Source organism: Cervus canadensis, chromosome 11 (genome assembly GCF_019320065.1).
Source record: "Cervus canadensis isolate Bull #8, Minnesota chromosome 11, ASM1932006v1, whole genome shotgun sequence".
In the NCBI taxonomy this organism is placed as follows: Eukaryota; Metazoa; Chordata; class Mammalia; order Artiodactyla; family Cervidae; genus Cervus; species Cervus canadensis.
In genome coordinates this window covers 4,418,899-4,490,987 of record NC_057396.1, presented here as the reverse complement: position 1 = coordinate 4,490,987, position 72,089 = coordinate 4,418,899, and the positions used below count along the sequence as shown (strand labels likewise).

Here is a 72,089-nt window from a genome sequence, read left to right as displayed (position 1 = left end):
ATACTTATGTGCTTTTTCTGTGTGTATCTAAACAATGACTAATTTTATGTTCTTTTACAAATTAGTAAATATATGATTTTCTTTAACATGAGACAGTACAGATCTCTACATATCAGGATGACATTATCATTCAGAGGCATATACTTTTGTGCTATTTTTCTTTTGCTGAAACTGGAGACTCTTTCAGGGAGGATAAGATAAGAATCCCTGTAACAGCCAGGATCTGAAAACCCAAAGAGATTCTATATAAACCTAACGATAAGTCATGACCTCAGCTTCCTTAGTGCTGGCTTGAAGCTAAATTGTATAAGTTCATGAAGCAGTATACTTTAGTTAACACAGAACCTGTATCCAGATTGGAGAAGGAAATGGCAACTTACTCCAGTATTCTTGCCTGGAGAATCCCATGGACGGAGGAGCCTGGTAGGCTACAGTCCATGGGGTCACAGAGTCGGACACGACTGAGCGACTTCACTTTCACTTAAGGTCATACTTATATGTCTTTAACTCAGTGACCTCAGGAGGATATATAAAATATTGAAAATGTGGCTGCTCAGAAAATAAAGGCTATTTTTACACACATAAAGAATATTTTTCCACCTCCTTTGTGATAATCAATGATCAGTTATTTCAGCAGTTGAACCAGCTGTTAGCATCCAGGAAAGCCAAAATTCTCTCTGTTTTAGGATCAAATTTGTACTGCGTTGATCCTTGAAAAAAGTAGAAGTTTCCTAAAAAAAAAAAAGCAAGAGAGAGAGATTAGGTTTTTTCACATGAGCTTTCCTGAAAAGTCAGTAATTTCCATGCCCAAATTATATATTTAAAATTTTCTTATCAAAATAACAAAGCCCATGTTTTGTTGTTGATTTTTAGGGTAGCAAAATGAAGAAACTGAATAGTCTTAACCTTCATGTTCGAAAACAGCATCAACTTTTCCGCTAATCCCAGGGAAGTCTTCAGCTATCTCTCTGGGATAACCTGCATCCATGGACTCCCTGTTTTCATCATACCTGGTAAAAAAAAAAAATGGGTTAGAAATATTAGAATGTATGATTAATATAATAACAACAAATAACACTTAGCATTCCCAAACAACTTTTCATGTGTCAGTGTCTGTTCTAAGTGCTTTGAGCATACTCATTCATTTAATCTTCACAACAAATCTGAGAGGTAGGTGCTACCCTTTTGTCCACTGTACTGAAATCCAGTGGCTGCTTAAAACAACTGTGGGTGGGTGCATCATTGTTTAAAAATAATAGGAACCTTTAACTGGAAAAGTTCCTGGTTCAATAGGGTTGTGGGAGGCTGAGACAGCCTAGAGCACACCTGAAGAGGCATCAGCTCTAACAAATCCGATTCAGATTTCATCTCAGGCTCCAGCCCTTTAAAAAAATCTCCTCTGGAACTCAATCCTGCAAGTCCCTTGCCTTCCAAGGACAGGTGTGGTATGATGACAGCAAGCACAGACTAAATGACACTCAGCCTGGCTGTACCCATTCACAGAAGAAGGATTTTCAGCAGAATATGAACATAACTTAAAAGGGCATTTTTCTTCTTCCACTACGGAGGGATCTGATGTGTAAGATCTCCAAGGGTCTGTCTTTACCTCCAGTACTCATTGTCAACAAAGAAGTACGTCTTTCCGGTTTCCTCTTCATGGACAGCAGCATCGACATTCCTCACCCATCTAGGGAAGCCAAAGGAACTGTAGATGTCCCTGGGGTAACTGCGCAGTATCACACCTCCCCTAGCAACCCAGTATTTATTGCCTGTCAACCAAAAAAAAAAAAGTGGCCGTGAAATGATTTGCCTGAGACTCTGGAGGTCAGTAGGCAGGTTTCCTCCAGACATTCACTTCACCAGAAGTGGAAGGAGGGCTTTATTCCAAAGTGAGGTGCCCCTGAATTGGGCATTTCTCTGTCGTGGCTTAGTTCCTCTCTAGTGGCTCACTTCTCCAGCTGCACAGAGAGTGTGGGTGGGCACGAGCGGTCCTACAGGCCAAAAGTGTAATGCATGTTTCCACGTCCCACTGGACAGCACCCCTGAGCTCTTGGCTTGCCTGTTCCTGGAAGAGTATTCTTTATGAGCCAGGGTGATGCTATCTAAATGCACATTATATATCTGTCTTTATTTTTGTGGTACATGTGTTGGACAGTATGTTTCAAAATTCTTTGCTCATCATAAGTGGTTTTAATTATTTACCTTAATGCTGTTAGGGTTAATTGTCTTAGTCTTTTGTGCATACAAAGCCAAACATCTGAATTATTTTCTAAGAACCCAGACGTTTGGCAGTATATACACAAAGCATGGCTGAATGTTGGAGCATAATTGGATCTAAGAGAATCAAAGCAGTCTACACCTAGAATTTACGGACAGTGGCCCATCTATAAAGATGTGCAGTTTATGAGAAGGGTAAGCTCTCAACTTCCCTCAAACTATTAATATAATGTCTATTAGGAGGATTTCTTAAAAAAAAAAAAAAAAACCCAAGGACAAAGTTTTCTTAATTTCCTTTGGGTCTGATAAGTATGGGTCTCTATACTTTTTTTCTCAGCATCCTGGAAAATATGTATTTTTAAAATATGTGGAATGCCCAAATACAGCATTTCCTACTTCCAGTTTCATAATAAAAAAAAAAGGGAAAAGTTAAATTGCTAGCTATTTGATTTTTATTCTAATTACTCAGCATGTCATTTTAAATCACAATAACGAATCCTCCTTGATTCAGTAGTTAGGACTTTGAGGTTTTAAGAAAAAAATCCACGAGGAGAAAGTGTGCAGCCACTGTTACTTTGGTGCAGCATCAGTTGGATGGCATCGCCGACTCAATGGACATGAGTTTGAGTGAACTCTGGGAACTGGTGATGGACACGGAGGCCTAGTGCAGTGCAGTCCATGGGGTCGCAAAGAGTCAGGCATGACTGAGTGACTGAACTGAATTGTTGCTTCTCAATCCAAACCAATAGTAAATTGTTTCATAAAAAAGGGGGAAATTCAGTGGTATTACCTTTGAAAAAAAGGGCTTCGTCTTTTTTAGGAACATCATAAGCTGCCTCAATCCCACTTGACAGATCTGGCCAGAAAGCAGAGATGAGCACGACTTCGACCCCTGGGTAGTACGGATGAACACGGATGATGAACCTGATTTGAAAAGAAACCAGAAAAAAAAAAAGATAATTACTGGCATTCTCTGCTGCCTCTCAGTTCCTTCTGTCCCTGGAACACAAGATTATTACCCAATGTGGTAAGCACTTACGAATTACACTATGACTTATCTCACAAACATCTTTCATGGAAGCTCTTATTGCTCTTATTTTATAGATGAGAAACTGAAGCCACACAGTTCATAAGAGGCAAAGTCTAATTTTTAAACCAGATTTGTAAGGTTGCCCAGACTAAGCTCTTTTCTTTTATTATCTTTCAGTTGAGAATTCTGCCATGTTCATTCCGCAGTCGACAGAGACAGGGAAACAGCACAGCAGAGACTTCCACATGGGCTAACACACGTGTCCCCAAAACTACAGAAATGGAACAGAAGCCCCATTGCCAGCCAGCCTTGGGGAATGACAGAGGATCCTACAAAGGCTGACGCGTGGAAATAACCCTCCTTGTCAGTCTCTGGAGCAGACCGTCGAATGGAAGCCCCATAGCCAGCCAGCCTTGGAAAATGATAGAGGATCCTACAAAGGCTGATGCGTGGCAAGCACCCTCCTTGTCAGTCTCTGGAGCAGACCCTCCTGATGCCAAATCTCTGGGCCACCAGCAGATATGCAGCTCTGACAGATCGTCCCCATTGTCCCCCCAAGCCTCGCGCTCTCCCCAACCCAGGGGCAGGCTGGGTCAGTGCGGTGCCCGCCAAGACGCTGTCTAGTGACACCTTCAGGACCTCCTCAAAAAGCGAGGGGAAACGTCAGTGAGAAGTACCCCAGGTCCCCTGCCCTTTGGTGGGACCGTCCTGAAGTACACTCTGTGAGGACTTCAAGGGTCTGCAGTGGGACTGGGCCCCTGTTGGCCAGAGTGGTAACTGCTCATGGGCACACCCCTGTTGTCTCTGCTCACTTATCTGTCTCTGTTCCTTCCTCCTTGACCATGCCTCACGGGATGACCTCCAGACCAGCTATGTGCTTCCTAATTCTCATGTCAGTCCCTGCTTCAACCTCCTCCCAAGCGGCTAAGGACCTTGTGCAAATCAGTGACTGTCAAGTTTTGATTCCCTCAAGGATAAATGTCAAGGCCACAGGGAGTGCCAAATTTCATTACCCTAGTCCAACTCCACATGAACTCTTCCTGCCAAATGGAACTTTTTTTTTTCTTTCACAACTGAGGTATTTTGACATTCTGGCAGCTTTCCATTAAAACAGAAGATGAGGAAGGTGAAGAAAAAGGATCAGCAGCAGCAGAGGAAGAGGAAGAGAAAAAGACAGGAGGAGGAGGAGAAAAAACAGTAAGAGGAGGAGGAAGGGGAATAGAAAGAGACAGGAGAAGGAGGAGAAAAACAGTAAGAGGAGGAGGAAGAGGTAGAGAAAAAGACAGGAGGAGGAGGAGAAAAGACAGTAAGAGGAGGAGGAAGGGGAGGAAGGGAAAAAATCTGTTTCTTATCAATGATCCTCCCATGTCTGTACAGATACTTAAAAACAAAATTAATTTAGATTTATAACTAAGCCTCCTGATGACCTGCATTTATCTCATTTAGATACTAACGCAAAATAATGCATAACATCAAACATTCTATAGGCTCAAAGGGAGCTGTTGACTCCTTCCAAATCCCTAATAGTTCTCATTTGGAGGGGGAGGATCACACTATCTATGCTCTTATCCCTCAGTGAGTCAGTTTTGTTGAGAAGAGGAAGACAGGCGTGAGGTCACTCTAGCCTGTTTGAATCCACTCTCGGTAGACTGAATGCTAGGACTGTAAGGCTTCGAGGAGGAAAGTACCAAGTCCCTCAGAAGGCGGGGTGAGGCTGGGGGCTTGTCTGCAAACGATGTTTTCTTTCTTCCTCTCGGCTTCTGGGGCACAACGAGGATTTGCTGGATGGCAGGTTGGGAGAGCGGCATCGTGCGGATGGGAGGACAATGCGAACAGAAAGGGTGGCCTTCCCCGTCTCGACTCTGGGTTATGTAACCCTCAGCAGAGTAGAGAGCTGGTTTCAGCCATACAGTAAGACGAGCAATTTGTCCTCAACCCCACCATCACGTTTAGCATAGCAGAGTGTGCTAGGGAAAGGAGCTTCAGTCCGGAGTTGGCAGACCAGCTTTTGCTCCATTGAGGACTACCTGCGGCCCTCAGAAAGTCATCTTCCTCCCCTCTGCCAAGCTCTACGTATTTCTATGTGTCACGGAGGGTGGTGGGAGCAGGACTTAGGAGAACTTTTATTTTATGGATATTTATAATTATGTATGAATACAATATTGAGTAAGGAAAGAAAAAAAATACACACAAATGTATAATCATTATAAACATATGTCAGGATTAATTATAATTTGTACCTGTCTTTGAAGAAGAACAATTCCCCACGAATTTTGGTCACAGCATCAAATGTTATCCAGTTATCACAGGGTTGGGGGGTTGGTAGCACTGGGACCAGCTGCAGTTTATTAGGTGGCCCTTAAAAAATTAAACAAAGATCCTGAAGTTAATGAGGTTTTACATACTACATTGACCCAAAAATATATATGATGAAGAGTCTTTCACGGACCCAAGTCATTGCCTTTATATTTGAAGCACACATATAGCTCACAAGCATTTGTCTGGTTCGCCCAACTTCACTTACCATAGATGGCCTGGATGCCCTTGATGTCATCCTGAGACAGATAAACTTCACCAGTGTAGATGTAGTTGGGGTACATCAAAGCCCCCATGTTAGTAGAATGAGAAAGTCCAAAGGAATGGCCCAATTCATGTGCCAAAACCCAATACAAGTTGTAACCTAAAAGGCAACAGAATTGGTCAGTCTTTAGCAGATGGCAGTACAGTATTCAGGCCTCAAAGAGCAAATATATCTCCAAACCACATAAGAATTCCACTGTGGTTTGGTTTATGACATGGTCTGAGATGTGTGTGTGTGTATAATCATAAGAGAAGAATTAATTAATACTAGAAAGACTTCAAGTCTAAACTTCTAGAATTGAACTGCTAAAATGTAAGGAAAAAAATTAGCTGACATGCAAAATTTTAATATTGATTAGTAAGTCCGGCAATAAATAAATTGGAAAAAAGATTACATAGAGAAACAACAACATTCTATTAATGTTTATGACTTTAATCTAACTATAGATTCTAAATAAACTAATATATATTCAAAACAAAAATTTGGATAACCATGTACCAAAACACGTACTTTCCAAAGCAACCCCACCAAAAGTTACCATTATTTAGTTCTGGTACATATTTGTACACATACAAAATATCATTTATAATCTTAGAGTATTTTAAAATTTCATAAACATATTTTACCCTTAAGATGCAACCACTGGTAGAAACAGTATCCTCAGACGTTATCACTAACTGTAACTATAGTGTTTCAATATCTTTCTGAACCACCATTAGAAAGCATATCTTTATTAAAGCATTTAACTATCATCATAATATTGGTTTATTCTTTTATACAAAACAGAACATATTGCATTAAGCCACAAAAAGGGAAAATAAAAATAGGGAGGGAGAATTCCTTGACTCACCATTCAAATCTTTGGTCCATGTTTCCTCTTCATCAAGATGAACATCTCCTCCAATACCTATTCCTGGTTGGAACGCATGAGCGAGTACACCCCCAGGTCCATCAAAGGGAGAGTTGTCACGATGATCTGTGAGGGACAAAGCGCAGCAAAGATAAATCTCCTCTTCTATTTAGACTTCCCTACCAGAGACGAGAGAGCTGGGACAAGGAGCCAAAAGGCATTGTTCACCTGTGAGGGGTCCCTTCTTTAGCCCATAAAATCAGCACCCTCAAATAAGGGGAAATTCTGACCAGAATGCTGAGCATGTCTGAAGGTGGTGTGAGGCGACGTTCAGAATGGTTTGGGGAGGAAAGAGCTCACCTCTCCAGACAAAGGATATCATTATGTCCGCTTGCCCCTCAGAGACCTTGGTGAAGGTCAGGGGTGAGGCACTGCTCCAGAGCTGAAAGGCCTTCCTAACAGCCTGCTCCACGTCTGCTCTCGACATGTCTGGGGTGTAATTTTCAACCCTTCACATGAAAGAAAACACAGACACGTCAAAGCTCATTTCTCATGGCTCTGGTGGGAAACAGTGTCCCCTCTTTGGGCTCCATCTAATTACCTGTAGGTCAGGTGTGTGCTCAGCCAACGAGGGTTCCCTGGAGTGAGTTCATACGGGGATGAGACGTCAGGCACTCCACATCTGGGCTTCCTCACAATATCCAGGGTATCAGCATCTATCTTTCCAGTCACTTTTAGCCCAAAGAATTCCTGCATTTGCTTTAATTTTTCAATCATTGAACCATGGTTTCTCTGCCTTTCGAATCGGCTGGTTCCAACCTCTAAGCTATAATAGTTTTGTAGGTATTTCTGATAAATAAAAAAAATTCAAACAGAAGATATGAAATCTTTCTTATTTCTCTGAAAATTCCTAGCATTTCACTGTAGTGACAGAATAGTTCTTTTACCTTAAAGATTTAGTGTCAAGAGGGGAAAAACAAACCTGCTTCTGCAATGAATTTCTGTCAGCTGAATTTCACAGCCTTTCTTATGCTTACTGTTGGTACAGAAATGTCAGTGCAGTGGTAGAAACTATGCTATTGCTAGGTCTAAAGAATCTCAATTAGAAGTCAGAATTACAATTAGAAAAACCAGTCTGCATGCTTTTCTTTTTGGCTTTCTCTTTCTCTATAGTCCAAAAATGTCTACAGAGAGATTTTATTGTTCAGTTGCTAAGTCATGTCTGCCTCTTTGCACACCAGGCTTCCCTTGTCTTTCAGTATCTCCAGAGTTTGTTCAAACTCATGTCCACTGAGTCGGTGCTGCCATCCAACCATGTCATCCTCTGTTGCCCCCTTCTGCTCCTGCCCTCAATCTAAGTAGATTTTTATTTTTGTATGAGGGAATCTGTTTCTGACAAAATGGTTATCCCAGAATGAATCCCAGACTTCCATGAACTCCTATCCCTTGACCTTGGAAAAATGAGAAGGTAGGGCCCTTGCATTTCTGGCACGTGAAATTCAGCATTTACCTGGACCATCTCCATGTCTTGCTCTTGTGTTTCTGAAGTGGCTGGAAACCCATGAGACCCCAGGCACCCGAGCAGCAGCAGCAGCAGGGGAAGGCGGGGCATGCTGGCCTCTTCTTTTCTTCTGAGCTGAAGGAAACCAGGGGCTCCCTGCCTCTGCTGCCCTGGGGTTTCAGCCTGCAGGCTCTGCCTTTTTGTAGGGTCCTTGCACCCCCACAAAACCGAAAGCTATCTGACCCTCATCAGACCACATCCTTCTAATTTACAATGTGTGGTCTCACCATTAAAATGTTGTGACATAAAACAGATTAATCTTTTCTGTTGGTTTGTTTTCACAATCTCAAGATCATGATCACACAGGGGAACAAAGAGATACACTCTACCTAACACACAACATCCTGTTATTGAGTCTATGTTGTCTTAAAAAAGACCCTTACTTTCTGCACTGTAACGGACATAACTCACAGAGCACTCTGGACTTTTAAAAATATTGGCCTTCACTACTTAGTTTTGCTGGTCCTAACCTGCTCCTGGGTTCTCTGTGCTCTTACTCCCCAGAGAGAAGGAAAACTGGCTGGTGATACGTGAAATGCTCCTGCCCTTCTACCGCTCAGAACAGAGAGCTGGCTCCTAGAATCACCAGCTTTTCCATTTCCCAAAGATTTCCTCCTGCTTTTTAAACCTTCTCTGTATGATTTATTTTTTCTAGCAATCAGACATTGCCTAACTAGCAAATCAGCTTCAAGTAGGCAATAGTATGACAAAGTCATTACTAAAGACTGAACAAATAGTAAACATGGACATTTTAGGAAGCAGTGAGCTAAAATGGACTGGAATGGGAGAATTTAACTCAGATGACCATTATATCTACTACTGTGTGAAGAAGAATCCCTTATAAGAAACAGAGTAGCCCTCACAGTCAAAAAAAGAGTCTGAAATGCAGTACTTGGGTGCCATCTCAACAATCACAGAATGATCTCTGTTCATTCCCAAACAAACCATTCAATATCACAGTAATCCAAGTCTATGCCCCAATCAGTAATGCTGAGGAAGCTGAAGTAGAATACTTCTACAAACACCTACAAGACCTTCTAGAACTAACACCCAAAAAAGATGTCTTTTTCATCATAGGGGACTGAAATGCAAAAGTAGGAAGTCAAGAGAACCTAAAGTAACAGGCAAGTTTGGCCTTGGAGTACATAATAAAGCAGGGCAAAGAGTAACAGTTTGACAAGGAGAACACACTGGTCATAGCAAACACCCTCTTCCAACAACACAAGAGACAACTCTACACATGGACACCACCAGATGGTCAACACGGAAATCAGATTGATTATATTCTTTGCAGCCAAAGATGGAGAAGCTTTATACAGTCAGCAAAAACAAGACCAGGAGCTGACTGTGGCTCGGATCATGAACTCCTTATTGCCAAATTCAGACTTAAATTGAAGAAAGTAGAGAGAACCACTAGACCATTCAGGTATGACCTAAATCAAATCCCTTACCATTATACAGTGGAAGTGAGAAATAGATTCAAGCGATTAGATCTGATAGACAGAGTGCCTGATGAACTATGGATGGAGGTTCGTGACATTGTACAGGAGACAGGGATCAGCACCATCCCCATGGAAAAGAAATTCAAAAAGGCACAATGGTTGTCTGAGGAGGCCTTACAAATAGCTGAGAAAAGAAGTGAAGCTAAAGGCAAAGGACAAAAGGAAAGATATACCCACCTGAATACAGAGTTCCAAATAATAGCAGGGAGAGACAAGAAAGACTTCCTCAGCAATCAATGCAAAGAAATACAGGAAAACAATAGAATGGGAAAGACCAAAGATCTCTTCAGGACAATTAGAAATACCAATGGAACATTTCATTCCAAGATGAGCACAATAAAGGACAGAAATGGCATGGACCTAACAGAAGCAGAAGATATTAAGAAGAGGTGGCAAGAACACACAGATGAACTGTACAAAAAAGATCTTAATGACCCAGATAACGACAATAGTGTGATCATTCACCTAGAGCCAGACATCCCGGAGTCTGAAGTCAGGCGGGCCTTAGGAGGCATCACTATGAACAAAGCTAGTGGAAGTGATGGAATTCAGCTGAACTATTTCAAATCCTAAAAGATGATGTTGTTAAAGTGCTGCACTCAATATGCCAGCAAATTTGGAAAACTCAGCAGTGGCCACAGGACTGGAAAAGGTCAGTTTTCATTCCAACCCCAAAGAAAGGCAATGCCAAAGAATGTTCAAACTACTGCCCAATTGCACTCATCTCACACACTAGCAAAATAATGCTCAAAATTCTCTGAACCAGGCTTCAACAGTACATGAACCATGAACTTCCTGATATTCAAGTGGATTTAGAAAAGGCAGAAGAATGAGAGATCAAATTGCCAACATCTGCTGGATCATCAAAAAAGCAAGAGAGTTCCAGAAAAACATCTACTTCTGCTTTATTGACTAAGCCAAAGCCTTTGACTGTGTGGATCACAACAAACTGTGGAAAATTCTTCAAGAGATGGAAATACCAGACCATCTGACCTGCCCTCATGAGAAATCTGTATGCAGGTCAAGAAGCAACAGTTAGAACTGGATATGGAATCACAGACTGGTTCCAAATTGGGAAAGAAGTATGTTAAGAATGTATATTGTCACCCTGCTTATTTAACTTATATGCAGAGTACATCATGTGAAACGCTGGGCTGGATGAATCACAAGCTGAAATCAAGATTGCCAGGAGAAATATCAATAACCTCAGATATGCAGATGACACCACCCATGTGGCAGAAAGTAAGAGGAACTAAAGAGCCTCTTGATGAAAGTAAAAGAGGAGAGTGAAAAAGCTGACTTAAAATTCAACATTCAAAAAACCAAGATCATGGCATCCGATCCCATCACTTCATGGCAAATAGATGGGGAAACAATGAAAATAGTGGCAGACTTTATTTTCTTGACCTCCAAAAATCACTGCAGATGGTGACTGCAGCCATGAAATTAAAAGATGCTTACTCCTTGGAAGAAAAGCTATGATCAACCTAGACAGCATATTAAAAAGCAGAGACGTTATTCTGCCAACAAAGGTCCGTCTAGTCAAAGCTATGGTTTTTCCAGTAGTCATGTATGGATGTGAGAGTTGGACTAAGAAGAAAACTGAGTACTGAAGAATCGATGCTTTTGAATTGTGGTGTTGGAGAAGACTCTTAAGAGTCTCTTGAACCACAAGGAGATTAAATTAGTAAATTCTAAAGGAAATCAGTCCTGAATATTCATTGGAAGGACTGATGTTGAATCTGAAACTCCAATACTTTGGCCACCTGATGCAAGGAGCTGACTCATTGGTAAAGACCCTGATGCTGGGAAAGATGGAAGGCAGGAGGATAAGGGGATGACAGAGGATGAGATGGTTGGATGGCATCACTGACTCAATGGACATGAGTCTGAGAAAGCTCTGGGAGTTGGTGATGGACAGGGAAGCCTGGCGTGCTGCAATTCATGGGTCACAAAAAGTTGGACACGACTGAGCAACTGGACTGAAATGAGTGACTAAGGCAGCCTGACCCAAGGGGCAGGGGTTAGGTAATTTATCATTAAATCTCAATCTTGCTTAATCTAGTTCCTGGATGAAGATGACACGTGAAAATGGCCGAGTGGGGTCCCAGGTAGAACCATGTTAGGAAGGTCTGCTCTGAGTTTCACCTTTCTACCATACTGCTCCTGGATGACTGGACACATTTAGCACATGGGACTGGGCTACTGTTAATTATTCTTTTACACACGCATTTCTTCATTCAAAAGATATTTACTTAATATCTTCAGTGTTCCAGAAACTAAATGGGGAAAGAAGAAATGGGTCAGAACATTTTCCACAGTACCTTGAGTTTGTGCTATGAGGTTTGTAAAAAGTGCTACAATTGCCCAGAAGACACATTCTAGTTCCCCTGGAAGACTCGGGCGAGGGGAGAGAAAGAGTTAGCCTGGCTCTGTGGTTTCTGACCTTCATTACCTTTCATTCCTCCTCCTGGAGGTTTGTTTGACCTACATACCCCTGTTTAACTTCTTTCTTAAATGCAATTGCTTCAAAACATCACCTCATCCTTGGCAATGATATCCATGGAAACATCATTAGTATTTTTTTAAATTAATTTATTTATTTTAATTGGAGGATAATTACTTTACAATATTGTAGTGGTTTTTGCCATACATGGACATGAATCAGCCACGGGTTCACATTTAATATTATCCCTGTCCTACATACAAGCATTTGTTCCTGCTGCGGTTTGCTTTCCACCTTGAGGAAAACCTGAGGGCTTCTCCTCCCTTCCTAGTGATCTGGCCTCCTCCTCTGAGAGCATGAAGTTGACAGGCAAAGTGGAGGGGAGCCTTCATGCTGTATCCTTCTTGTTTCTCCTCTTCGGCAAACATCTCTCCTTTTTCCTTCCAAGTTCATTTCATTTCACATTGTTCCATGGCCTTTACAAATCTCTGCTCTCACACCAGTGACCCCCCCATCATTTGTGCACAGAAGGGATGCTCGTGCGGGCTTCCTGTGTCTGATGGGTAAGAATTCATTTGTCGATTCAGCATTTAACCACAACTTCCCCATCTCAGTGGAGCATTACATGAGAGAAAACAGAAAAGGAGAAATGAGTGAATTTCTCAGGAGGAATCTCCTTTTCTCATAGGACTCCTGATGGTTCCAGTGGCAGGGGACATCAGGAAAGGAGGATTTTCTATGACAGGTGGCAGGCAGGCCACCTTCCCAGCCAAGGAGAGAGAGTATGCGTGCTGTGAGAGGAGGGACTTCAGTTCTGGTGCCTCCAGACAGGATTTCCAGTCTAACTCCACAGCCACACTGCTAGGAATGGGAACCCCTCCTGAGCTCAGGAAACCATGATTGTAGTTTAATAAAGACACACAATAAGAAATCTAGCAGTTATTCAGTATAGTGCTTGGCAACTGGTTTTCTTAATTGCTCTATGTTTTGCCCAAGCAAAGTCCTTTGTATATAACCCCCACAAAGATGAAATTCAAGCCATTTTACTGACTGAAGTGGGGTAGAGGGTGGCATTTTTAGTCCTCCACCTCTAACTCCTGGTTCCTCCCTACCTCCTCCTGGGGTTGCGATAGCTGCTCATGCTAGAGGGCTCTCATGTGTGAGGACATGACTGACTGTGGACCATTTCCTTAAGCAGTCATATCATCTCTGGCCCATTCTTATTCTTGCTGTTTGTCACTGATGACAGTGTGATAGTCCTCATGCCTCCTTCCTTTCTACACCACACTTTCCATCTTAATATATAGAATGTCGTTTCATGCTAGTAGGCTTGTATGCTAAGTCGCTTCAGTTGTATCCAACTCTTTGTGACCCTGTGGACTGTAGCCTGCCTGGCTCCTCTGTCCTTGGGATTCTCCAGGCAAGAATACTGAAGTGAGTTGCCATTCCCTTCTCCAGGGGCTCTTCCCAACCTGTGGATCAAACTCAAATCTCTTACATCTCCTGCATTGGGAGGCGAGTTCTTTACCACTAGCACCACCTAGAAAGAGCTTTTATGTTCAGAAATCCAACTTATTTATTCTGTTTCAAATTTCCAACTCATTTTCAGGATGAGTTTCTCTTCTAATTGTTTGAACAAATCTTGCCAATGGTCTTTGATCAGATGCATTCATCATTTGATGTATCATGTTGAGGAAGCTCCATCCCATAACTTCTCATCACATTTCAGTTCAGTTCAGTCACTCAGTGGTGTCCAGCTCTTTGTGACCCCATGGACAGCAGCACACCAGGCCTCCCTGTCCATCACCAACTCCCGGAGTTTGCTCAGACTCATGTTGGATGGTGATGCCATCCAACCATCTCATCCTTTGTCATCGCCTTCTCCTCCTGCCTTCAAGCTTTCCCAGCACCAGGGTATTTCTAATGAGTCAGTTCTTCGCATCAGGTGGCCAAAGTACAGGAACTTCAGCTTCAGCATCAGTCCTTTCAATGAATATTCAGGACTGATTTCCATTAGGATTGACTGGTTGGATCTCCTTGTAGTCCAAGGGGTTCACAAGAGTCTTCTCCAGCACCACAGTTCAAAAGCATCAATTCTTTGGAGCTCAGCTTTCTTTATGGTCCCACTCTCACATCCATACATGACTACTGGAAAAACCATAGCTTTGACTAGATGGCCCTTTGTTGGCAAAGTAATGTCCCTGCTTTTTAATATGCTGTCTAGGTTGATCACAGCTTTTCTTCCAAGGAGCAAGCATCTTTTAATTTCATGGCTGCAGTCACCATCTGCAGTGATTTTGGAGACCAAGAAAATAAAGTTTGCCACTTTTTCCATTGTTTCCCCATTTATTTGGTAAGAAGTGATAGGACCAGATGCCATGATCTTATTTTTTTGAATGTTGAGTTTCAAGTCAGCTTTTTCACTCTCCTCTTTTACTTTCATTAAGAGGCTCGTTAGTTTTGCTTTGTTTTTTGCCATAAGGGTGGTGTCATCTGCATATCTGAGGTTATTGGTATTTCTCCCAGCAATCTTGATTCCAGCTTGTGCTTCATCCAGCCCAGGATTTCTCATGATGTGCTCTGCATAGAAGTTAAAAAAGCAGGGTGACAATATACAGCCTTGATGTATTTCTTTCCCAATTTGGAACCAGTCTGTTGTTCCATGTCAAGTTCTAATTGTTGCCTCCTGACCTGCATACATATTTCTCAGGAGGCAGGTCAGGGGGTCTGGTATTCCCATCTCTTTAAGAATTTTCCAGTTTGTTGCGATCCACACAGTCAAAGGCTTCAGTGTAGTCACTGAAGCAGAAATAGATGTTTTTCTGGAACTCTCTTGCTTTTTTGATGATCCAATGGATGTTGGAAATTTGATCTCTGGTTCCTTTGCCTTTTCTAAATCCAGCTTTAACATCTGGATGTTCTTGGTTCATGTACTGTTGAAGCCTGGCTTGGAGAATTTTGAGCACTACTTTGCTAGTGTGTGAGATGAGTGCAATTGTGCAGTAATTTGAACATCCTTTGGCATTGCCTTTCCTTATGACTGGAATGAAAACTGACTTATTCCAGTCCTGTGACCACTGCTGAGTTTTCCAAATTTTCTGGCATATTGAGTACAGCACTTTAACAACATCATCTTTTAGGATTTGAAGTAGCTCAACTGAAATTCCATCACCTCCACTAGCTTTATTCATAGTGATGCCTCCTATGGCCCACTTGACTTCACATTCCAGGATGTCTGGCTCTAGGTAAGTGATCAGACCATCATGGTTATCTGGGTCATTAAGATCTTTTTTGTACAGTTCGTCTGTGTGTTCTTGCCACCTCTTCTTAATATCTTCTGCTTCTTTTAGGTGCATACCATTTCTGTCCTTTATTGTGCCCATCTTGGCATAAAACGTTCCCCTGGTGTCTCTAATTTTCTTGAAGAGATCTCTAGTCTTTCCCATTCTATTGTTTTCCTGTTTCTTTGCCATGGTCACTGAGGAAGGCTTTCTCATCTCTCCTTGATATTTTTTGGAACTCTGCATTCAGGTGAGTATATCTTTCCTTTTCTCCTTTGTCTTCAGCTTCTTTTCTTTTCTCAGCTATTTGTAAGGCCTCCTCAGACAACTATTTTGCCTTGTTGCATTTTTTTCTTTTTAATTGGGGATGGTCTTGATCACTGAATCCTGTCCAAAGTCATGAAACTCCATCCATAGATCTTCAGGCACTCTATCAGATCTAACCCCTTGAATCTCTTTGTCACTTCCACTGTATAATCATAAGGAATTTGATTTAGGCCATACCTGAATGGTCTAGTGGTTTTCCCTACTTTCTTCAATTTAAGTCTGAATTTGGCAATAAGGAGTTCATGATCTGAGCCATAGTCAGCTCCCGGTCTTGTTTTTGCTGACTGTATAGAGCTTCTCCATCTTTGGCTGCAAAGAATATAATCAATCTGATTTCCATGTTGACCATCTGGTGGTGTCCATGTGTAGAGTTGTCTCTTGTGTTGTTGGAAGAGGGTGTTTGCTGTGACCAGAGTGTTGTCTTGGCAAAACTGTGTTAGCCTTTGCACTGCTTTATTCTGTACTCCATGGCCAAACTTGCCTGTTAGTTTAGGTAGCTTTGGTTTCCTACTTTTGCATTCCAGTCCCCTACAATGAAAAGGCATCTTTTTTTTGTTTGTTTGTTTGTTTTTTTTGGTGTTAGTTGTAGAAGGTCTTGTAGGTCTTCATAGAAGCATTCAACTTCAGCTTTTTCGGTGTTACTGATAAGGCATAGGCTTGGATTACTGTGATATTGAATGGTTTGCCTTGGAAATGAACAAAGATCATTCTGTCATTTTTGAGATTGCACCAAAGTACTGCATTTCAGACTCTTTTGTTGACTAAAGCATTATCACTTGATGTATCATGTTGAGGAAGCTCCATCCCATATCTTCTCATCACATTTACTCCCAAATCAATCATTTTCACATGATAATTAACAGTGAACACCTATGTGTGCTGAGTGCACTTTCTGAGACTTTGCTTTCTTTGTGCATTTAATCCCAATAGGACTCAGCTGGTAGAAAATAGAAGCTGATCCCATTTAAGAAAATAGTAGGGCTGAATTGGGAGATCGCAATTAACATATATATTCACTACTGTGTGTAAAATAGCTAGCTGTATAGCATGGGCAACTCAGCTTGGTGCTCTGTGAGGACCTATAAGGGGAACGGGTGAGGGGCCGAGTGGTGGAGTGGGAGGGAAGGATATACGTATGCATAGGCCTGATTAACTTCATTGGACAGTAGAACATAGCACAGCATTGTAAAACAGTTTTATATATATATGTATATATGTATATATATAATAGTAGGAAGTTGATACTCGAAGAGGTAAAGTAACAGACCCAAGATCTCAGCACAGGGGAGAAGTGGAAAGGCTGCTTAAGCCTCATCATTCTGGCCCTAGAGTTCTGCTGCCGTGTGCTGTGCTTAGTCACTCAGTCATGTCCAACCCTTTACCCCTCCTGTGGACTGTAGCCCTCCAGGCTCCTCTGTCTATGGGATTCTCCAGGCAAGAATACTGGGGTGGGTTGCCATTCCCTTCACCAGGGGATCTTCCTGACCCAGGGATTTAATCCCAATCTCCTGCATTGCAGGCAAATTCTATACCACAGAGTCGCCAGGGAAGCCCTTGGGAATGTTACTGGTGAAGTGCAGATTCTAAAGGTTGGAATGTGGAAGGTGGTAAACCCCTTCTCCTTGCCTTTGCTTGTGTAATGTGTGGTGTGCTAGCCTTCTTAAAACTAAAAACAGATGAGCATAGTTTAAATTTATTCTCCTAAGATCAATGCTCCTATCCCCTTTCTGCTTACCTGGGAAATTCATTCCTCACCTTCATATTAGATGTGATAGTGTTTGGGTATCCCGTGGGTACAAACTTTGCTCTATCTTGCATTCCCTGCCTGAATTCAAAGGACCAAATGTTGCTGTATAGCTTTCATTAGTGGAGCACTTCACAAACATTTCAATTAATTCTCTAAGATTCCTCTTCACTTTTTTCCTGAAAGGACAGAATGATTATTTCCACGTTATTATTTTTCCCCTAAAGGAATGCCTTTGCCGTGGTCGTTAAGACATTCACTGTTATTAATATGTCTTTGGGAAGAGTTCCATGAAGACACAAGAGCTGAGAGAACCATCTCTGCACTCATCCACCTGCTCCAACAAGATGCCTGTCTGAGGTCAGAATTTGTCTCTCACTGCCAGTTGTTGCCACCACCACCATTGCTGGTTAAACCGATTGTCACTCTTGGCTCAGATTGGGCAGACTGGAATAATTCTGTTGCACTCTGGTGCTGTGGACCCACACTGCCATTCTTGAGAGTCAAGGCAAATGTCCTATTGACCATGAAAGATGATGGGGGGCCCTCTGTGTTCAAACTCTTGTTAGACCCCACTAAGCCCTTCAGGCCTCGCCCTTGACACCCATTTATGTTGGGTTGCATTGTCCAATTGTAGCAAGGATTTTACTAAGTCAGGTTAGCAAAATGTTCTACCCTGCATATCTCAAGAGATTTGGTCTTCCTTCAGCAAAAATCCTGGCAATTTAGCCAGAATCTCCCTCAACCTAATGATTCCTTTTAAGAATTTTTTATCTACCGACTCCAGGGATTCCTAGGTGGCTCAGTGGAAAAGACGCTGTCTGCAGGCAGGAAATGGGGGTTCATTCCCTGGGTGGGGAAGATCCCCTGGAGAAGGAAATGGCAACCCACTCCAGTATTGCTACCTGGAGAATCCCACGGACAGAGGAGCCTGGTGGGCTACAGTCCATGGGGTGGCAAGGAGCTGCACACTACGAAGCATGCACACAGATGCATATCTATTGACTCCATGCTGCTTTTTGCTTAGTTCATACTGCAAGCAGAATCAAGCCTAGTTCTATACTGAGTTTATTTCCTCCTATGGCAATAGCTCTTGAACAAAATCTGATCTTACCACTTTAACTGCTGTCCAGCTCTGATTTTTTTTTTTTTTTAAGGAAGGAGAACTGCCATAAAATTGCCCTTGGACTGTCAAAATGAGCCCTCACTCAAGTCTTACAGTGCCACAGAGAAGTGTGATGAGTGAGTTACTTGCTTCTATAATCCTGTAATCCCTAAGGATTGCTGTGGAAAAGGTCCCTAGTGGCTTAAACTGTTATAGTCCAAACTAGAGAGACTCAAAGAATTGCACTTCCTGTTGAGTCCCCCTTGCTGTCCCATGTAGTGTGAGTTCTCTGGATCTCCTTCTTCCCTCTGCTGTCTCCTGCTGTCAGGGATTTCTATTCAAATTCGCCTGAGATCAGAAATGCTTGTGCTCCTAGGATTCACATTTGCTCCTCAGGGAGGTCATATGAGGATGAGAAGCAAGTTACTTGTCTGTACCTGGAATCAGCTGTGTTTTTTAGAAGACATTGTTGTTGCTATTTCATTTGTTCTGCTACTTTACTCCATCTGTTAGTAACTTTCTATCTTTGCTACATCATTTATCATCATCTTTTCAATGAAATTGTTTTCTCTTTCTCCCCCTTCTTATCCCTGTCCTCTTTAATCCTAAAAAGAAACCTTTCTGGTATCATACTTCCCCTTCAAGCCTCTTCTCTGTCTTTCTTTTTTCCCTCAAAAAGATATACTTTTTTTGGCAAGAAGAATTTTTACTCCCTCCCTCTTTCCATTTCCCCATCAGATACTTAGGAGATGATCCATAGCTGTTGACTGAGTGAAGAAACAGATGAAGGGATGGTTGTTACTTGCAAAAATACCTTACTGTATGACTAGATTAATTTTATCCTCTCAGGAACAGGAGTGTATGTTGAGTGAATAGCTTGAGTGAGACATTGTAGGTAAAGATTGATATGTCTTCCTAAAGTCATTTGTGTCAGCTTTGACTACACACTTTGATCAGTTACATGCCAATAATATTTCCTCCTTTGTGTAGTTTATCAAACAGTCTGGAAGATGTGAAGATTTACGGTATGTTAAAAACAGAAAGCACAGCCCTCGTACAAGCCAAAATATCTCTCAAGTGTAGCTCTAAGAAGTTCAAACCAAAATGGCTTGTATATGGCTCAGCTAAGACTAGTCAGAACCAGCCTCTCCGAGCCCCCAGCCCTGTGCACAAGGGTTTGAGATATGTGAGGATGATCAGGACACCTCTGAGATCTTAGTCATGCTGGAGTAACCAGACTATGACTTACTCATTCAGTGTCTTTGATTGTATATTTATCTCCTGGCTTCAGATCTATTTTCTCTATTATGTTCAGATTATGAATCAGATTATGTTATGTTTTGTTTGCATCTGTTTTTTGATAAAGAGGAATATTACACAATGAAAAAGCCTACAAGATTCATATGCACTCTATTTTAATTTTTCTAGGCTCTTCATTTCTCAGTTCTAATTTATTATAACGCCAGCTGGTTTGATCGAGTGCTGTTCTTCAATCACTCAGCCCTTGGTCAAATGTGCACTAGATGAAAGGAAAAATATTTAACATCTATAGGGCTTTACACCTTTTACAAAAATGATCTTAAGTCTTTATTTGCAGCAATCTTGTAGAGCAATTAGGGAAGATACTATTAGTCCCATTTAATAGATAAAGAAGCGGTAGCTCCTCACAGTAATTAAGGAACTTGCCTGTGATTCACAGCCAGGAAACAATGGAGGAAGGAGTGACACTCATGTCTTTGGAAGACAAAACAAGAAATCAAGGTCTGAGTACATATCAGGAAACAATTCAGATATCTTGACTTTTGAATGAATTGTTAAGGGAAGATAGATATTATAGATGCTTCATCTGTTTTCTTTTGGGTTATTGTCTCTGTGTGTTTATTTGTATATGTTAACCATTTTTTCTCATCTCTCCTTTCCATTTTTACCTTAAATATGAGTTGTTGGGAGTCAACTTTACCATAGAAGTTTTAGGTAAGAGATATTCTGTGATGGGTTAATACAGCCAGCAATGGACATAATCACTATTGGAACTGTAGTTCCTCATTTTGGGGAAGAGGGTCAGTACTTCTTCACTTGCAAGAAGGATAGCTCTGTCTTATTAGGTGGAAATTTTTAAAAAAAAGTTGCTTTATTGTCATATGAGAGTTCAACTATGTGTAAAAGAATATGCATGGAACCTGAGTAGCCAATGAAATGGACTGAGTCATCTATCAATTCATTGCTTGATAGTACATATCTAGCCATCACTGCTTGTTATGCAAGAATGTAGATGGTCTCAGTGCATGGTTCTCTCTTGTTGGCTACCATAATGTTCAGTTGCTCCAGTGGTGGGCTCTGCAGGGTGCTGGGAGGGGAAGAGGCGTCTTTGCTTGGTTCTCGTGTGCGTCTCTCTCCAGGTTCCGCAGTGTGCGTGTCCCCCCGGGGTCCAGCTCCAGCAGTGTGGGCATCCTCCAGTCTGATTCCTGCTGACATGACAGCTGACAGCACCCAGGAGCCGGTAGTTTTCCACGGCACCCCTTCAGGTGAGTTTGCAGTAGAATGCCTCCCAAGGCTCCTCCCTGTAAACAGCATCCCATGGCACTCTTTCAGGGGACTTTCTTGAAAGTCCCTGGAAAATTCTAGAAAGTTGCTGGTGCACCACCTCAGCAACTTCACTACCATCCGTATGTGCTGCCGTGACCTCTACAGTGAGGTTTGGGTTGAAGCCTTCAAGTGAGAGAAGTCTTTTTGAGCACTGTCTCAGTTGTTGGCATAGATTGTGTCTGTGTTTCATGTATTTTTTAGAGTTCTCTTACTTCTTACTGGCCAATTTTTCATCACTTCAGCCCTCTTTTCTAGTTAATAATTCTTTATATTAAATGTCCCCTGCTCAAACTACTATACAGCCTCTGTCTCCTGTGTGACCCCTGACTAATAAAACAAGTGTATGTTTTCCAGGAGATTTTCTCAAGAGTTATAGAAGGCTGAGAGTCAAAGAATTGATGCTTTCAAATTGTGGTGCTCGAGAAAACTCTAAAGAGTCCCTTGGACTGTGAAGATATAAAACCAGTCCATCCTAAAGGAAATCAACCCTGAATATTCATTGGAGGGACTGATGCTGAAGTTGAAGCTCCAATACTTTGGCCACCTGATATGAAGAGCCAACTCATTGGAAAAGACCCTGAGGCTGGGAAAGATTGAAGGCAGGAGGAGGAGGGAGCAGCAGAGAATGAGATGGTTGGATGGCATCACTGACGCCATAAGCCTGAATCTGAGAAAACTCTGCAAGATTGTAGAGGACAGAGGAGCCTGGCACTCTGCAATCTGTGGGGTCTCAAAGGGTTGGACATGGCTTAGCAACTGAACAATGACAGTAATGGCAATGCCACGTTCAGCCCTTACAGTGCAAATTTACATCCATCCATTATCTCTACTCTCCTGAGCATGACACAGTCTAGTTTTTTAACAGTGACAGGTCTTGGCAAAGTGAACATGAGTTTTCCACTGGGCATTCTTTGGAGATTTAACTAAGGAAAACTTAAAGGAGTTACATGTTTACATAGTTTGCTAAATTTTGGAAAATACCACTTGCTGTCTGGTAGTTCCTATGATCTACATGACACTCTTCTGTGGGATCTTGAAGAGATGATAAAACTGAATAATCTCCAAACTCTTTCAAACATTGAAACCTGACTAAACAGAAGTACGGTTTGGGATTAGAGATAGAAAGTAAGGGACATGAAGAGGCAACTTTGTGGTACAACCATATTGTGAAAAATTTTTAGAGATTCATGCAATCTCAGGAAGTAGGCTAAATATGGTTTTTGTGTTTTCCTTGGAGTGATTTTTATCTCCAGGTTCAACTGAAAGGGAACTAACTTCTAACGTTTACCAATTTCTTATTATTATTTTTATGATACTATTATTTTCTATGCAAAGAATTCAAGATGATGCCCATCACAACTTCATGCTAATATTTTAAAATTATTTTTATTTACTTGCATCTATTTTATTTAATTTGCAGTTATTATGACTTTTAACTTGCCAAGTAATCACAATGTAAGCCAAGGTACAGAGAATTCCCATAGTCCTAAAACCTACAGCTGTATCTTAAAATATCAGGAGTTGTAGTAGATAAAATTGAACCTGTAGAAAGATCAGTGCCCTCCACCTCAGGCCAAGCCTGGTACCTGAGGAAGAACTGATCTCAGACCCCGCTTTTCTCAAAGGGAGAGAAGTCTGTTGTGGAGCTGAAGATGATAGACAGAGTGAATAGGGTATAATCTTTTTCAGAGAAAACCTCTCCTGGACCATGGCTGAGATCTCACAAATGTCTCCTTCTGTGAAACTGCACAACCAGATTCATGAGTTATTACTCTCCCTGGCTTTGTGAGCCCCATCTGAGATCACAGTTACTTTCAGCTTCTGCATATAAGTATATTAATGGCTACATATTTACATATCTGCATATTTACTTTTATATTTCCATATATAAATATATAGGTGGGCACTCTGTGTGTGTGCATGCATTGTGTACACATATATACAGGTATATATTCATGCATACACATATTTTTGGTTTTGGGGGATATGTGAATTTAACATAATAACATAGTAATTAAATGTGAATTTAGAATAATAGCAAGATAATTTATTGAGATGTTAGCTTGGATTCCTTTGCCTTCTAATTTTTCTAAAATTGTCTAGAAGGAAGCTAGATGGTTTGTCAGTGCTAGACTAGAGTAGTTTCCAGGATGGAAAGTAAAATTCATTCCAGGCAGCATGCCTCTGCTGTTTGGACCTCTCAAGACTGCCTGCATGTCTAATCCTTGGTGTCCTGCAGTGGGAGGGCTGAGGTAAAGCTCTGGAGAAGCCTCAGCAGAGGAGGTGCTCCCCTTCAGTCTGGAGAATCCTGCCCCACTTTCCAGCTCAGTGGCACCTCTATGTGGGAAACCAAGATCCAGAGGACATCTCGGCATGATGAGAGAAGCCCGTCCCTCACTAACACCTAGAGGAAAGGTACCATTTGCTCTTTGTGGCAGCTGAGGAAAACCTGAGGCTTAGATTATCCTCCTCAGATAAGGTGGGAGTTACACAGCTGAACTGTGTTTCAAAGTCAATGTTTTTTCGGTTTTTGTGCTTTGTTTCCTAAAATAATGACTTTGGGTCTGAGGAGTTGTGCACGTGTGAGGATGGAGATAGTTTTTACACCTTCCAAGCAGCAACCATGAGAAAGCACAGGATTAGAGTCACAAGTCTGGGTTTGAGTTCCAGCTCTGCCCTTTATAAACTTTGCAAACCTGGAGAAGTTCCTTAATCCATCTGTGCTCAACTGAAAAAAAGGAAATTATAATGCTTCATCCACCAAACTATTTAAAGCATAATTGTATTGATGAATCCTTTGTGAGTTGTTTTAATAACAGCAGTAATAATTATCATTTCTTTAACAGATTTTTTTCTATGATCAGGTATATAAAGGGGAAGTGCTATACACAGGCTATCTTTCTGGCATAAAATGAGAGAGCATAAGCCAGAGTACTAGAACATAGAACATGTATAATAGAAGTCCATAAGCGATTGACACCCTAGGTAGCTTCATTGAAAATAATTCAAAGTCACTGAATAATTTCAAATCATAGGCTCATAGGATGTGGAATGGAAGGCAACATTCTGATGATTTTGGTGAAAAGAAGATAAAATTGTGAATCCTAAGTCTTTTTTTGACTAAGTACGTAGAATTTGGCCTTTTAATATCTAGAGATTTGTCACCGTGACTGGAGAATAAGAAGAATAACATGCTGTGTTTTTTACTGGGCCGCTCAGTCATGTCCAGCTCTTTGCGACCCCATGGACTGCAGCCCTGCCAGGCTCCTCTGTCCAGGGGATTCGCCAGGCAAGAACACTGGAGTGGGTTGCCATGGCCTCCTCCAGAGGATCTTTCCAACCTAGGGATCAAACACAGATCTTTACCATCTGAGCCACCACAGAAGCCCTAATAATATGATGATATCTTCCAAAAATGGTTTTCAGGAGATTTAAATGGAATAATATGTGTGATGTATCTGTAGTTCACGGCTTGTCACACAGAAACACATTACTCAATGAACGTTTAATCTTCTTAGAGCTGAAGTTCAGTTCAGTTCAGTTCAGCCGCTGAGTCGTGTCCGACTCTTTGTGACCCCATGAACCACAGCACGCCAGGCCTCCCTGTCCATCACCAACTCCTGGAGTTTACTCAAACTCATGTCCATCGAGTTGGTGATGCCATCCAACCATCTCATCCTCTGTCATCCTCTGCTCCTCCTGCCCTCAGTCTTTCCCAGCATCAGGGTCTTTTCAAATGAGTCAGCTCTTCACATCCGGTGGCCAAAATATTGGAGTTTCAGCTTCAGCATCAGTCCTTCCAATGAACACCCAGGACTGATCTCCTTTAGGATGGACTGGTTGGATCTCCTTGCAGTCCAAGGGACTCTCAAGATTTTTCTCCAACACCACAGTTCAAAAGCATCAATTCTTCGGTGCTCAGCTTTCTTTATAGTCCAACTCACATGCATACATGGCCACGGGAAAAACCATAGCCTTGACTAGATGGACCTTCGTTGACAAAGTAATGTCTCTGCATTTTAATATGCTGTCTAGGTTGGTCATAACTTTCCTTCCAAGGAGTAAGCGCCTTTTAATTTCATGGCTGCAATCACCATCTGCAGTGATTTTGGAGCCCCAAAAAATAAAGTCTCTCACTGTTTCCACTGTTTCCTAATCTATTTGCCATGAAATGATGGGACCAGATCTTAATTTTCTGAATGTTGAGCTTTAAGCCAACTTTTTCACTCTCTTCTTTCACTTTCATCAAGAGGCTCTTTAGCTCCTCCTCACTCTCTGCCATAAGGGTGGTGTCATCTGCATATCTGAGGTTATTGATATTTCTCCTGGCAATCTTGATTCCAGCTTTGTGCTTCCTCCAGCCCAGCATTTCTCATGATGTACTCTGCATATCAGTTAAATAAGCAGGGTGACAATATACAGCCTTGATGTACTCCTTTTCCTATTTGGAACCAGTCTGTTGTTCCATGTCCAGTTCTAACTGTTGCTTCCTGACCTGCATACAGGTTTCTCAAGAGACGGGTCGGGTGGTCTGATATGCCCATCTCTTTCAGAATTTTCCACAGTTTATTGTGATCCACACAGTCAAAGGCTTTGGCATAGTCAATAAAGCAGAAATAAATGTTTTTCTGGAATTCTCTTGCTTTTTCGATGATCCAGCGGATGTTGGCAATTTGATCTCCGGTTCCTCTGCCTTTTCTAAAACCAGCTTGAACATCTGGAAGTTCATGGTTCATGTATTGCTGAAGCCTGGCTTGGAGAATTTTGAGCATTACTTTACTAGTGTGTGAGATGAGTGCAATTGTACAGTAGTTTGAGCATTCTTTGGCATTGCCTTTCTTTGGGATTGGAACAAAAACTGACCTTTTCCAGTCCTGTGGCCACTGCTGAGTTTTCCAAATTTGCTGGCATATTGAGTGCAGCACTTTCACAGCATCATCTTTCAGGATTTGAAAGAGCTCAACTGGAATTCCATGACCTCCACTAGCTTTGTTTGTAGTGATGCTTCTCAAGGCCCACTTGACCTCACATTCCAGGATGTCTGGCTCTACGTGAGTGATCACACCATCGTGGTTATCTGGGTCATAAAGATCTTTTTTGTACAGTTCTGTGTATTCTTGCCACGTCTTCTTAATATCTTCTGCTTCTGTTAGGTCCATACCATTTCTGTCCTTTATTGAGCCCATCTTTGCATGAAATGTTCCCTTGGTATCTCTAATTTTCTTGAAGAGATCTCTAGTCTTTCCCATTCTGTTGTTTTCCTCTATTTCTTTGCAATGGTCACTGAGGAAGGCTTTCTTATCTCTCCTTTCTATTCTCTGGAACTCTGCATTCAAATGGGAATATCTTTCCTTTTCTCCTTTGCTTTTCATTTCCCTTCTTTTCACAGCTATTTGTAAGGCCTCCTCAGACAGTCATTTTGCTTTTTTGCATTTCTTTTTCTTGCAGATGGTCTTGATTTCTGTCTCCTGTACAATGTCAGGAACCTCCATCCATAGTTCATCAGGCACTCTGTCTATCAGATCTAGTGCCTTAAATCTATTTCTCACTTCCACTGTATAGTCATAAGGGATTTTATTTAGGTCATATCTGAATGGTCTAGTGGTTTTCTCCATTTTCTTCAGTTTCAGTCTGAATTTGGCAATAAGGAGTTCATGATCTGATCCACAGTCAGCTCCTGGTCTTGTTTTTGCTGACTGTATAGAGCTTTTCCATCTTTGGCTGCAAAGAATATAATCAGTCTGATTTCAGTGTCAACCATCGGGTGATGTCCTAGAGTTGCAAGAGAGCTTTTAAAATAAGTCATCTAATTAAACTCTTTCACATGAAAGATGAGAAAATCAAGAAATGCTAAGTTGTTTTTATTTCTTAGAAACGAAACAACTGGGAAATGATCCAAGGAATAGAGTAAGAAAATTCAAAGTGGATTTCAGCTTCCTGAAGGGATGTAACTCTTGAGGAAGTTGTTTCTGGGCAATGAGGAAAAAACTGAAAAACTATCTTTAACTGAATTCACATTTTAAACTATACAGTGATACATGTCCTTTATAAATGTAGGAGTCTTGCCTAAAAGATAACCATGTAATCAGATGTTCCTGCACAATCATCTTTGCTACAAGTTAAATGTGATTCTGATGATAAGAATAATTGATAAAAAGGCATGTTTCCAAGAGAGATAAACTGCCCTAAATTCAAGTATCTTGTATACCCAAATGTTCGGTTTAGCTAATATGGTGCAATACCACCCGGTTAATCTTGTTGGGAAAGCTTTACTGATATGATCACTTAGAAGTCAGCTTCTGGGTATCAGCAGATTCACCGCTGCCATGTTGATGGTCCAGGAAATACTCTTCCTGAAGAGCTGTGTTTCCAACCTCTCAGTTGAGGGGATCAAGTTTGTACAGATCCTTAAATATCTCTGTGACAGATTTTTTTTTTTTTAAGTAGCCTCAAGTTTTTAGCATTCTGTTCCCCCAGCTTTTAAAAGTTTATGTCTATGTCCTTTCCTTTTGAATCTGGGTGAATTCTATGATTGCTCTGATAAGAAGAATAAAGCCAAAATGACATAGTGCCTTAGGAGATTGGCCACCTTCACTTTCTGTCTCAAATCACTTGCTTTTGGAGCCCTGAGCTGCCATGGGGAAAACTCTATCTTTGCGGAGGCTACATGCTGTTAGGAAGACCAAGTCAGCCAGATGCAGAGGCCGCATGGAGGGGGGTCAGCCCGTTTCTGCCCTTCCAGCCAGGCGCCAGACACGTGAGTGAAGGAGCCGGCAATGACTTCAGCCCCGGAAGTCCTCTGTCTACAACCACACAAAAACCTGAGCAAGAACTGCACAGATATAAACAGTCAACGTAAAGAGTCACGAAAGAGTGTCAGTTTAAGCCACTAAATTTGGGAATGTTTCTTTGTTATGTAACAATAAATAACCAGAAAATCTTCCTTGATTAACTCTTTGGGGGGCCAAGTCATTCCTTCCACTACTGGTGTACTGAAATAGTGTTTGTCTGCTGAGTTGCTGAAGAAATGTATTGTGTGGTACAGGGTAATTTGGTGTATTTAGCTGACTTGAGTACATTTTTTAAAAATTTATATCCTGCTTGCTTCAAAACTAGATTTGATGCCATGATTGAATGAGTATTAAATTAATAAATGTGTAAATGAACCATGAAAACATGGTTAATTAGTTTACCATGAAAACAAGTTAAAGTTAAACATGAACTCTGTGGAGGCATTTAACTCAGTTGTCATATATATTAACTAAAATCTCATGATCCTAATTGTAAATTGAATGCTTCATAGTCCTCTCTCCAAACTATACATCAAAAGTGCCTCACATTTTCTTGACTCTAACCAAACATCTTGGGAGTCCCCAATCATGACACGTCATCTAATATCTCCACACCATTGCTTGTGTGGTTCTCTGCATTTAGAACATCCTTCCTCTCCAAACTGGTGGCCTGAAGACTCCTACCCTTTCTTTATTTTAACATCAAACATGACTTCCTTCTAAGACTTAGTGACCCATTTATTTATCCATTCAACATTCATTTACTGAGCACCTACTTCATGTCAACTATTGTGCCCTTGAGCAATTTAGCGTGAGTGTGTGTTCGGTCGCTTCAGTAGTGCCTGACTCTTTGCAAGCCCATGGTCTATACAGCCTGCCAGGCTCCTCTGTTGGCATTTCCTAATCCGGGGATCTTCCCCACTCAGGGATCGAACCCGCTTCTCTGTGTCTCTTGAATTGGCAGGCGGATTCTTTACCACTGAGCCACCTGGGAAGCCCCTTGAGCAATTTAGAGTGGGAAATAATTCAAGGAGGTTGTAGCCTGCTGCGGGACAAATCTGAGGCATTACTTATAACAGAGAGTGAAAGCGTTCTGTGAGCACCCAGGATGGCGCAGCACATCTAGGGGAACAAAGCAAGCATCTCAGAGACGCAGCTCTGAGCTGAGTCCTGAGTGCAAGGAGGTAGCTGTGAAGCGAGGGGGGAGAGTGTGGGAAGAGTTTCGTGGTTTGTTTCACTTCCAGTTTGTGTTTTTAACCAAGTCAATCAAACTGAACTAAAGTTTATTGTAGGAAGACTTTCATGGCAACAAATAAGTTGCATTGAAGAACAGACAGAAAGGGAAGTTTTCCCCATCTCCTATCCCAGGTTTTCCCTATTATCCCTGTTCTGGTTGCTGGAATCTCCACCAGAATATTAGCCTTGTTGTTAACAATTAGGAGTGTTGAGAATTCAACTGTTACACTACAGTCAGGTGCATTTTAGACCTGACCTTCAGTAGTCTGAATGCCAGCATCACCCAGAAAGTGCTTCAGGCAGCAGAGTTCCTTGATGTTTACCCCTGTCTCTAATGCAAGGCTTTGCTTGTATAGTATGTTATATGCCAGTGCTTGTCAGTGTCCTCTCTGCTGGCCCAGGGATGATTTGTTATTATTCTACAATATTGCTATTGTTTATTGTTGTTGTTCAGTTGCTAAGTCATGTCTGACTCTTTGAGACCCCACGGACTCCATGTAGTTATCTGCATTATGTCAGTTAAGTACAAAAATAGGGAATAAATGCTTTGAGTCTCATTTCTAGCAGCTTGACAGAGAGATTTATGTCTGTCAAATCTAAAAATCGGGCACTCAAAATCTTTGTCATTCCATTTTCCTAGTAATTCCTTTTTATTGTATTTTATGAAGTATCAGTCCATAATTTATTGGCAATTTCAGAAACTGGTCCTTCACTACCAGAGGTTTGAGAAACACTGCTTTAGACCACAAGGTCTAAACACCTTCCAATACTGTTGTCTCTCTCTACCTTGACCACCTCCTGCCCACTTGCTTCCTAAATTCTTGCTCTTTGACTTTTCATGTAGGGGGTTGCTCCTAGGCGAAAACCCTAGGAGGCTACTCATGACTTGTGGCTTCCCATGACTTGTCAGTGTTATGGTCGGGATGGAGCTTCTTCCAGGTGATCCTACAGCCCATGTGCTTCCCTGTTATGGCCAAAGCACTTGGGATCATAGCACACAGACTGTTCACTTGTCCGCCTCCCTCTGGAGAATATAAGCTCTGGAAGAGTGGAGCCGCGTCTGTAAAGCTCTGTGTCCACAACCTTTGTACTGTAGACCTCACACTCGCCTGTTCAATGAGGAGTGGAGGCGGTGCAGCCAGTCTCCAGGAGACTGTTTCAGGCAAGCACCTCTTTTTACACTTAGCAGTCAGGGCTTGCTTCTTAGGTCACCATCTCTAACTCTCTGCTTGCGGTCTTCAAGGCATAAAGTTGCTCCCAGCAGGTTCTCAGCCTCACCTCAGGGTTTGGGATAATATTGCTTTCCAGGCTACTCTCCCCTCCCTGATTTCCAGGTTGCTTCACGGGCGGCCTGCCCCAGTGTAACTTCCTAATGTAGTCCTAATCATGTCATCTTCGCCTTTTTCTTCTTCACTTTGCCCTTCATCAATGCACACACCTCTCCTCCTTAGGTCTGCTCATGCCCGGGTCATCTTCCTGCATTCCAGTGTGGTTCGCACCTTCTTGCCCACACCTGTACTTACTGCCACCAGGTCACCTTTCATCTCCTGTCACCACTTTTGTCTCTGTCCCTCTGTCTCTGCTTTCTTTTCTCTCTCTGTGTTCTGCTCTGATTCTACCACTTCTCTGTCTCTTTCAAGTGTATTTAACATTTGAACCCTAATAATTGCCAATAACAAGAAAAACATTTTGTACCTCAAATACATCAGACTTGCTATCATTTATAATTTCATTAATGGCTACAAATGCTATGTAACAGTGCTACTTTATGACTGGATAAAAAGGTAAGGTACAGAAAAAGAAAGAGAAGATTCCCCAAATAAAGTGAGGGCATCACCAATTTTTTCTACTATAAAATTTTGCCTTTGAATTCTCCCTTGACACAGTCACACATCTCTCTATGCCATGAGTGTCACTGCTGGATTTGGAACTCCAAACAGGGTGAGATATTTCTGCCTTCAGAGCTTCTTGAGCATGATTTTTGACCTGAATTATCTGGATAATTGTTATGTATCTGTGACTGCACATAAGATCACTTACTGTATTAGGTTTGTGTTACTGATTTTAAAGCTACTACAAACTTAGTGGGTTAAAACAGCACACCTTGCTTTTCAGTTTCTGTGGGATGCGGGTCTTTGTTGGTGGTCAGTTGCTAAGTCATGTCTGACTCTTTATGACCCCATGGACTGCAGGACCCAGGCCTCCCTGTCCTTCACGATCTCCCAGAGTTTGCTCAGATTCCTGACCATCGGTCATGCTCATGACCAGTGAGTGATGCTATCTAACCATCTCATCCTCTGCTGCGCTCTTCTCCTTTTGCCTTCAATGACTTATATGGCTTTCCTGCATAGGATCCCAAGGCATCACCTAGTTCTGCCTCGTTATCACCATCCTATTGACAAGTGCCAATCTATTCACAACCCCAACATCCCGTCACCTCCCCAACACTAACATTACTTGATCCCCTCCTGAAGGCGCAGTTACAGCTTTTCCAGTTTACAGGACCAATATTGACCAGAGGTGGGAATCACTAAAACCTCTTCTGCACCTCTTCTTGAGCGTTCTTCTCAATTCACCGCTAGTGCTGGTCTTGTCCTACCATGGGAGTCCAAATCTGTTCAATAGTCTTTAACTACAGATTGGGTAACTTATAGTTTAACTTCAGATCTGTCTTAGTTCCTTCTCAGAAATTCTTGTTCTAAGAATAGGCCAGCTATGGTTGGTCCCTTCAGATTTAAGCTACCTTACTCATGCCCTAGCCTCATAATTTGGGACTTTGTTCTTTTCTTTTCTTTTTTTGTTCTTTTTTTTAAAGAAATGTTTGGCTGTGTCATGTGGCATGTGGGATGTTAGTTCCCTGACCAGGGATTGAACCTGCAGCCCCTGCACTGGAGTGCAGAGTCCTAACCACTGAACCATCAAGGAAGTGGAACTTTGCTCTCGAACTAAAAGTTGGGACCCAGGTACCTAATTGTATCCAACCTTCCAAATTCCTGCTGCATGCCTCCTGTCTGAATTTCCCAGTATTTCTTGCCTCAGAGTGTTTTCCATGACTAATCTTCAAACTTCATTTGCTCAACTAAATTACAACCAGTCTTGGCTTTTTTACCCCTCTTGGATCTGTGTTTTGTGCCCTGGACTGAATCTCTTCAGTGCCTGCATCTGAAAGAGTCTCTTGCTCTAAGACATTGGTTATGCCAAAATTAATTTCAAGACTTTCCAAATTCACGCCAGAAGTTAATTTTATGTAAAAGAATATCATGGATGAGGCAGGAAATGATCCAGATGAAGACTGGTGAGTGTAGGGGCCTCGTGCGCACAGACACGTAGTTGGAAAATTGCAAAGACTGAGTAACATCTTTCTGTGTGCCTCTTCCTGTCCACTCTGCCGCTCTCCTGCTGAAGCCCTTTCTGTCTCCCTAGACATGGCTCAGGCAGAACACACAGGATATGGCAACTGAGGGGATGCGGCCTGGGAGTCAGATAAGAAATCAAAGTAGACTGCTCCAAGATGAAAACATAAGAAGGTGGTGCTGTATGAACCGGGAACACTGAAGACAGAACAAGTCTGAAAGGGTCACATAGTGCTGAGGGAATGACAGAACCATGGAAGTCAGAGTTCTGTCTTCAGGAATCTAAAGGATTCCACCTAATGATGCTGAGTCTAACATCTCCTAAAGTGCAAGAAATGCCATGAAGCCAATCCTTCCTGATCAGTTCTTAGGGGAAATCCTGAATCAGTGTCAAGATTCTAAGGGAGAATCTCTTTTAGTTTTAGTGCTTACTGTTTTCAGTTATTTTCATATATGTATTCTGTAGAATCAGAAACACCTTGGTGGAGATGATATAGCAATCTCAGAGAACCAGTCTCAATAAACCTTTGTGTCCTTAAAAGCAAAGGCATTAACTAGAGTATAATGAAGACAAAGTTATACTAGATTAGATTGATTTATGATCTGTTAACCTAACGTCAACATTTTCCACTTTCTCATCTCACAGTCATTCTTGGTGGAAAATGTTGATGTTGCTACCTCTGTATCAGTTCTCTCCTCATCCACTGAATATGGATTCAAGCAATGCGATTTCAGTGGGATTAAGCATATCCCCACCTTCCAAGGTCTAAGCCAGTGGTGGTAGTCCCGTTCACTCTTCCTCAGTGGTTGATTTTGTGTGGCCCATGGACAAAGATATTTCAATCAGAGGAGAGCAAGAAATCTTATTTGGTGGATAGAGATCATATACTGAAGAAATGTAATGCCCCAGTCATTAGGCCTCCACAGGGAAATTCATCCTAAAAGATAAAGCTGTCATTCAAAATGTAGAGCCAAAAGAACAGCAGAAGAAACTGCAACTGAAAACTGCCCAGACTTTTCTTGTTAGTTGGTGAGCCAATGAGTTCCCTTTACTAAGGCAATGGTATGATGTAATACATAAAATTGGTGTTGATAGACCTGTCATACATTGGCAAGTCTACACAAACTCTTATCCTCAGAAACTGCCAGGTACAAACTGATAAGAGAATATTTTAATGAGACAATGAGACGGTTATGAGAAATCTGGTCTCTAGGGCAATCAGGGAGCACTGCTGAAGAAACATTTGGCTTAAAAATGAGGGGGCTGGATTCCAAAATAGTTTTGTTTCCCTACCTGTAAATGATGAGGTGGACAAGATGATTTGCTAGGTCCCTAAGCTCCAACATTCTAGAATTCTATTTCCCAATTTTGTCCAGAACCAGTCCAATAGGACAACTACTGATTAAACTTTTTCTTCCTTAGGTATGTATGGAACACTTGAAATATCTGGGAGGTGAAAATAAAGGTTCTCTTGGAGGAGAGGTTGGGAAACAGTATATGGCAGAATATGCCCCATCCAGGGAGTATGTTTCTACCACCCTTACCAGCAATGTGTGTGTTAGTGACTGTCATATCCAACTCTTTGCAACCCCATGGACTATAGCCTGCCAGGCTCCTCTGTCCATGGAATTCTCCAGGCAAGAATACTGGAGTGAGTAGCCATTCCCTTCTTCAGGGGATCTTCCTGACCCAAGGATTGAACCTGGGTCTCCTGCATTGTAGGTAGATTCTTTACCTTCTGAGCCACTAGGATAGCCCATCTTTACCAGCAGAACCTCTATTAAATGCTCAGTCCACAGTGTGGTCATTGTATTGAAAATGAATTATTCTAGAAAGTAAAGAACAGGTCCAAAATCAAAATTTTTATTGAACAGTAAATAAAACACCCATGGATGTAGATTCTCTTGTTCATTGCACATGAGTATCTGACTCCAAAGCCAGTGATCTAAAATCATTAGATTATACTACCTTCAAATAAATAAAAATTCCAGGATTATTTTTAAAATGTTAATCTATTCTTGATAGCTTACCGCGAGGATTCGTGATCCCTGAAGAAGAAGATTTAGCTTCGGAAACAGGGACCAGGGACCAGGCTTGATCACTCAAGAATTTTTGTGTAGCAGAGTTTTATTAAAGTGAAAAAGGACAGAGAATGCTTCTGACACAGACATCAGAAGGGGGATGGAGAGTGCCCCCCTTGCTCATCTTAAAAAAGGGAATTATATACTTTTTCAATTGGTTATTACAATAAATCAAAAGAATGTCTGAAGGTTGTAAAAGTCTTACCAGACCCACTCCCACAATATACATTTTAAGATAATGGGATTAGAACCAACTATAGAAAAGTTTTACCAGACCCACTCCCACAATATACATTTTCAAATGATAGGATTAGCCAGAAGGTTTTCTGGAAGGAGAAACTGTCCTCAAGCAGGAAACGTTGTTATATAATCCTTAATACAGAGTTTAAATTGAGTTGTTTGCTGTGTAATCATCAGTTCTGGGCTTAAAGAAAAGAGACAAAAACGTTTATGTGACTAAGACTAAGGAATGTAAAAAAAAAAAAAAGACATTTGTCCTTTCCTCCCCGTTGAGAATTCCAGACCCCTTTCTCCTCCCCGGGGACCCCAGACTTCTTATCAACCTGCTTAGGAACTGCCTCTCTCATTTTCCTCTTTCTATCCAATCCCATTTCTGCCCATCAGGTACTAATCACAGTTTGGGAAGCATTTGGACCCAAGAGAAACAGGCCATCAATAAAATGTGCTGGAGGTCCACTTACTGCTTTGCATACGTTAAGGCCAAGTTACCTTGTATAAAGATCTATAGCCCTATGGGCTGAGCCTTACGATGTCAAACCCTGGCAGCTCCCTCCAGATTCCTTTAAAGCAAGTGCGCTTTTTGCTTTCTCATCTGTTCATTACCAGGAGTCAACTTTTGTCTCTTTTGAGTGTATGGAAGGACTATAACTTATTTACAAATAATATTTAATGTAGACAATGGCAGCCTGCAGCAGAAAGCCAGACTCCTCTAATCTCTCCTTGGGATAGAAGAGCATGGACAGGAGGTGCTGGAGGAGAAAGACAAGCAGACACTAGCAGACCTGCCTCACACTCGGTTGCATTTTTATTCCAAAACAGTGACTTGAAATGGCTATGATGTGAGGAAGTATCCCTTGATTTTATGTGCAAATGTGCAACAGTGGAGGCTTCCCAGGTGGCACAGCGGTAAAGAATTCACCTGCCAATGCAGGAGATGCAAGTGATGCCAGTTTGATCACTGTGTCGGAAAGATCCCCGGGAGTAGGAAATGGTAACCCACTCTAGTATTCTCGCCTGGAAAATTCCATGGTCAGAGGAGACTGGTGGGCTACAGTCATGAGGTCACAAAGAGTCAGACACGATTGAGCATGCATGCAGGGCTCAGGATGAAACAGCGACTTAGCAGTTATTCAAGAAAAAAGTTGAAGCCCAATTTGCATAAATTGGAAAGTGAAATTTTTCAAGAGTTTAGAATAAAAAGATGTAAACTTGAATCATTTGAAAATTGTTTTGTGTTTCCTCTTCAGTTTGACACCATAAAATTCCCTGAAGTGTCCCTATTGGCAATGAAATGAGTGTCCTCTTACCAAATGCATGTTACACAGCATCAATCTTCAGGCCAACTCCAGGGAAGTCATCAGCTATTAGTCTGGGAAAACTTTGCTCCATGGACTAGCTATTCATCAAATCTGTACCAATGGAAGAAACACAGTTCAACATTATGCAGAGGCCCCATTGCAACAGGATGATGTCATGTTAATGTCCCAGTGTGAAGTCCTGGGTAAAATTCTAAAATGGTGTAAGGAAGTGTTACATATTTTTTTGACTATAAAAATATGTGACTTTCTTGGGCTTAAAAGCTTAGTACATAAAACAATACTTTGTCCAGATACAAGAACATCATGCTCCTCTACAGAGGGACCATACACTGTGTCTGAGGTCAATTTTCTAAGTCTAAACACACAGAGCCTAAGTGTCTTTCCGCCTCAGATGCTTGAGGACTGTGTATACATATGATGCAAAGTGAATTAAATCATTGGCTAAAGTAAACTTTCGGTTCTTTATCATGCTTGCTCTTCGGCCTGATACACCTGAGCTTCCTACGGTGGTGCATTGTCTGGGCCTCATTTGGTCTCTGCTGATGTCTTTAGGTATCTGGATATATGGTCCAGTGATCAGTCATTCTGAGTTTCTCTGGTTATATCTGGGAAGTTGAATGATTATAAGTTGTCTTCATAATTAGAAAACTTGAAATTAGAGAAGCTTTGATTGTGGGAGTAAGGAATATCCTTAAAGAAAAAATAATAATATTCCCAATTAGGTTTCATATGAAGTCATTCCTATTGCTACTTACCTCCGGTATTTGTCCTCTACCAAGAAGTATGTTTCCTTCTTTTCCTTATCAGAAATAGCTACATCAGTTTTCTTTATGGTTGGAGGAAAACCCAGGGTGTGGATGTCTCTTAGATAACCTGCTTGCATCTCAACTCTTCTGACAGCCCAGAATTCATTGCCTATTGAAAAGAGAAGCCCAAGAAAATTTGAGTGAAGGTTTTTGATTTTAGAAATGCTTTTAGAACATTGTTGTGGAAAACACAAGTCTTGGTTTTATCTCAACCAATTCATAGGTGGTATTTAGTCCCTGAATGAATGCATGAGTGAATGAGTGAAAAAATAAATGAGTAGATAACTCTGGTCCACTCCCTTTCTGGGTCTTATATTTATTACCAATAAATTACAGTGACCAGCACTAGTTATTTTGTCTAATTGCTGGTGACTTCTTAATCCAAATTTCTAACCTAAAAGTCTCTCTCAAGCTTCACATCAGTAAGTCAGTCAGTTACTGGACACTTTGTTGCTCCTGCAACAAATTCTGTGCAGATGCCCAGGGACCATTGTAATCACAGTTAATCTTGGTCATAGTGTTAAAATTTAGTAAAGTTGTTTAGAAACAATTTGAGGTGAGGGGAAGCTCCTAAACTAGAGCCACTGGCATGTTTATTTGAACAGGTGAACTAGAAATTTATTTTCTGGCATTTTTTTTCTGATCTTTATTTTTAAGAGAAAAGAAGCCAGATGGTAAGAAAAGAAATCCCAGGGCACATTTTAGGGTCAAACCTGATTCAATGTAATTGATTTTTCTCTAATCATCTGTAGTAAAAGGAAAGAGAAGAATTGTTAACATGCTCATTCTAAAACCTCCACAAATTCCTAAGCTGTGAAAATAAGATTAAATGATGCTTCAATATTGTGCTTGCTGACAGCAAAGAAGAAAATGCAGCTTCTTTAAATGCTGACAGCAGAGAACTTTATTTCCTAAAGTTCTTCAACAATGATTGAAACAAAGAGTGCTCCTGGTGGTTACCGTCAAATACTCAGAAATTTCAGTTCTTAGGATGTTCCATTTACTGCTCATTCTAGATAATCAGGTTACTCTTGGATAGTGTTGGACATTATTCCTGAAATCATCCAGAGATGTTTATGATTTGCCTACTGCGTCCTCAGCCCATGGTTCATCATCATCAAAGCAAACATCTCCATAAAAATCAGGCCTTGGAGGAGAGGTGTGACCCGAAACTTTTCCAGGTACATCAAAATGATCAAAGTCTCCCAGTTCTAGGAGAGGAAAAATACTGATGGAAATATAGGCAATCAGAATTTCTTTATGCCCTTTTTCAATAAGACAACACCAGATCAACAAACACATTTTATTTTATTTATTACCTTTGAGTGCAAAGTCTTATGTCAACTTCTTCATAGATCCTGGAGAACGTAAGTGGCATCACCTCCTCCCAGAACTGTCAGAGCTTTATCAGTGGCAGAATCAACACGTCTCTTGGCAAATCCAGTGTATAATTCACAATTCTGTATGAAAAAAAAATTGAAAGTACTATTTCTCCTGTGATAGTAATTTATAAAATTTCAGTATTATGTCTAAAACCTCTTTGGACCCATTACTTGTGAGATGAGTTTTCCTCCGTCTCTTTGGGCCTACCAGGAAAGACACAGAAGTGACCGATGCCAGGAACCCCATCTCGGGGCTTGCGTGTCACCTCCAGGGTGTCAGAATCCAGCCTCTCTGTCACCTCCAACCCCAGGAGCCTCTGGATTTCTTGTATTTTTTTTTTAAAACCACAAGACCACTGTCCTTTCCTCTAATAAATTCTTTCACATATTTTTCAGGATTGTAGTATTTTTCCAGATATTGTTAATGGAAGAAGTATAGTCTTAAGGTCATTTTTGTGATATTTAGTCATTTCCCCAAATTTCATAATTTATTTTAGTGTTTATCTAGTTTATTGAAACAAAAGTTAGTATGAAACAATGTTATTTTTGATGAAGACCCCCTCATTAATATTTTATTTTTGTGCTATTTTTTACATTTTATTGCAATTTAGTTTGTTCAGTTCAGTTCAGTCACTCAGTCGTGTCCAACTCTTTTGCGATCCCATGGATGGCAGCACACCAGGCTTCCCTGTCCATCACCATCTCCTGGAGTTTGCTCAAACTCATGTCCATTGAGTCGGTGATGCCATCAAACCATCTCATTCTCTGTCATCCCCTTCTCCTGCCCTCAATCTTTCCCAGCATCAGGGTCTTTCCAAGTGAGTCAACTCTTCGCATTAGGTGGCCAAAGTATTGGAGTTTCAGCTTCAGCATCAGTCCTTCCAATCAGTATTCAGGACTGATTTCCTTTAGGATGGACTGGTTGGATCTCCTTGCAGTCCAAGGGACTCTCAAGAGTCTTCTCCAACACCACAGTTCAAAAGCATCAGTTTTTCAGTGCTCAGCTTTCTTTATAGTCCAACACTCACATCCATATATGACCACTGGAAAAACCATAGCTTTGACTAGATGGACCTCTGTCGGTAAAGTAATGTCTTTGCTTTTTAACATGCTGTCTAGGTTGGTCATAGTTTTTCATCCAAGGAACAAGCGTCTTTTAATTTCATGGCTGCAGTCACCATCTGTACTGAGTTTGGAGCCCAAGAAAATAAAGTCTGTCACTGTTTCCATTGTTTCCCCATTTATTTTCCATGAAGTAATGGGCCTGGAAACTTGAATTTAAATATTCATGTCCAGCCTGCTTAAAGAAAAAGAAACTATCCTCTTGCTTTAAAAAAATCTTTTCATCTTTTCTTCCTCCCCAAGTACAAAAGGGGAAATTGGATTGAGATTTGTAATGGGGAACTATTTAAAATCTTCTCCACCTAACCTCTCACTTTCGCCCAGGAGTAGCATTTCTCTCTATTTTTCTCAGCCAAGTGTAGTGTTTTTCACATACCAAATCCATGTAACTGTCTTATCAAACTAACTTATTAATACAGAGGTTCCTAAAACTATTATAGTATAGAATTATACTTTTGTCTCACTAAAGATGAATTAACTCTACTTTATCTGAAGTATATAACTTCAAAGTGACAGCAGACTAAATTAATGAGTGTGGAGGAATGATCCTCTGAGTACCACATGCCACTTCTACCCTATTTGAAGCAGATTGGACAAGGCGTGATTTCTAGAAACTGGAGGCTCTGAGAGCTCCATGCCAGAGCTGGAGAGAAGCTTGGGTACTCACTGAACCAGTGAGGTCAACCTGTGTCTTAATGCAGCCAAGGAGTTTGCTCCACACAATGGAGCAAAATGGACGCTAGCTGAAAATCAGAGGTAGGGGGAGTTGACACCCAGACTTAGAGAAAGTCAAATGAACTATGAACAAATTTACCATTTCTGTGGGCCATTGTTTTGCCATCTGTATAAAAGGCAGTGAATATAACATCATTCACCTGGTTATCATATGTGTTTTATGCTGGTGTATATTACTCACTCCAATATATTAACTAGAAGAAGCTTACTGGCCTGAAATATATGTGACAATGCTCTCAGGTACTTATTTGGCAAGCTCTGAGGGGCTTCATTTCTGTTTAAGTCATAATTTTATTGGTGTTTACATATCCTGTCGGTGGATCTTATTATGTGGTAATGGTGCAATGAAAGTTAAAGTTATATTAAGAGCTATTATTATTACTGGTATATATCTTGGGTATAATGTTAGTGTGCAAACTTAAAACATCACTTCTGAAGAAACTAATGACTTGGGGCAAGAAGACTCCTGTGTTTAAGTTATTCATTGCTTACTAAACTTACTGGAGTGTATATATATTCAGCCAAGTATACAATTGTTTCTCAAAAAAAGGTGAAACCTTTCTAAGTCTAGAGCTGTTATTGTATGCCAGGCCCTAAATATATGTTATTTCTAATCTGTAGAACAACCTTACAGAGTAGAGATTAGGATCAAAAAATTAAGTAATAAACTCAAGCTCGGGGTAAGGGATTACACAAAATTAAGTGGTTAAGTGATTACCCAAAATTCTAACCATTGCAACTTAGATGTTTATCAAAAGCTTCTTGGTTTGAAACTTGGCTCTCCCCCAACTTTTTTGTCTCATCTTTTGACACTGTTTATTTTTCTCATTTTTGAAAATGACCCCAATTTTGCCTTTACTTCTTTAGTTTTGTTCTTTTTCCCCTGACTGTCTGATTATGTGGGCTTCCCTTGTGGCTCAGCTGGTAAAGAATCTGCCTGCAATGTGGGAGACCTGGGTTTGATTCCTGGGTTGGGAAGATCCCCTGGAGAAGGGAAAGGCTACCCACTCCAGTATTCTGGCCTGGAGAAAACCATGGACTAAAGGGGTCGCAAAGAGTTGGACACGACTGGGCAACTTTCACTTCATGTTACTTCATCTGGTCATTACGGCTCATTCAGCTTCTGCTGATCCGTGCCTACTTGCTTTGTTACCTGAAGCTCATAGCCTGTACTGCAGAGATGTTGTAAAGCCATACAGACAGAAATATCTTCCATCACAACCTGTAACTAAGATTGAGAAATGTATCACAGATTCTCACTTATAGATGTCCAATTATTGGGTAAGCTATCAATTTCAACATCCAACAACCTAAGATTATAGATATAATCACTTGACCCTGGGTATGGCATGATATTAACTACAATATTTTGCAACTTCTTTCATTGGAAACTCTTGATATTATTTTAGGTTGAGTAATTGTGCTAAGTCACAGAATGAAAACAGATGAGAAGTTCACCTCCTTTTTATGACTTTAATACCAATTTGACTGCTTAGAATGGAAGCAGTTTATTGGTGAATTTTTACCTATTTTATTTCTCTCCTAATTCTTTAAATATTTAGGTAACCAGTCCTTGCCATAAAAAAGACTATCAGCTGAAGCAGGCAAACATGTCGATGTAGGGGTTAGGCATATCTCAGAATTATGGCTTCAGTGCTCATTTTAAATACAAGAAATTATGATTATATATTGTAACCTAAATCATTCACTATTATTATTAATAGATGGATAAATAAGTAATGTTACTATATTTTCAACTTGATTTAGGGTTCATTTGAGGTTGGTTCATTGTTGTTGTGGGCTTTTTTGCTGGGGAGAAGTTTGTTAGGGAGGAGAGTAATACTGATGAAGAATTATGGCCTGAGGAGAATGTGGCAAAGAAAAGCCAGTTATCGATTATTCAACATTTTGTATACATGAGAAGCTCTAAACTAAGTGATTTAGGTTTGCCCATCCTCATGAAACTCTTAACAGTTAGTCTTATTTTCCCTTTATCACAGATAGAAAGCTAAAATCCAGAAAGGCCAAATCCACTGTATTTACAGAGCAACTCTGTGGGAATGGCCAGAAAACTAGCAGAAGATTTTCCACAACTAAAGACATAGGAAGAAATGAAAACGGGATGGGTGGGAGAGGGAGAGAGGGAGTATAGTCAGGACCCACACCTCTGAGCTGGTAACAGAAGGAATATCCAAATTGTAGACCCTCAAAGAATGAAGGGTCCAGGACCCATATTGGGCTTCTCAGCCCAGAAGCCCCAGAATGAGCAGACAAGCCTCCCAAACATCTGGCTTTGAACACTAGTGGGGACTCTGCTTTTAAAGGGCATGTGCAAAATCTCACATACTCCAAGTCCCAGTTCAGTTTGAAAGGAGCCTGAGTCAGATCTACTTGCTGGTATTGGAGAGTCTCCTGGACAAGTGAGAGGCAACAAGGATCCTGCTGGAAATAGAGATGCTAGAATCATTCATTTTGGAGGGCCCATTCTACTTTGAAACACTGTCACTAGCACATGCAGTTTTGGAGTACTCTCTCCAGTCCATTAGCACTAGGGAACCATTTTTGCCTGCCAGTGGGCTGGGCCCCAGTCACACAGACAGTTGCAGAGGAAGCTGACTTAACCTTCTAGCTGCCCATAGGCACTTCATGAGGCATCACTTCAAAGCCAACCAGGCCTGGGGCAGCCCAGCCTGCCAGCATGACCACCATGGTTGACCCTACCACAACAGAAGGGCACGCAGAGTCCACATGGGAGGTGTCCCTAGAATACACAGCTCTATAACCAGAGGGGAACATGCTCCTCGGATGGACAGGACTTCTCCCATACAAGCCAAGTCTCCAAGGCCCAGATTGTCACTGACCTACCTCATTCACAGAAATAAACACAGCTAATTGGGCAAACAGAGGAGACATTAAATGTTGTAAATGATAGGACAAGACAAAACCTCAGAGAAAAGAACAGAAGAAGTGGAAATAAGTAATGTACCTGATAAAGAGTTCAAGGTAGTGACTGTAAAGAAGCTCCTCAAACTTGGAAGAAAATGGATGAAATCAGCAATGTTAGAAAATACTAAGAAGAACCAAACAGAAATGAAGACTCCAATAATGGAAATAAAAAATACTCTGGAAAAAAATCAACAGTAGTTTAGATGATATAGAGGAACAAATCAGCAATCTGAAAGACATAGCAGTAGAAATCACCTAAATTGAATAGAAAAAGGTAAAGACAGAATTTATTTTAATTAAGATAGTTTAATAGACCCCTGGGACAGCCAGCATATTCAATTTGCTTTAAAGAGATTCAGAAGAAGAAAAAGAGAAAGGGGCAGAGAACTTATTTGAAGAAAAAATAGCTGAAACCATCCCTAACCAGGGGAAGAATATATACATTCAAGGTAAGGAAGCACAAAGATTCCCAAATAAGATTAACTAAATGACGGGGGGAAAAGCCTACAACTAAGAACATTTTACCCAGTAAAGTTATCATTTAGATTTGAAAAAAAGATAAATACTATTATAGACAAGAATAAGTTAAAAGAGTTCAACACGACTAAACTGGCTTTACAAGAAATATTAAAATGAATTCTCTAAGTAGAAAAGTAAAGGCAACAGCTAGAAATCTAGAAATTATAAAAGGAAAAATCTCACTGGTAAAGTCAAACATCAGTAAATGTGGTAGATTAATCAGTTAAAAACTAGTATGAAGGTCAAAAGACAAAATTACTAAAAGGATTTATATCCACAAACAGTAGCTAAAGGACACACCAAAAATACATAAAATATAATGACAAAAACATTAAACACAAGTTTGGGGATAAGAAAGTAGGATGGATAGAATGCATTTCATCTTGTGAAATCACCAATATATATATATATAGTATGAGCCTTATGGTAACCACAATCTGATGACCTATAATAGATACACACATAAAAGAGGGACAGAAATCCAAATATAACACCAAAGATAGTTATTAAATCACAGGGAAGAAAGAAAAAAAAAATAAACAATCTAAAAACAATAAAATAACAATAGGTACATACGTATCAATAATTACTTTAAATGTAAATGAATGGAATGCCCCAGACAAAAGACAAAGAATGGCTGAATAAATAAAAAAATAAAACCCACACATATGCTGTCTACAAGAGACTCATTTCAGATCTGAAAACACACACAGCCTAAACATGAGAGAATGAAAAAAGGTATTCCATGCAAACAGAAACAAAAAGAAAGCTGAGGTAGCAATACTTAAATCAGACAAAATAGATTTGAAAATAAAGACTGTAACAAGAGCAAATGACATTACATAACAATCAAGGGATCAATCCAAGAAAAAGAACAATTGTAAATATATAGGCAACCAATAAAGAAGCACCGAAATACATAAAGGAAATTTTAACAAACATAAAGGGAGAAATAGTAGGAGATTTTAACACCACACTTACAACAATAGACAGATCATTCAGACACAAAATCAATAAAGAAACACTCACCTTAAACAGCATATTAAACTACATTGACAACAAATATATAAAGAAGCTTCCTCCAAAACTTCTTTGTTGGTGGCTCAGATGGTAGAGAATCTGCCTGCAATGCAGGAGACCTGGGTTTGATCTCTGGGTTGGGAAGATCTCCTGAAGAAGGGAACAGCTACGCACTCCAGTATTCTGGCCTGGAGAATTCAACGGTCCAAGGGGTGGCAAAGATTGGATGTGACTGAACGACTTTCACTTTCACTTTTGGGCTTCTCTGATAGCTCAGTTGGTAAAGAATCCACCTGCAGTGCAGGAGACCCCGGGTCAATTCCTGGCTTGGGAAGATCTACTGGAGAGTGATAGGCTACCGCTCCAGTATTCTTGGGCTTCCCTTGTGGCTCAGCTGGCAAAAGAATCCATCTGCAATGCAGGAGACCTGGGTTCAATCCCTGGCTTGGGAAGATCCCCTGGAGAAGGGAAAGGCTACTCACTCCAATATTCTGGCCTGGAGAATTCCATGGACTGTATAGTCCATGGGGTCGCAAAGAATTGGACATGACTGAGCAACTAGGCCGGGCCGTGTGGGGTCACCCAAGACGGACGGGTCATGGTGGAGAGGTATGATGGAATGTTGTCTGCTGGAGAAGGGAATGACAAAACACTTCAGTATTCTTGCCTTGAGAACCCCATGAACAGTATGAAAAGGCAAAAAGATAGGATACTGAAAGATGAACTCCCCAGGTCGGTAGGTACCCAGTATGATACTGGAGATCAGTGGAGAAATAACTCCAGAAAGAATGAAGGGATAGAGTCAAAGCAAAAACAACACCCGGTTGTGGATAAGACTGGTGATAGAAGCAAGGTCCAATGCTGTAAAGAGCAATATTGCATAGGAACCTGGAATGTTAGATCCATGAATCAAGGCAAATTGGAAGTGCTCAAACAGGAGATGGCAAGAATGAACATTGACCTTCTAGGAATCAGTGAGCTAAAATGGACTGGAATAGGTGAATTTAACTCAGATGACCATTTTATCTACTACTGTGGGCAGGAATCCCTTAGAAGAAATGGAGTAGCCATCATGGTCAACAAAACAGTCCAAAATTCAGTACTTGGATGCAATCTCAAAAATGACAGAATGATCTCTGTTTGCTTCCGAGGCAAACCATTCAATATCAGGGTAATCCAAGTCTATACCCCTACCAGTAATGCTGAAGAAGCTGAAGTTGAACAGTTCTATGAAGATCCACAACACCCAAAAAAGATGTCCTTTTCACTATAGGGGACTGGAATGCAAAAGTAGGAAGTCAGGAAACACCTGAAGTAACAGGCAAACGTGGCCTTGGAGTACAGAATGAAGCAGGGCAAAGCTAATAAAGTTTTGCCAAGAAAACACACTGGTCATAGCAAACACCCTCTTCCAACAACACAAGCGAAGACTCTACACATGGACATCACCAGATGGTCAACACCGAAATCAGATTAATTATATTCTTTGCAGCCAAACATGGAGAAGCTCTATACAGTCAGCAAAAACAAGACCAGGGGCTGACTGTGGCTCAGATCATGAACTTCTTATTGCCAAATTCAGACTTAAATTGAAGAAAATGGGGGAAACCACTAAACCATTCACGTATGACCTAAATAAAATCCCTTATGATTATACAGTGGAAGTAAATAGATTGAAGGGACTAGATCTGATAGACAGAATGCCTGATGAACTATGGACAGAGATTCATGGCACTGTACAGGAGACAGGGATCAAGACCATCTCCAGGAAAAAGAAATGCAAAAAAGCAACATGACTGTCTGAGGAGGCCTTATAAATAGCTGTGAAAAGAAGAGAAGCAAAAAGCAAAGGAGAAAAGGAAAGATATTCCCATTTGAATGCAGAGTTCCAAAGAATAACAAGGAGAGATAAGAAAGCCTTTCTCAGCGATCACTGCAAATAAATAGAGGAAAACAATAGAATGGGAAAGACTAGAGATCTCTTCAAGAAAAGTAGAGATACCAAGGGAACATTTCATGCAAAGATGGGCTCAATAAAGCACAGAAATGGTATGGACCTAACAGAAGCGGAAGATATTAAGAAGAGGTGGCAAGAATACACGGAAGAACTGTAAAAAAAAGATCTTTGCAACCCAGATAATCACGACATCCTGGAATGTGAAGTCAAGTGGGCCTTAGGAAGCATCACTACAAACAAAGCTAGTGGAGGTCATGGAATTCCAGTTGAGCTATTTCAAATCTTGAAAGATGATGCTGTGAAAGTGCTGCACTCAATATGCCAGAAAATTTGGAAAACTCAGCAGTGGCCACAGGACTGGAAAAAGTCAGTTTTCATTCCAATCCCAAAGAAAGGCAATGCCAAAGAATGCTCAAACTACCGCACAATTGCACTCATCTCACACGCTAGTAAACTAATGCTCAAGATTCTCTAAGCCAGGCTTCAGCAATACATGAACCATGAACTTCCAGATGTTCAAGCTGGTTTTAGAAAAGGCAGAGGAACCAGAGATCAAATTGCCAACATCCGCTGGATCATCGAAAAAGGAAGAGAATTCCAGAAAGACATCTATTTCTGCTTTATTGACTATGCTAAAGCCTTTGACTTTGGATCACAATAAACTGTGGAAAATTCTGAAAGAGATGGGCATATCAGACCACCCGACCTGTCTCTTGAGAAACCTGTATGCAGGACAGGAAGCAACAGTTAGAACTGGACATGGAACAACAGACTAGTTCCAAATAGGAAAAGGAGTACGTCAAGGCTGTATATTGTCACCCTGCTTATTTAACTTATATCCAGAGTACATCATGAGAAATTCTGGGATGGAGGAGGAAACACAAGCTGGAATCAAGATTGCCGGGAGAGATATCAATAACCTCAGATATGCAGATGACACCACCCTTACGGCAGAGAGTGAAGAGAAACTAGAGAGCCTCTTGATGAAAGTGAAAGAGGAGAGTGAAAAAGTTGGCTTAAAGCTCAACATTCAGAAAATGAAGATCTTGGCATCTGGTCCCATCACTTCATGGGAAATAGATGGGGAAACAGTGGAAACAGTGAGAGACTTTATTTTTTTGGGCTCCAAATTCACTGCAGATGGTGATTGCAGCCATGAAATTAAAAGACACTTAGTCCTTGGAAGGAAAGTTACGACCAACCTAGACAGCATATTAAAAAGCGGAGACATTACTTTGCTGACAAAGGTCCATCTAGTCAAGGCTATGGTTGTTCCAGTAGTCATGTATGGATGTGAGAGTTGGACTGTGAAGAAAGCTGAGCACCGAAGAATTGATGCTTTAGAACTGTGGTGTTGGAGAAGACTCTTGAGAGTCCCTTGGACTGCAAGGAGATCCACCCAGTCCATCCTGAAGGAACAGTCCTGAATATCCACTGGAAGGACTGATGTTGAAGCTGAAACTCCAATACTTTGGCTACCTGATGTGAAGAGCTGACTCTTTGGAAAAGACCCCATTGCTGGGTAAGATTGAGGGCAGGAGGAGAAGAGGACGACAGAGGATGAGATGGTTGGATGGCATCACCAACTCAGTGGCCTGAGTTTGGGTGGGCTCGGGGAGCTGGTGTTGGACAGGGAGGCCTGGTGTGCTGCAGCTCATGGGGTCGCAAAAAGTCAGAGATGACTGAGTGTCTGAACTGAACTGAACTGAGCAACTTTCACTTCAATTTCCTTCGAAAGCAAAATACATATTTTTTTCAAGTGCACATGGAATATTTTCCAGGATGGATCACATGCTAGGGCAGAAAACAAGTCTCAATAAGTTTACAACGACTATGAAAGAAAGTGAAAGTGAAGTCGCTCAGTCGTGTCCGAACCTTTATGGCCCCGTGAACTGTAGCCCACCAGGTTCCTCCATCCATGGGATTCTCCAGGCAAGAATACTCGAGTAGGTTGCCATTTCCTTCTCCAGGGGATCTTCCCAATCCAGAGATTGAACTCAGGTCTCCTGCATTGCAGGCAGACGCTTTTAACCTCTGAGCCACCAGGGAAGCTATAGCTTTGACAAAGCATCTTTTCCAATCACAATGGTATGAAACTAGAAAGCAACCAATGAGAAAAAATTGTAATAAAAAAAATATGTCTAAACAATCTGCTACTAAATAACCAATCAGTTACTGAAAGGATCAAAAAATACTTAGAGACAAATTAAAATGGAAATGTAATGATTCAAAATATATGAGCTGCAGATAAAGCAGATCTAAGAGGGAAGTTTAGAATGATACATGCCTAGAATATTTCCTGGTGGTCCAGTGGTTAAGACTCTGCCTTGCAATGCAGAGGATTTGATCCCTGGTTGGGGAACTAAGATCCTACATACGGCAGTCCAACTAAGCCTACACACCACAACTACTGAGCCACCTGCTCTGGAGCTTGTGTGCCACAACTAGAGAGCCCATTTGTTGTGACTACTAACGCCCATGCACTCTGGAGCCTGTGCACTGCAACTACGAAGCCTGCATGCCAGAACTAGAGAATCTATGCACCACAATGAAAAGACCCCGAAGATCCTGTGTGCTGCAAGTAAGACGTGAAGCAGCCAAATAAATAAATGCTTTTTTAAGTTAAAAGGTGAAAAAAGAATGATGCAAGCCTACATCAAGAAACAAGAAAAATCTCAAATAAACAATTTACTCTTACACTGAAAATAACTCCAAAAAGAACAAACAAAATCTCAAGTCAGTAGGATAAAAAGAGCAGAGCATAAATAAATGAGAGACTAAAATAAATAAATAAATAAAAAAGAAAGATCAATGAAACCAAGAGCTGGGTCTTTGAAAAGATAAAATTGATAAAAAGAAACTTAAGCCAGACTTATCAAAAAAAATTTTTGTTCAGTCACCAAGTTGTGACCGACTCTTTGTGACCCCTTGGGACTCTAGGCTTCCCTGTCCCTCACCATCTCCCAGAGTTTGTCCAAGTTATGTCCATTGAGTCGGTGATGCCATCCAACCATCTCATCCTCTGTCAGCTTCTTCTCCTTCTGCCTTCAATCTTTCCCAGCATCAGGATCTTTTCCAATGAGTCAGCTGTTCACATCAGGTGGCCAAAGTGTTGGAGCTTCAGAATCAGTCCTTCCAAAGAGTACTCAGGGTTTTCTTTTAAGATTGATTGATTTGATCTTGCTCTCCAAGGGACTCCCAAACAAGAAAAATAGAGAGAGCTCAATAAGTAAAATCAGACATGAAAGAGGAGAATGTACAACTAACACTACAGAAATACAAAGATTCATAAGAGATTAAAATGAATAATTATACACTGATGAAATAAATGACCTAAAAAAGTGAACAAATTCCAAAAACATACAATCTTCTAAAACTGAATCAAGAAGAAAAAGAAAATATGAAGAGACCAATTACTAGTAATGGAATCGAGTCCGTAGTACAAAGAAAATTCACAAAAAAGCAAAAGTCCTGGACCAGATGGCTTCACAGGTGAACATTTAAAGAAGTAATACCTATCCTTTTAAAACTATTCCACAAAATTAAAGAGGAAGGAACACTTCCAAACTCATTCTACAATGCCAGCATCATTCTGATACTAAAACCACACAAAAAACCCACACAGAGACATGAGGGCAATATCACCAATGAACATAGAAGCAAAAATTCTGAAAAAAATATTAGCAAATCAAATTCAAAATTACACTAAAGGGCTCATATACAGTGACCAACTAGGATTTATCCCAGGGATGCTAGGATAGCTCGTTATCCACAAATACATCAGTGTGCTGTGCTGGTAGCTTACAGTGAATGGTGTCAGATTCGTGGCCTCCAAAGGAGAAGAATTCACTCTGGGACCAAAAATGCAGCCTCAGTCATTCAGAGCTTTGTTAGAAGAGATTCTATTAAAGTGACGGGACAGAGAAAAGCTTCCAGCGAAAGACACTTGGAAGGGGGTAGAAGAGTGCCCACTCTTGCTGGTTTAGGTGGGGCATTATATACTGTTTTAGTGGACTGCTAAACATAGATAAAAGAAACATCTCTCTAGATAAAAGAAATAAGGCTGTGAAAGTTTTACCAGTCTCTTCTCCCACAATGTACATCTTGAGACAACATCAAAATAAGGTTAACCAAGGGGAATGGACTCCGGACAAGATGTCTCTGGTCAGGATATATTATATCCATATAATCAAGAGTGCAGTTTTTGAAGAAAAGCAGGTTCCCACATAAGATATATTGTTTTGTTGTATAATCATTAGCTCTGGACTTAAAGAAAGTGAGTGTTAGGTGAAACAGTTTGTTGACATAGAAACTCAGAGCTTAGGGAAAAAAGTCCTACATGACTAAGGTGAAGGAATGTAAAAAAATGCTTGCCTCCTTCTCCCTGAGGGCCCAGGACCCCCTATCAACCTACCTAAGAATTAACTCAATACCATATCAGGGCTTCCCTGATAGCTCAGTTGGTAAAGAATCTGCCTGCAATGCAGGAGACCCTGGTTCAATTCCTGCATTGGGAAGATCCCCTGGAGAAGGGAAAGGCTACCCACTCCAGTATTCTGCCCTGGAGAATTCCATGGACTGTATAGTCCATGGGGTCACAAAGAATCGGTCACAACTGAGGGACTTTCACTTTCACCATATTAACAGTTGAAGAATAAAAACTATATGATTGTCTCAATAGATTCAGAAAATGCTTTTGACTGAATTTAAAATTCATTTATGATTAAAAAAAAAAAAAAAAAAGGTCTCCACAAAATTGATATAGCTGGAACACACCTCAACATAATAAAGGCCATATATGACAAGCCCATAACCAACATAATCCTCAATGGTGAAATGCTGAAAGCATTGACTTTTAAGATCAGGAATAAGTAAAAAATGCCCACTCTTTCCATTTTTATTTAGCAAAAGTCCTAGCCACTATAATCAGACAAAAAAAGAAATAAAAAGAATTCAAATTAGAAAGGATGAAATAAAACTATCATTGTTTGCTGACTACATAATATTATATGTAGTATATCTTAAATAAGTTATTAAATGAATTCAGTAAATTTTAGGACACAAAATTAACACATAAAAATCTATTGTATTTCTATACACTAATAATGAACTATCAGAGAAATTAAGAACATAATCCCATTTACAATTGCATCAAAAAGAATAAAATTCCTATGAATAAATGTAACCAAAGAAGGTAAATAGCTAGTACTCTGCAAGCTATAGCTATAAGACACTGATAAAAGAAGCTGAAAATGACACAAACAAATGGGAAAATATACTGTGTTCATGAATTGAAAGGGTCAATATTGTTAACATGACCATACTGTCCAAGACAATCTACAGTTTCAATGCAATCTCTATCAAACTATTAAAGGCATTTTTCACAGAACTAAACAAAATCTTTTAAAATTTTTGTGGACCCACAAAAGACTCTAAATAGTCAAAGCAACCTGAAGAAAGTGAAACAAACCTGGAGGTATAATATTCCCCTGATTTCAAGCTGTACTACAAAACTACAGTCATCAAACAATATAGTGCTAGCAGAAAAACAGATACATACATCAATGGAGCAGAGCAGAAAGCCCAGAAATCAACTGACACTTATATATTCAATTAGTCTACAGCAAAGGAGGCAAAGATATTCAATGAGGAAAACAGAGCCTTTTCAATAAACTGATACTGGAAAAACTGGTCAGTTACATGCAAAAGAATCACACCATATACAAATATAAGCTCAAAATAGGTTAAAATCTTAAATGATTTTAAGACCATAAAACTTATAGAATAGAACATAGACAGTATACTCTTTGACAGTGGTCTTAGCAATACTTTTTTTGAGTCTGTCTTCTCAGCAAGGAAAATAATAGCAAAAATAAGCAAATGGGACTAAATCAAAATAAAAAGCTTTTGAATAGGGAAGAAACTATGAAATGACATGAAAAGACAGCCTATTTAAATGAAATGAAATGAAATGAAAGACAGCCTGTTGAATGGGAGAAGGTATTTGCAAATGATATATCCAATAATGAATTAATATCCCAAAATTACAAAGAATTCTTGCAACTCAGCATTAAAACAAACAACCTGATATAAAAATTGGCAGAGGACCTGAATAGACATTTTTCCAGAGAAGACAGGCAGATGGTCCACAGACACATGAAAAGGTGCTCAGTGTCACTAATCTTTAGGGTAATGTAACTTGAAACCACACTTAGGCACTGCCTGACCCCTGTCAGAGCTGCTATCAACCAGAAGGCTACACGGAGAAAGGAGCGCTTGTGCCCTGTTGGTTGAATTGCAAACTGATGCAACCATTATGGAAAACAGCATGGAGTTTCCTTGAAAACTAAAAAGTGAACTGCCATATGTGATCGTGAAGTAGAACAGCAACTTCACTTCTAGGTATTTTCCTGAAGAAAGAAGAAACACTAATTCAAAAAGATGTATGCACACCAATGTTCATTGCAGCATTATGTACAATAGGCAAGTAACCTAGGTGTCCACTGATGGATAAATTGATAAAGAAGATGAGGCATATATACACATAATAAAATACATTATTCAGTCATAAAGAAAAAAACTTACCATTTGGCACAACATGGTTGCATCTAAAGGACATTATTGCTTAGTGAAATAAATCAGACAGAGATAGATAAATACCACATGGATAAATAAATAACAGATAAATAATAGATAATAATAAATAACAGATAAGTAATATGTGGAATCTAAAAATAAAAAATAAAAAAAAACAAGCAAGCATAACAAAATAAAAACAAACTGAGAGATACAGGGTCCAGACAGCTGGTTGTCAGAGGGGAGAGGGGTGGGAAGGGGTAAGATAGGTTAAGGAGATTAACAGGTAGAAATTTTCATGAGTTAAATGAATAAGCTACAGAGATGTACTAGGCAGCAGAAGGAATAGGGTCAGTAATATTGTAATGACTTTACAAGAGGACAGATGGCTAGACTTATGATGATCACTTCAAAATGTATGTAAATGTGAAATCACTGCATAGCACATTTGAAACTAACATAATATTGTACATCAACTATATTTAGTAAAAAAAAAAAACATTTTTCAGTGTATCTGGGTTTATAGATAGCAAGGGAAATCTCCAAACTCTCCTCTCAGTCACTCCCACACAAGTCTGATGTGTAAGTAACTTCCTGCGATAGTTAGGATCTGAGCTACACTCCCTGACTTCAGTCTTTACCTGAAAACAATGAGGGGTGAAGGAGACAATTTGGGAGGAGGACGAGAATTATCTCATGAGACACCGAGTCAGATACAGTCTTTGTGTATTCTCTATGAGAGGGTAGACTGTCCTTCTCTGGAAGGAGGGAGATACTGCTTCTACACATGTGGGCTTACAGAGAAATTTAGGTGTTCAAGGTTTTCAGGTTTGTCTGCCCATTATTTCCAGCTAGAAAATGTCCAGTTTTGCAGATAGTTCTGGGACTTATTTTCAGCACGGTCTACAATAGATGAGGAGCTTTAAAAATGTTGCCATTGATATCTGTTAGTTTTCACAAAGTGTCTTGAGATATTTGGCTTCTCCGAGTCTATTACTTTCTTTACTAAATTCCTAGGGCAGTTAATCAACGCACTCTACACTTCTTACCTTCCTTCTCATACTGTTGAAATGTCGCAGGCACCTGATAATCCAGCACCTCACCATTCATCTTCATCTTTTCATAGTCAGCTCCAGATGAAAAATCTTAGTAACTGTAATGCCACTACATACCAAGCCCCAAGTTATCTTAATTTAGTGTTCCTAGAAAGCAGAGCCTGAGACAAAAGTTTAAGGGTAACCCAGCGGAGCTGGATTGAGAGACAAGAAGACCCAAGCAGGAAAAGCAGGAGGGACAATACACAGATGAATTCCCAACTGGACAAAGATATGAGAAATGTGTTGCTTAATATGGGACTGTCTGAGGGGCTACTGGAAATATTTCTCTGAAACATCCTTCTGAAGAAAGAAAGGGGGACGTGTTTATTCATCCATTCCTCTCACATTGGTAAAATATTTGCCGCACAAACAATTAATCTTCGCAATTCTAGGTTGTATGTGCATGAATTCTAAGTGAGTTCCATAGCAGAGATGGACGCAGCAGCAAGAGAAAAGGGGAGAAAACCCTAGAGAAGGAAGCTAGAAACACCCTGCACAGGCCCAGCAGGAACCACTGTTAGAAGCTCGTTTAGCACCTGGACAGAGCCAGCCACCGCTGTTGTGGTGGAATAGCAAAGATGCAGCCAGGGAAGAATCTGGAGAGTTTCTGACAGTCTCTGTGACTCAGCAGTTGTACTCTTTGGTATCCAGTGAGCAGAAATGCCTACATGTGTGCCACATTATTTATAAAAGCCCCCAGATGGTAACAGGCCTTCCCTGGTGGTTCAGCGGTAAAGAATCCACCTGCTGATGCAGGAGACATGGGTTGGGCAGATCCCCTGGAGAAGTAATGGCTACACACTCCGGTGTTTTTGCCTGGGAAATCTCACGGACAGAGGAGCCTGGTGAGCTACAGTCCACGGGGTCACAAAGAGTCGGACACAACTTAGTTGTAAGGTACAGTTCCAGCGAGGCAGAAAAGGAAAGACGACCTCAACAGAAGTAGGTTACCTTTATTCAGGCAAGGAGGAGCGAGTCAGCCTAACGACCAGGCTGAGCGCCGAAAGGGATCAGGGAGGCTTCATACTTATAGGGAGGTTTGTGGAAGCGATAAGGGAAACGTCAATCAGGCAGGATATTTTGAGTATTCTTTTGTTGAGATGACACTTGTAGTTGGGCAGGGGGTGATAAGTCTTTTGGGCGGGTGTAGGGGGTGGAAGGTTTCCGGACAGGGGGTGATAAGTCCCAGATAGATGCAACTGGCCTGGCGCATCAGGATGGAACTAAAGTTCTGCTTTGTTTTCTCCAAAGTTAGATGATTCAGCAAGGGGCCTTTGAGACTGTTGTTCTCTTTTCTAGGCCCAAAAGACTCCTTCATTAGTGACTGAACAACAACAAATGGTAACAACCCAAAGTCAGTGGATAAAGTTCAGAGCGATAATGTTCAACACAGTAAGGCAGATAGAAAATGATATACGCTTGGATCAATGCAGTTAAAAGTAGATGAGTTTAATCTAGGGTCTTAGCAGCCGGGGGCACAGTGGCTTCTTGGGGGACAGAGAGTGCTGTTGGCGCTGTCCCCGCTCCCCGTCGGCGCCCTGTGGATACTGCGAGGGTCAGCTGCCACAGCTCCCAGCTGTCCCGTTACTTTGCCGAGTGACAGCATCTTACCTGGGGGCTACACCTGTCTCCCCACACCAGGCCTCAGCTGAGAACGGTTGGCACAGGGATGCAAAAGACTAGTTCCCTTGCCTCAAGGTAGGACTAACAGTAACTCAGTTTTTGCTCCAGAGCTCCTTGCCCACGAGACCAAAGGAAGCTCTGTCTGAGACGCGTTCTTCAGCATTGTGTGGCTTTTCTCTGCTCTAAACTGTTTCTTCCTCTCCTTCTGAGAGCAGTCCTCCCTCACTGAGGCACCTAGAATCCCCGTTTCAGGCTCTCATTCCGGGAACGAGCTAAGAGAGAACTGAGCCGTGATAGGATTGTGTGAGGGGTACATACTGTCCTGTGAGATGCCTCCTGCATCTTTAGTTAGGACTTAAAAGACACTTACTGGTTTGACTCGCTATTTGAAATTAATATGAGGGCCTACTGATCAACGGCCAGACGATGAATCCTTTAAATTGGCACTATTTGAAAGGAAGATTTCTTTGAGTTCTCATCATAAACAGCTGTCATAATGGCACTCAGGGAGGGTCAAACTGAAAACAGGTGGCAGCCCTGCAGCTGAAGATGGAGAGACATCCTTATCACCAGACGCAGACGTGCAGGACTCAGACGCCTGTATGAACAAACCCCACGACTTCAGTTCACTGCTCCGAACCAAACTCTCCTTAGATTCTTCAGTGAATTTCTTTGTCTTCTCGATTCCTCACATATTTATTGTTTCTTTATCTAAAAAAGCTGTCTGCTTGAGGGCTCATTTCTATGACACCTCCTTGTGCGTGCATTAAGTTAAATTTCTTTTTCTTTTGTTAATCTGTCTCATGTCAACTTTATTATTAGTGCTGCCACAAGGGCTCAGTAGGGGTAAGGGAGACATTTCCCCCGCCTTGACACGGGTAATGTTTTGTTTCTTGAGCTGGGTGAGGGTTCCATGGAGTTATTAACTTTGTGATAACACATTGATGGGAATATTTACACAAGCACTTTTCTGCAATTATGCTATATTTTATTTTATTTTTTTGATGGAGCAAAGGTGTTTTAATCAACATGGCTTGGGCATATATACTGTAGTTATTCTCAGCAAAGATAAAGATTAAAATTCCAGACCCAGAGGAATCGGGTGGAGAGGGAGGTGGGAAGCGGGATCGGGATGGGGAATCCATGTAAATTCATGGCTGATTCATGTCAGTGTATGACAAAAACCACTACAATATTGTAAAGTAATTAGCCTCCAACTAATAAAAATAAATGAAAAAAAAATTCCAGACTTATGTTTTAAGATGATCCCTATTAAAGAGAGAGTTGCAAACAATCACCTTTTACCATATGGCTCATAAAAAGGAAGAGGGTACTTATCACTGTAATGAGAAATGCCTGGATTCCTTAGCCCCGGGAAAGGCGTGCCTCTCCTCTTAATTCCTGAATATTCAAGAATCAATAAGGGCCAGAGGGTTCCTGACAGATCCAAAATAGCACACAGGAAGCCTCTTGTTAAATGCTTCCTGACAATTCCCCCTATTTTATTATATTTGTAAAAAAAAAAAAAAGGTCCTGACCAAATGAGTTTGGTTAGTATTAACCAACCATATAGAAAGGTGACGATAAACAACAAATACAATTATCAAGACAGTCACCAAAGTTACAGTTCTAGACCCAATAATACTTTGAAACCATCCTTGTGGGTCTAGCCCGGATAATTTGTTTAGCTAAAGTTTCTAAATTAGTGGAAGAGGGCAGACGTTTAGAAAAAGTTTCAAAGATTTCCTTTTGCAGTAATAGTACATTCAGAGAGGCATTATCAAGTAAATGAAATTTGATTTGTTCCCAGTAGTAGGTACTATGATTGAATTAAACAGGAGTAACACAAAATTGGTAATTAATACAAGTTACAGATCAAGTTGTAAATTTCTTATGGCTATAACAAAAGGAAGTGGGACACAGGCCTGTATAAAATATGACTGATTATAGCGAAAGAAATAGTTACTATGACCACGACTGGTCACTGTGAAATGTCTGGTCCAAGTACCAAGTTCTTTGGTGCTGGCAGCAAGTTTCCATATGTTTTATATGTCTCTAGTTCAGGCCCAATTTGTTTATCGAGGATGATTCGAAGAGGAGGAGGGTGTCATTCTGTTAGGGGAAGCACACTGATTGAAACCGCCCACCCTGGCCAGGCACCATAGTAACTATTTGCATGAGTTGTTTTATGGCAGGAGATCCTGATAAGGAATACAGAACTAATAGGCCACCACCAGCTGGAAGAGTTCGGGAAAGATCGGAAGAGTTCGGGAAAGATCGAGAGGAGACACTACCTGTCCGTCCACTTCCCAGAATCCCTCTTGCTAGCATCCATCTTGGCTGAGCGATGCGTGTGCCACCAGGAAAGACTGTGAATTAGAATGATTGGCCAAAGACCACCCGGAAACTAATCCCATCACCATAAAACCCAAGACTGTGAGCCACGAGGCAGAGCAGTTCTCCTGGGTTCCCTTACCTACTGCTCTCCACCCGGGTGCCCTTTCCCAATAAAATCTCTTGCTTTGTCAGCATGTGTCTCCTCGGACAATTCATTTCCGAGTGTTAGACAAGAGCCCAGTTTCGGGCCCTGGAAGGGGTCCCCCTTCCTGCAACAATTCCACTGTCAAGCCAGCCAAGAAGTCCTTTGTCATGGTAATATTTCAATGTAGTGTTAGTAACCTTTTACATAATGTTTTTGTTCTTTCCCTAACTCTTTCCCTAAAGTTTCAGTAGTAAACATGGTTCACAGACAGAAAAAGGGCAGCAATGTCTGCAAGTCTTCTTTTGGAGGCAGGATGAAAGCCCAAGTTTGTCGGCCTACGGTTATGCATAATTTTGCTGGGCCCATACACAAAGGAAGGCCTTCATAACCTAAAGAAATGTTAATTAGTTTTCCCTCCTCCCCAGGGTGTGAGGGTTCCAGGGAGGGGGCATGTGGGTGGAGTCATTGGTTGATAGGATCGATAGGTCTTTTCTCCATCTATTTTATGACCCAGATGAAGTTCAAGGGAATCTGTGATGCTCACCGCCCTTGAAGGAGTCCACATGGGATGAAGAAGTACTGTGGGAAGTCTATTAGTAACCACCATGTCTTGAGTCCTCTGGACGACAAGCTACCAGCAACAAGGATTCTGGAGAGGTCAAAAAGGGATGGGAGACTCCAGTCCAGAGGTCCTACCAACTTCCCAGGATCCTCCTCACTGGAGTCCATCTCGGCTGAGCGATGTGTGTGCCCCCAGGAAGGATGCCAATTCAGAATGACTGGCAAGAGACAAGCCAGAAAGGAACCCAATGACCATAAACCCTGAGACTGTGAGGTTCTCTCCATTTCCCTCACCCTCCTGCCCCGCGACGCGCTCCTGCTCCCAGGTCTATGGTATATTTTAATATGAGAGGGACTTGGCCAAAGGGAAGGTTATACTGCTGTCCAATTTGTTGACTTAGCTGCCTGCCTCAGAATCATGAATACCTCAAAATATTCCCAAGACTCTCTGCGTACTTGGAAGTCTGTAAACATTCTGGAAATCCTCTGTGTCTCAGCACTAAAGAATCCACCTGCAATGCGGAGATGCAGGAGGCATGGGTTCAATCCTTGTGTTGGGAAGATCCCCTAAAGGAGAAAATGACAACCCACTCCAGAATTCTTGTCTGGAAAACCCCCTGGACAGAGGAGTCTGGTGGGTTACAGTCCACAGGGTTGCCAAGGGTGGGACACGGCTGAAGGAGTAAGCATGCAAACATGAGCACCCTCTGAGGCGTGCCTGAAGCCCACAGGGCTCAGAGGCTACCTCCAGGACTCCTATCTCCATTAACATCCTCCCAACTCAGGCATGAGGAACGAGACAGTGTTCATCTGGGAGAACTAGGTTGTGCAGCTTTAACAAAATCTAAAATCTTGGTAGCTTAGCACAATGAACGTTTATTTCTTAGGCAAAATCTACTGAGGTTTTGGGTGACTGTTCAGAGCTTGGCCCAGGAATTCAGGCTTCTTCCACCTTGTGGAAATTCTCTCAAACTGTGTTCTACAGGGGGCTTATCCAGGGGCTCAGCAGTAAAGAATCTTCCGGCAATGCACGGGATGCAGGAGACATGGGTTCGACCCCTGGGTCAGGAAGATCCCCTAGAGGAGGGAATGGCAACCCACTCCAGTATTCTTGCCTGGAGAATCCCATGGACAGAGGAGCCTGGTGGGTCCCATGGACAGGAGAATCCCATGGACAGAGAAGTCCATGGGGTCTCAAAGAGTCGGACACAACTGAGCGACTGAGCATGCACGTGTTTCTGCAATCCCCACAGTACTAGAGAAGTTTGCACCAGCATCCAGGGTTTCCATCCGGAAGTGACAGTGGTCACTTCTGGGCACAGTCCGCTGGCCAAGACTATCCAGATGCCACTTGCCACCCCTCCCGTCCACATCTGCAGGGAACTGAACTGTGGAAAATACAACTCTTCCATGTACTCAGAAGGAGAGACGAGGACAGGCCGTTAGAAAGTGCTGCATGCTGTCACTGAGCTTACCTAAAGCCAGTTTTGGAATCCTTATAAGGGCGTGGAAAATAGATTCTCCCCGCTTCTGTATGATGTAAATTCCATGAGAATGGAGAATATCCGAACTTTGCATCTATTCTCATTTCACACATGAATATATTGCATAGTTCTTATTTCAAATTTGAAAATCTCTGTGTGACTTTAAAATCAGAAATAATAGCATAACAAATATAATAGAAAGTTTAAGAAACAGTAGAGGCAAGGATGGCTTTATTTCAAATGTAAAACACTTTATAACAAAGTTGTCCCCTGCATATCAGGATGGTAGTAGTGATTGCTCATACGTTCTTGAATTGTTTTTCTTCTGGCGAAGGCTCATATCTCGTCTCTTTCTCTCTTGAGAGAAGACATCACTGAGAGTGTTTTCCAGTATCAATGTCAGAGTCTTATATTTTGCGGAAGAGTTTCTCTCATTGCAAAACTGGCCCATATGAATCCATAAGCTATAAACCTGACCTTACTTAGGCCTCATTTGTGAAACTAAATTACAGTAGTATATAAAAATTACATTCTAAATCTAAAAAGAAATGCTGAATGAGGTATAAATAAGAGTATACTTAAAAATAAGATTATACTTAAAAATAAGATTATACTTAATAACTTTATTTCATTTAAATATATGGCTCTTCATGGAGAAGGAAATGGCAACCCACTCCAGTATTCTTGCCTGGAGAATCCCATGGACAAAGGAGCCTGGTAAGCTACAGTCCATGGGGTCACAAAGAATCGGACACGACTGAGCGACTAACACATCTCATGGCTCTTCAAGAAACACCTTCCCTAGACTTGTAAAACATATTTTTCTGTTTAACCTTGTAAACACTGGTCAATTTTTTCTGCAGTTGAACCAGCTATTAGCTTTTAGGAGAGTCAAAATTCTCTTAGTTTTGGGATCAAATTTGTATTGTCTTGTTCCACGGAAGAAATAGAAAAATCCTAGAAGTAAAACAAAGGAGACATTATGTTATACAAATGATTTCTAGGTTTAACCTGAAAAAATCCAAGTCATTTGTCAGAATAAATATTTTTTGTATTTTCTGTTCCAAATAGCAATACTGATGCTATTCTGTGGCAACAAAATCAGTTCAGTTCAGTTCAGTCACTCAGTTGTGTCCAACTCTTTGTGACTCCATGAATCGCAGCACGCCAGGCCTCCCTGTCCCTCATCAACTCCCGGAGTTTGCTCAAACTCATGCCCATTGAGTCGGTGATGCCATCCAGCCATCTCATCCTCTGTCATCCCCTTCTCTTCCTGCCCCCAATCCCTCCCAGCATCAGGGTCTTTTCCAATGAGTCAACTCTTCTCATGAGGTGGCCAAATATAGAGGAGTATTGTAAACTCACTTACCACCTTTCTGGAAAACAGCATCAACTTTGTCTCCAATTCCAGGAAATTCTTCTGCTATCATTTTGGGGTAGCCTGCATCCATGGATTGTTTATATTCATCATACCTGGTCAAAAAATAATTGGAATGTCAGAACTACTTGTTAAAGATGTAGCCTTCTCAAAACCGTTATGAGGAATTCATCAGCAAAAACATAATAAAATCTCTTTCACAGATTATGTATAAAATAGGAAGTGAGATGAGGTGAGCAGGATGCTGGGTGGACTAGAAAATTTATAAGGTCCCTCTGAACTATGACATCTAATTCTAATTTCTCCAATAGGTGCCATTAATGTCAAATGCAGTCAAAGGTATGTTCCTGGTGTCTGCAGCAGTTCTGTGAAGGTGAATGCCCTTCTCTTCACATTATCTTTCTCAATTCAGGCCCACGTTCTTCCTGAATTTCTAGGACAGATATGATCATTATTGGTCAATAGACTTTGCAACTAGACAAGCTACTGCCATTCACAGCAAAGGCAGCCAGCCAAGGCAATGTGAGACTCATGTCTTAATGATTCAATCTAGTAACTTCTATGTAGAAAGGACAGGTATCCTCCCATTTTCTGCACCCAGTCTTTACCTCCAGCATTTGTTGGCAACAAAGAAGTATGTTTTCCCAGTATCTTCCTCAGAAACAGCAGCATCGATGCTCTTCACCGTTCTCGGAAAGCCAAAGGATCTGTGGATGTCCCTGGGGTATCCGTAGACCACATCCTGCCCCTTAACAGCCCAGTACTTGTTACCTGCCAATCAAGAAACCGGGATGAAAACCCTTGCCAAGGGCACCAGTAGGCAGGAGGCAGATCTCCAGCTAAATGCTCACTCTCACGTGCGAGGGCAGTGTCCCCGCTGCACATCAGAATCATTGAGGGAGATTTTTGTGTTTTTTCTGAATACGGATGCTGATAGGCTACCCCAGGCCAATTAAATTAGTATATTTAAGTTTTTTTTCCTAGATGATTCTGATCTGTAGCGAGCTTTGGGAATGACTGGTTTATGGAGCTGACGGCCTCTTTCCAAAGCCAGAGGTTCAAACGATTAAAGAGTTCATCATGCCACCACAGGGATAGAAATCTTCACTTCTCCAGGTTGCCCACAGGCTGCAGAAGTTCACCCCAAGGTATCCTAAAGTCCAGAGGGTTGTAATGACTCACGATCTGTAATGACTTGCGACCCTGGGTAGAAATCATTACATCTAACTAGAAGACAGTTCCAAATCCTTAAATTTAAGCTGTGTCCAGATTCTGCACATTTATACTCAGTAAGTGAAGTGAAAGTTGTTCAGTTGTGTCTGACTCTTTGTGACCCCATGGACTATACAGTCCATGGAATTCTCCAGGCCAGAATACTGGAGTGAGTAGCCTTTTCCTTCTCCAATACTTAGTAAATCACAACTCAAATAAAACTGGTCTTACATCTTGAAGCCAGCATTGTTCTTATTGCACAAGTATTCTTATTTATCCCTCGGGGAAAAAAGCAGTTTGAAACTTTATATATCTAAAATCCTATTTATTTTCTTTATGAAAGAGCTAGAAAGCCCATTTCAAAGTTTATTGCCCATCTGAACTGTTTTCAGTTCTTTGCCTTGAGAGTGTTACTGGGTCAGGTGTCTTAATGTTCGTCTATACTCTGCCAAACATATATTTTCAGAAAAACTGGTATTTAGCATAGTGTTGTCAAAGTAAGGAGCTGACCATTGGATTGGGGTTTATTCTGATAGAATCAAAAAGTTTGCCTCATGCAGTTCATGGTAATTAAGGACTTTTCACACTTTAATGTACATATGAATTGCCTTGGAATCTTGGTAACATTCAAGAAGGTCTGGAGTAGGATCTGACTACATAGATGGACTTTGTGGGCCTTATGCTATGTGAGGTTCTGTGATTCTCACAGACTGGGGACAGTGTCAGCGCAGCTGGTCTGCGAGGCGTACTCTGATGGCAAGGCTGCAGCGCCCCCATCTGGCTGTCGTGGGCCAGCTTCTCCTTTCAGGAAAGCAACTTGGCGGAAAACAGGCTCTAGGGAACCAAGCGACTCCAATGTTCCTCTCAGTTTTATTCCTGGACACCCCAGGGAGGTGGAGAGGATTTAAAATACATAGTTTGCACAGAAAATCCTTTCATAGGTTCATATTCACAAACAGGCCAGAAAATCTGTGTCTCAAATTTTTTCCCTTAGAAATGCACTCTGCGATTCTTGGCTAAGGAGATGGACTCCCACTGATATGGCATGAATGCTCCGTTTGTCAAAGTCCATGGAAAGAAAGTCGGTAGTAATCTCACACATGAGCCCAAAGCAGAAGAAAACTTAATTGGTAAAAAGTGAAAGTGAAGTCCCTCAGTCATGTCCGCCTCTGTGACCTCATGGACTGTATAGCCCACCAGGCTCCTCTGTCTCTGGGATTCTCCAGGCCAGAGTACTGGAGTGGGCTACCATTCCCTTCTCCAGGGGATCTTCCCACTCAGGGATCGAACCTGGGTCTCCCGCATTGCAGGCAAATGCTTTACCCTCTGAGCCACCAGGGAAGTCCCAATTGGTAAAAACTGAAAGTTAATTGGACAGAGGAGCCTGGCAGACTACAACCCATGGGGTCGCAAAAGAGTCAGACGTGACTTAGTGACTAAAGAACAGCAAAAATTGGAAGTATTACCTTTGAAAAACCGGACCTCGTCCCTGTCGGCAACCTCATAAGCAGCATGAAGTCCATTTGGGAGATGTGGCCAGAAAACAGAAATGAAATTGAGCTCCACTTCTGGGTAGAAGGGATTTGTGCGCATGTAGAACCTAATTTGAAGAAAAAAAAAAAAAAAAGGTTTTGATCAAATCCATAGCAAGTTCTGGTGTCATCCAGGCCCTTCTATGGCTGGCACTGGTGGCTTGTGGGTTAGTGTTTATCATGTGGCTCTCCAAAGTGGAGGTGGAGAGGAGTTCTGGTCTGTAGCCTTTGCTTTCTTTCTTGCTGAACATACTCCAACCACTGCAGATTTCAAGAGATTTGAAATGGTACCTCACTGTATAGTATTTCCCCCATACAGGCAGAAGCCATCTCAGGAATATAAATAAATAGAAAAATATAGCAAAATAATTTCAAAGGGATACAGAGGGATGGGGCCTTCCCTGGTGGCTCAGATGGTAAAGAATATATCTGCAATGGAGAAGACCTGAGTTTGATCCCTAGGCTGGAAAGATCCCCTGGAGAAGGGAATGGCCACCCACTCCAGTATTCTTCCCTGGAGAATCCCATGTACAGAGGAGCCTGGCAGGCTAGGGCTACAGGGGTCACAGAGTTGGACATGACTGAGTGACTAACACACATGCACACACATACACACGCACACACAAACGGATGAGTTATGATTATTTTTAGTACCTTTGGTTTAGATATAATTTTAAATTGATATAATTAAACTTTTAATAATGCTGTTTAACAGCAAGCTTGCAAAATTCTCCAATGGCACTGGCTAGAACACAACACTAGCATTCTGCATTTCGTACACACTCTGCCTACTTCATGCCTTACCTCACAGAAATCCTGTGAGAGATTACTTCCATCTCACAGATTAGAAATTGGGGAGGGGGGGCAAAGGGAGGTGTCCAAGGCCATGCGACTGATAAGACGCCTGATAAGACGCTAAGTTTTACTTAGCCCCTCCCTATGTGCTCCTTTGACCGGCAGTTCACAAAGGAGGTTCTGCAGGCCCATGTGTGCTAAGTCACTTGAGTGACTCTGCCTATTATTTGTTAACAACAAAGTTGACTCTACAGTCCACAGGGACTGGGGTAAAGAGGAAGCATAAACCGTCATGTGGATCCACAGAAAAGTTCTCCTGATTCCAAGCCGCAGGGCAGACTCTGGCCTTCTTGATCCAGTGGCCTCTGCCTGACTGTGAGAACTGGGGCAAGTCTGTCACCGTCACTGTTTCTAGCCTTCATGTCTCCATGACTTGGTGACATCCAAATGACCTCAGAGTCCTCTCGGGTCTTGCGGACCTTAGACCCCGCCCTGTTCTTTGGGGTCATCCCTCAAGTACTTGCTTTGATGAGATGTCCTGCTATACTGAGAGCTTTTCTTGAAAGCCGTATCTTTCCTAGCACTTCCCAGCATTGAGCTGCCCCCTGCATGCATCCATCCTCATCTCTTAAATTCAGAGATAGTAAAGCACAGGCTGGGAAGCCGGAGGAGCTGACTCCCTGCCTTCTGGGTTAGCTATGACTGTGACTCAGTAGAAGAGCACTCCAAGAGGAGAGCGAGGAGAAGCCAGCCTTTTAAAGCACCCCTGCTTTCCATGCGTGCTGGGCTGTGCCGTTCAGAAAAAGGCTATTACTATTTTCCTGGTCCTTTAGGAATCAGAACTGTACACAGAGCGGCCCTACTCCTCACACGCAAGGAGACCCTAGACTTCTCGAGGTCTCATGCTGCCTCGGGAACTCTGGGACCCTCCTCTGAGCACAGAAACTCACTGTCACCATCCATTCCCACCCCCGGCCGGGACCTCGTGAGCTTCTGGGGGTTCTCCCTGCAATGGCGCCTACTGTTCTTTGCCCCCTCCCGGGGTTGGGGCACAGAGACCTGTTATGACCATAGACTTTGGAAGGGGTGTCTTTACCAAGATGACACTTAAAAGGGGTCTACACAACCCTCATCAGCATGATAATGCTGTGAAAAGGACTGATTTCTCCTAACAAAATACTGATGTACCTAACCATCCCAAAGAGGGACAAAAACAGGAAGAGGCCCGAAGCAGAGGTCGGAAGACCAATTACTGCTCTGCTGCCGGTGAACTCACTACCCTGAGGATCTCTTTCCTTCTCTCTGCTTTACTTTACAGATCTGTAAAATGGAATTATATTCACTGATTTGCTGCTTCAGTGGTAATTTTTCTGAGAATCAAATGACAGAATACATGCTGGGGAAAAAGTTGTTAAAATTCACTATGTTGTGCAAGAGCAAGCTATTGTTTACACTTAATTATAACTATAATCATGTATATAAACAAATGTAATAAATAATGTGTGAAGCATAGTAGTGGCCCATAGTAGTAGCCCATAATAGTGAGTCCTATTATTACTACAAATACAAAACGCAAAGAAGAACTGTTGTCTTACCGGTCTTTGAAGAACATCATTTCTCCCCGAATTGTAGTTATAGCATCGAAAGTTAGCTTGCTATCACACACTTCTGGGGTTTGTGGGCCAGTTGGTTGAATGGGATTTTGGGAAGGTCCTAAAGGAACAAGAGATCTGAAGTTAGTTCTGCCTGGCTTTGGAAAACCACATAACCAAGGAAAGTTTCTTAAAAGATACAGACAAAAGATACAAAAGATGTTTTAAGGACCCCTTGTCTATACTATTTTTCTTTATACCCACCGTAGATGGCCTGGATCCCATCAATGTCATCCTGAGAAAGCTGAACATCACACCACTGAAGATGTAACTGGGGTACATCAGAGCCCCAATGTCAGTAGAATGAGAAAGTCCAAGGGAATGGCCAAATTCATGAGCTGCCACGCGATATAAGTTATAATCTAAAAGGGACAATAAACCCATTTGCAATTATTTGAAATGTTTTCAGTTTTGAGACATTTAATTAAGAAGTAGTCTACAACTATAAAAGGATTAATGTTCTTATTTTATCAGTAGCTTTTTGAAATATATAAATTTTTTCCTAAAAGGGGAGAAGGATGCATTCATTACTAGTGAAGAGAGTACATGCTCAGGCATGTCTGACTCTTTGCATCCCCATGGACTGCAGCTTGCTAGGCTCCCCTGTCCATGGGATTTCCCAGGCAAGAATACTGGAGTGGGTTGCCATTTCCTTCTCCAGGGATCTCTGTGACCCAAAGATCGAACCCGAGTCTCCTGTATTTGGCAGGCGGGTTCTTTACCACTGAGCTATCTGGGAAGCCAGTGAAGAGATTGGTTAAAACTTGAATTCTATGATTACAATTAAAAAGCAAATTCAGCCAACAAGGCTCTAGTGCATTATAGAGTGAAGTAAGCCAGAAAGATAAAGACCAATACAGTATACTAACGCATATATATGGAATTCAGAAAGATGCTAACGATAACCCTACATGCAAGACAGAAAAAGAGACACAGATGTATAGAACAGACTTTTGGACTCTATGGGAGAAGGCGAGGGTGGGATGATCTGAGAGAACAGCATTGAAACATGTATATTATCAAGTGTGAACCAGATCACCAGTCCAGGTTGGATGCATGAGACAAGTGCTCGGGGCTAGTGCACTGGGATGACCCAGAGGGATGGGATGGGGAGGGAGATGCGGGGGAGGGGGGGGGATCAGGATGGGGAACACATGTAAATCCATGGCTGATTCATGTCAATGTATGGCAAAAACCACTACAATATTGTAAAGTAATTAGCCTCCAACTAATAAAAATAAATGGAAAAAAAAAAGGCTCTAGCACAGATTAATCCATCTTGTCAGTGGTCATATGGCATATATTATTTCACTGAGAAGCAATATTCTTCTATTAACACAATTTTTTTCCTATTTATAGATTGATAGATGCTTAATGCTGGAAATTTTAGAATATATATATATATATAGTATCTTCTCCCTTAATTTCTACACATCTTACTAACATTGTTACACTTTGGTGTGTTTCCAGGAAAAAAGATTCTGTGTAGATGCCCACAAGGAAAACATTAAGATATTCAACACTTTCTCAATAGAAATTTCAGAGTAGCCCATTTGTAACCAGTAAGATGGTCTTACTAACAGAAGTAATTGTCTTACATTTTCTAAATGTATTGTTAATTTTCTAAGTGGTAGCAGAAAAGTACATATTTCTATTAACACACTCTTTCAGTTAAATCAGCCAATATTACAATGAACCAAGAAGGTGGGAGGAGGGGGGAGGGTTGAGAGAGGCAAGACAAGCTGACTTACTTTGGAAATCGGTGGTCCACCTTTCATCATCATCAAAATGAGCGTCTCCTCCGATACCTGCACCTGGTTGAAAAGCATGAGCAAGGTTTCCACCAGGTCCATCAAAAGGAGAATTGTCACGATGATCTACAAGAAACAGAATTCATCAGATGTTTCTCTAGATTCTTATTTAGTCTAACCCAGGAGAGTAAGCATTAACTTTGCTAAGAGGCCAACAGATTTGCAGCAAATGAGATCTAGTCTCCTTCTTAAGTCCATAAAATCAACACTCTTTTTAAAACAAGGAAATCTATCTGCAAAGCTGAAGAGATTCAAAGGCAAGGGGAAGTTAAGGTAAGAATACTTTCGTGCTACAAAAAGAGCTTACCTCCCCTGACAAAGGATATCATTATGTCCGCTTGACCCTCAGAGACCTTGGTGAAGGTCAAGGGTGTGACATTTCTCCAGAGCTGAAAGGCTTTCTCAATGGCTTGGTCCACAGCTGCTCTTGACAGGTCTGGGGTGTAATTTTCAATCCTTCAAGTGAAATAAAACACAGACAAGTCAGATTTCACTTCTCACAGCTCTGAAGGAAAAGAGCATTCCCACTCTGGTGCTCAATCTAATTACCTGTAAGTCAGGTTTGTGTTCTCCCAACGAGGATTTCCTGGGGTGAGAACAAACTGGGCCACATCGGGCACCCCACATCTGGGCTGCTTCATCACATTCAGAGTTTCAGCATCTGGTTTCCCAGTCACTCTCAGCCCAAAGAATTTTTGCATTTGCTTTAGCTTTTCAGTTATGAGGCCACCGTTTCTCTGCCTTTCAACTTTCTTCCCATTACTGTTCAGATTGTAGTAGTTTTCCAGGTATTTCTGATGAAAGATAAAATTATCAAAACACTGAATGGGAAATCCTCTAATTTTACTAAATAGTGATGGTTTATACTGTCATAGCTGAAACAAAGAATGACTTTTAAAGGTTGCATTTAGGTTCCATGGTCCTTATTATCCTTTTTGTTGGTGGAAACTCATTTTGGAGTAGAACTCTTCCTGCCACTATTTACTGTGAAGTCAGAATTATAATTTTATAGAGACATATTTGTATATTATTCCTTTAGTTCCCTATCACTTTTAACTAGAAAAATGAGAGTCTATGCACAGCTAGATACATTTTGGGGGAGAATACCCTTTCTGACAAAAATCTCTCTTTGTAGGAAATCCATCCTTAAATAAACTCTATTGTACTATTGCTGGGGGCTTCCCTCATAGCTCAGACAGTAAAGAACCCACCTGCAATGCAGGACACATGGGTTCGATTCCTGGGTCAGGAATATCCCCTGGGGAAGAGAATGGCAAAGCATGTCAGTATGCTCGCTGGGGGAAGCCCATGGACAGAGGAGCCTGGTAGGCTCCAGCCCATGGGGTCACAAAGAGTTGGACATGACTTAGTTACTAAATCACCACCAGAACTGCACACTGATACTCTTCTGTTATATTGTGGAAAAACACAAATAAGGCTTTTGTATATTGGGCATGTGAAATTCAGCATTTACCTGCACCGTCTCCACATCTTGTTCTTGTGTTTCTGAAGTCGCTGCTGGGAAGCCGTGAGACCCCGCGCCCCAGAGGAGCAGCAGCAGCAGAGGCAGTCTGGGCATGCTGGTCTCTGTCTTCCGTCTCAGCTTAAGGAATCGGAAAGCTCCTACCTCTCTGCTGCTCCAGTGTCTCAACCAGGAAGCTCCCTCTTTATATACAGGTTCTGGAACTTCCAGGAAGCCGGCAGCTGTGTGACTCACATTTCACAACATCCTTTGATTAGCTATGAGCAATCATCACAAATGGTGACTCCAAGCAGAATATCTGGGGTCGTTTGGTGTTGCAATCTTCATTACTATCAAACAGGACGTGGGCAAAGGAGACATATCCACCATGTAAACAATTGTTTTCTCCAATTCATTTCTATCCTGTTTGAGAAAGACCTTCTTATATATACAGGTCACAGAGTACTCCATGGACTTTAAAATAAATAAATAAATAGCAGGCTTTGCGGCTTGATTCTGCTGGTCATAAAGTGCTCTGGTTACACACACACACCTTGCTTCCCAAGCAAAGGGCAAAACTGCTGACACGTATGCCCTAGGGCTTCTCAGCACCTGCACAGACAGGCACTCATTTGTGGGTGGCCCTCCCGGGTTCCCTGGTGGCCCAGATGGTAAAGAATCTGCCTGTGATGCAGGAGACCCGGATTCCATCTCTGGGTCAGGAGATTCCTTGGAGAAGAGAATGGCTACCCACTCCAGTATTCTTGCCTGGAGAATCTCATGTACAAAGGAGCTTGGCAGGCTACAGTCCATGGGGTCACAAAGAGTTGGACATGAATTAACACTCACTTTTTCTTCTGGGTTCAGCGGGGTTTCTTTCCACCTTTGCTAAACTGCCTATTTTCATAGCACCATAGTTTCCCTTAATCTTCATTCAGGCCCAGAATTTGAGAATCCGGGCTGAGAAGACCCCCATCCACAGGTGGGGTTTGTGGTAACTCCCTGCCCAGCAGGATCACGGGACGAGTCGACTCCTTCTCTGAAGCCTGTCGGCTGCATCGGGTGAGCCAGAGGCTAGCAGATCAAGTGTGAGTCTGAGATCTTATTTTTAATCATCCTCCTTCTCCTCAGTGTGAGCACATGTCTGTTCCTTGGGGCTAGGAAGCAATTATTTCTTCTTTACGCATGCACTCATTCAAGTATTTATGTATTCATCCATTTCAAAGACCTTATTTAGCATCTTTTGTGCACCAGTTATGGTGAGATGAGGGTAATTAACAAAGAAACAGGGCCTTTCATAGTGACCCAGTGGTTTGGAATCTGCCTTACAACGCAGGGACACAGGCTGAGTCCTTGGCGGGGGAACCAAGATCCCACAAGCCTTGGAACAACTAAGCCCACGTGCTACGCTAGAGAGTCCCTGAAGTGAAAGGATTCGTCACTCAGTCGTGTCTGACGCTACGGGACTGTAGCCCACCAGCCTCCTCTGTCCTTGGGATTCTCCAGGCAAGAACACTGGAGTGGGTTGCCATGCCCTGCTCCAGGGGATCTTCCCAAATGGCAACAAAAGATTTCACCTGCATGCCACAACTAAGAACTGATGGAACAAAATAAATAAGTAAATAAACATTTTAAAAAGAAACACATTTCAAAAAATAAAAACAAACAAGCAAACATCTTATGGGA

General features: G+C 41.4%; 2 protein-coding genes across 2 annotated transcripts in view; both read right to left on the bottom strand.

Annotated features, from left to right (window-relative positions):
• LOC122449754 (interstitial collagenase-like) overlaps positions 1-8,322 on the bottom strand; it is an 8,446-nt gene extending 124 nt beyond the window's left edge. Inside the window, exons 1-10 of the mRNA XM_043481733.1 lie at positions 8,189-8,322; positions 7,280-7,527; positions 7,039-7,187; positions 6,679-6,804; positions 5,772-5,927; positions 5,488-5,605; positions 3,008-3,141; positions 1,607-1,769; positions 907-1,010; positions 1-731 (exon numbers count right to left, since the gene is read on the bottom strand). The exon at positions 1-731 is cut by the window's left edge and continues 124 nt beyond it. Of these exons, the coding sequence (XP_043337668.1) occupies positions 631-731; positions 907-1,010; positions 1,607-1,769; positions 3,008-3,141; positions 5,488-5,605; positions 5,772-5,927; positions 6,679-6,804; positions 7,039-7,187; positions 7,280-7,527; positions 8,189-8,290 (1,401 nt within the window). The 5' untranslated portion in view covers positions 8,291-8,322 and the 3' untranslated portion in view covers positions 1-630. The remainder of the gene's footprint in view (positions 732-906; positions 1,011-1,606; positions 1,770-3,007; positions 3,142-5,487; positions 5,606-5,771; positions 5,928-6,678; positions 6,805-7,038; positions 7,188-7,279; positions 7,528-8,188) is intronic.
• Positions 8,323-60,753: 52,431 nt separating this feature from the next.
• Positions 60,754-70,576, bottom strand: LOC122450309 (interstitial collagenase-like). Its single transcript, XM_043482572.1, is given in 11 exon segments — positions 60,754-61,518; positions 61,931-62,034; positions 62,548-62,710; positions 64,618-64,751; positions 67,074-67,191; positions 67,335-67,383; positions 67,386-67,492; positions 68,882-69,007; positions 69,249-69,397; positions 69,491-69,735; positions 70,416-70,576. Coding segments are annotated over 11 exon segments (1,410 nt in total). The 5' UTR covers positions 70,521-70,576; the 3' UTR covers positions 60,754-61,408.
• Between the last annotated feature and the right edge of the window lie 1,513 nt (positions 70,577-72,089).